Source organism: Oncorhynchus mykiss, chromosome 20, assembly GCF_057628025.1.
Source record: "Oncorhynchus mykiss isolate SJ-2025 chromosome 20, ASM5762802v1, whole genome shotgun sequence".
In the NCBI taxonomy this organism is placed as follows: Eukaryota; Metazoa; Chordata; class Actinopteri; order Salmoniformes; family Salmonidae; genus Oncorhynchus; species Oncorhynchus mykiss.
This window is the reverse complement of record NC_143041.1, coordinates 15,485,118-15,546,065: the sequence shown is the minus strand read 5'-3', so window position 1 is coordinate 15,546,065 and position 60,948 is coordinate 15,485,118. Positions and strand designations below refer to the sequence as shown.

The following is a 60,948-nucleotide window of genomic DNA, read 5'->3' as shown; positions in this document are numbered from 1 at the left end:
CAACCCCTGTAGTGCATCCATGTGAAGTGAGCATTCGTGTGCCTGTATGTGTGTGTGATGTGTAACGGAGTGTGGGTGTGTTTTCCACCCTGTCCTCCTGGTCTGGTGTTGTTTCTCAGTAAGTGGGGCGTGCCCAAACACGAGCCTGCACAGCAAAGACTGGCTTACATTCCAGTCTGAGTGTGTGTGTTAGAGCATGTACTCACTCTACCCCTGAAAGCTACAGAAATGTAAATTTAAAAAAAACTATCTATTCTTGTGTCTTTGTGATGATTAGATCACAACTGTGTGTGTGTGTGTGTGTGTGTGTGTGTGTGTTTTACTGTACACATTCGATAATAACACTAAACGCCTTTTATCTTTACAACTCACCTGGCCTGAAAAACCTGTCTGTGTCTGTCTGTGTGCGGTAGGCTAAGATTACAGAGTATGTAGAGTTGATCAAACCAGAGCTCAAGTGTCTGCCCATACAGGCAGAATACTTTATTTTTTAAATTAAACTAGTCAATTGAGAACAAATTCTTATTTACAATGACGGCCTACACTATACACACACACTGATAAACATACACACAGGCCCTGTGCTACTGGAACCAGTATATCATTAGACAGATGGCCTCAGCTACAACCCAAAAGTGAAACCTAGGCACACGACTTGTTTTTTTCTGTAACAGATCCTGCCTCCCTTCTTACTGTAAACACACACACACCAGAATTCCCGTTAGGAAAATGTGGTGTCGAACATCTGATCGGCAGCATTTTAATTTAATGGACAATTGAGAAATTTATCGGACCCATATGCATTGGGTGCGTAACCTGATTAGGGCACCCACCCACGGTTCTCAGAATGACAGAAATCACATTTAGATTATGGCTAGGCCTATTCATCTTAACAGAACATGCAAGTCGAGGATGCAATGGCATGTGTCCTTACCGAATTCCGATGCGCACTTTGAAGATGTTAGAAGTTATTTACTTTTCCTGTGCCAAGACAAGTAACAAACAGCAAAATCACTAGTCACTATGTCAATCTATTATTGCCCATAGCAGAAAAGTTTACCTATTCTATTCATCAGCTTGTGGTACTGTGCGAGAAAGAAATAGCCAATTCCAAACAGACTCTGGGACAGTTGTGGGACGATAGGTTGTATGAACTATGATTCTTTTTTTTTTAAAGCAATGAATCTGATGTAATAGACCAGAAAGTTTTGCTTAAAATGTTGATAAACTATTATTTCTCCACATTATAAAGCGCAGCAATGCACCCTAGGCAGCGCACCCTAGGCAATACGCAATGTTGGTTCCATAATGCAATTAGCAGGAAAACACTTGTCAAAAGCGCATTATACATGTCAGCTGTTTCCAAGGACAGTGATGAAAATCAGTTAGAAATTAAGATAGAGGTGAGATCTAAAGATGCAGAAATAAGCATGGATTGCGGCTTTGGCTACTGGACAATGAAAGAAAGTTTATTTGAAAACAAATGAGAGAAATAGGCTACTGGTTTCAATGGCATATGGAAGTCTTTATAAAATAATTGCCTCCATGTTCCTATGGTCGGGTTTGACTTTGAAGCAAGGTAAGACATGCCTCATAATATGACGTAAAACATTCAGGCTTCAAACAATGAAGTATACTGTATGTTTCCAAAATGCATACTGCCTCCAGCTCATTGCAAAGTGGTGTGATGCACTGAAGCCTGCATACATCCACTTGAATGGTGAATGGGAAGCACGCTTTAATTACCAGTTGAAATTTGTTGTTGTTTTTAGCACTTTTAAAATCGTGGCTATCAAAACTTAACACACAATTGCATTTAGAATTGTTACACAATGATTGGGCTTATAAAAAAAAATCACGTTTCACTCCAGCAGCCAACGAATGAGCTGTTTGAGAAGCTGTAGCAACAGCAGCAGGAGCTCTCACGCTGTCCTGACAGATTTCCGCTCATAGCCTCTATATGCAGTGCACTACAAAAATTAACCTATAGACCGATAAGCATGACCAGTCAAATGCATTTCCATCGACTGGTATTTCAATCAATGAATAGGTTAAAAAACATTATTTAGCAAAGGGATTTTTTTTCTTTCCCGGACAATTGGCTGGCGGCAGTTTTATTGATCAGATTTTCATTTATTTAAAAAAATTGTTTACGTTTACGTTAATCCTGACACACCCACACACAGAGAGTTATAAACACAAATTGTTACATCTCAGACTGACTTCCCGGCTGTCGATGCCCCCTTGTGTGATCGTAATGCCCCATAATTGATTTAATCCATCAGAACATTTAGCTTAAAATGTTAAAATATTAGGCTATTTCTTCACATTATGAGTGCAGGAATGCGCAAAACGGCAGTAGGCTATAAGCGTGAATGTTCTAAAATGCTATTAGCGGGAAAACACTACTCTCCAAATCGCACCGCAATTGCGAGATGAAAATATCCTTTAGAAATTTAGAAAGGTCTAAAAATGCAACAACTAGCATGGGGTTTTTAATATGACTAGGATTGTGTCTGTCATTGTGTCTGACAAAAAGGATAAATATAAAAGGTAAATAAATAAATATAAAAGGAACCCCTTACACTCCTATGGTCATGCCTCATTGTCATAAAGTGTATCTCTTGTCGTGGTGTGTGTTTTGTCCTTTTGGTAGGCCGTCATTGTAAATAAGAATTTGTTCTTAACCGACTTGCCTATTTAAATAAAAAGGTTGAATAAAAAAGTATTGACAGCTGTGCCATATAGCTGGGAAGAGATTTTCAATGTACCGATAAAAACTTGAGTTTTTAACTTTAAAATGATTATACAAAATTCAACGAATGTAGCTTGTTTTTGGTCACAGGTTCAGAAATGGCTGAAGAATTGCAACATTTAAGCCAACTCTGCAAATAGCACTGCTGGGCGATTTAAAAAGTAAGTCAAATTGATCTATATTATATATATATTATATATAATAACTCTTAGCAAAAATGTTTCTTTAATTTACAATCTTTAGAAACTATGAGAATAGAAAGGTTCAGAACTTTTTTGAAACATCACAGCAGAGTTTAAATATATATATGGCAAACAAATCGAAACTGGATGATGTTCAGAAATAGATGGGAGGGGTTGAAAGTAGCTGGATGGGACTAAAAACAAATCAAAAATAACTATTGTAAAATTGATATAGTATGAATAAGATGGAAGTAGAAGCCTAAGTGTTGTTTACTCCAATTAGGGGAGGAGTGGCCCTTAGCAAGATGGCGCCGACAGATAGGGCAGCTCTGCTTCTAGCTCCTAAGCAACTTTACAAGCATTTCGCTACACCCGCAATAACATCTGGTAAACGTGAATGTGACCAATAAAATTTGATTTGGTAGGGTTAGGGGAAAACATACATATATATATATACACACATATATATATACATATATATATATATACACATATATATACACATATATATATATATATATATATATATATATATATATATATATATATATATATATATATATATATATATACATACATATATATACATACATATATATATATATATATATATATATATATATATATATATATATATATATACACATACATACATACATACATACATACATACATACATACATACATACATACATACATACATACATACATACATACATACATACATACATACATACATACATACATACATACATACATACATACATACATACATACATACATACATACATACATACATACATACATACATACATACATACATACATACATACATACATACATACATACATACATACATACATACATACATACATACATACATACATACATACATACATACATACATACATACATACATACATACATACATACATACATACATACATACATACATACATACATATATATATATATATATATATATATACACATATACATATACATATATATAAATAACCAGTCAAAAGTTGACACACCTACTCATTCAAGGGTTTTTCTTTATTTTTACTATTATTCTACAATGTAGAATAATAGTGAAGACATCAAAAATATGAAATAACACATATGGAATCATGTAGTAACCAAAACATTTTTTTATATTTGAGAGCTTGGCACACTTGGCATTCTCTCAATCAGCATCATGAGGTAGTCACCTGGAATGCATTTCAATTAACCGGTCTGCCTTGTTAAATGTGGAATTTCTTTCCTTCTTAACGCGTTTGAACCAATCCGTTGTGCCGTGATAAGGTAGGGGTGGTATACAGAAAATAGCCCTATTTGGTAAAAGACCAAGTCCATATTATGGCAAGAAGAGATCAAATAAGCAAAGAGAAATGACAGTCCATCATTACTTTAAGACATGAAGGCCAGTCAATGAGGAAAATTTCAAGAACTTCTTCAAGTGCAGTCGCAAAAACCATCAAGCGCTATGATGAAACTGACTCATGAGGACCGCCACAGAAAAGGAAGACCCAGAGTTATGGCGGCAGGTAGCTTAGTGGTTAGAGCATTGGGCCAGTAACCAAAAGATTGCTAGATCGAATCCCAGAGCTGACAAGGTAAACATCAGTCGTTCTGCCCCTGAACAAGGCAGTTAACCCACTGTTCCCCGGTAGATCATCATTGTACATAAGAATTTGTTCTTAACTGACTTGCCTAGTTAAAGAAAGGTAAAAAAAAGTTACCTCTGCTGCAGAGGATTAGTTATTTAGAGTTAACTGCACCTCAGAAGCTGCCCAAATAAAAGCATCAGAGTTCAACAAACAGACAGAACAGAACTGTTCAGAGGAGACTTCATGGTCAAATTGCTGCAAAGAAAACACTACTAAAGGACACCAATAATAATAAGAAACTTGCTTGGCCCAAGAAACACGAGCAATGGACATTAATGAGTCCAAATATGAGATTTTTGGTTCCAACCGCAGTGTCTTTGTGAGACACAGAGCAGGTGAACGGATGATCTCCGCATGTGTGGTTCCCACCGTGAAGCATGGAGGAGGTGGTGTGATGGTGCTTTGCTGGTAACACTGTCAGTGATTTATTTAGAATTCAGCAAGGCTACCACAGCATTCTGCAGCAATATGCCATCCCATCTGGTTTGCCCTTAGTGGGACTATCAAACAATGACCCAAAACACACCTCCAGGATGTGTAAGGGCTATTTGACCAAGGAGAGTGTTGATGGCCTTGCCCCTAAAAATCAAGAAATGTCAGGCCTGACACTGACTTATATCGCTCCTTGGCATCCTGTAAATCTGGCTGTCACTGCTGTATTGCTGCTATGTCACTTTTATGTCAGTGTTAGTGTTGAATGCAGCCGGTTAAAGGGGCTTTGAGTGAGTGTGTGTTCTACCTGTAAGCAGATCAGCATTCCAGCGTAAATCATACTCGATCTCACCAACAAACAGCTCACCAATACTTAAGTATTTTTCTATCTATAGCTTGTTCTCCATGTTATGGTGAGCCAACCTGTGCTATTTGGGATGCTAATTCGATTAGTTCCGACATTTCTTAATTTCTTTCTTTTTACTTTTTGGATTATGTGTGCATTGCTTGTATTGCTAGGTATTACTGCACTGTTGGAGCTAGAAACACAAGCATTTCACAGCACCTGCGGATAACGTCTGCAAATCTGTGTACGCAAACTTTGACTGAATGTTATCAGCATTTATTTCCATGACCCCAACTCATTTTCTCACGGCTCTTCCTTGTTCCTCTGCAGCAGACAGAGTGAGCATTACATCGAACACAATACAAAATTACAGTACCGATTAGCAATACACAGAATCATGATAAAACCTCAATACATATCGCAGCAGTACCTAAGTATCTTGATAATATTGTATCGTGAGGTCCCTAGCAATTCCCAGCCCTAGTGTGTGTGTTAGGAAAGACCAGGTGTCAATAGAGGAGAGCTGAGGTCGGCACAGCTAACAGACTGACGCACGTGCAGCTTGAGCATCCGACACACACACCAACCTCACACACATGCAGAGAGCGCCATTGAGAGACAAGGGAGGAAGCAGCCGCAAGTCTCTGGTCTCTACTCAGTTTCACTTTTACTTCAGCTCAGCCAGTCTGCAGAGGCCTGATGAGTGTGTGTGCATCTGTGCATGCGTGTGTGTACTGACCAGCTGGAACTCCCTGCGTCTGTCGTAGGCGTGTTGTATGGCAACGTCAGCCCACAGGGCCTGGATGGAGGGCAGGTACTTGAGGAACACGCTCGTCTCCACCTGGCCGTGCACCATCATCGAAGATCGTGTGTCAAATGACATCACATTGTCTCCGTGCACCTGGTTGTCAGAGGAACCCCAGGGGATCTGAAGCTTCTCCCGTGCATCCACCAACACACGCACACCTGAAGGGGAGAGAGTTAGGGATTAGAGTTAAATACACACAGGGGTCTGTGGCCCACAACCCTATCTGACAAGTATCAGAAGGCAACAAGGCTGATTTAAAATAAGTATTTTTGTTCGAGGATATAAACCACAGTTAGATAGTTTGGTCACTCTGGAGGCATGTTACACCACTGTTCAAACGACACTGAAAAAAACCCTCAAAGAATAACGTTAGAGGAGTTGAATTTTAGAGCTGGCAGCAGGAAGTCATATTTTCTCAAGTATATCTGATTTAGTTAGCCAGTTATAAGATAAAATGGCAATTTTACATTAGAAACGGCGATACTCCCACACTAGTCGATAGTCATCAACACGGGCGTTCCTCCACTAAACGGGGAATTTGTATTTCTGAAGCTAAACCCCATACAGTAACAGTTAGCTAGCTAATCTGCTGCTACCTTCGGATAGCAGCTCCACTTATAAACATAATGGAAACTTTGCCAAAAAGTTTTCACCACTCAAGTTACAGTCGGGCCCGAAAGACGAACGTTAAGAATGTTAGTGTAGCTTTTTTTTTAGATATAGTCCCGTAGACTTTCTCCCTAGTTACCTTTGATAACATTGCTGTAAATTATTGCCCGGAACTCTTCTCGAGCTTGCTGGTCGAAGTCCTGCCCGTGGATAATCCTCATCTGTTTGAGGAAAGTGGACTTGCCGCTCTCGCCCGCGCCCAGTAAAAGTATCTTCACTAGTCGTTTCACGTAGGTTTTGTCCCGGGAAATACTTTTGTCAATCGCCTTAGATTTCCTCAGCTGTTCCACCTCGGTGTTGGTAAGCAGGCAAGCGGGGAAGTAGTGGTTTAGTACGGATCGGGTCGGCAGGAAGTCCGCCATGTTTCAACCAGCTTCATCGATACACGGGAGTGAGTTTGCGCGTTCATGTAAGGAGCGCGGACACGCTACTGTCTACTCTACACCATAGAAATATAATGATTTCTATGTAAGTACACACTGGCTGCGTTTACACAGGCAGCCCAATTCTGATCTTTTACCCAATGTTGTAGAAAGAGCTGATCTGATTGAACAAAATACCAATACGTGGAAAAATATCAGGGGTGTATTTATTACGTAGATTCTGTTGCAAAACGTTTAGTAACGGAAGCAAACGGAACGAAATGAGGAGGGACCTACTTGAAATTATTGAAAATGTTTGGATTAATGATTACACCGCTGTATTGGGCTGCCTGTGTTAATGTTCACACACACACACACACACACACACACACACACACACACACACACACACACACACACACACACACACACACACACACACACACACACACACACACACACACAGGACCAAGCCTTTGGGCATGCCCCTATATTTTATATAACCAAAAAGTGTGCTTTGGATGACAGTACAGTCTACCAATCTAGCATATAATGCCTTTCTTGCAAAGCAAAATTAATACATTAATTTCATCACTTAACCATGTGATTATTCTTTTCATTTTGCCCTGATAAAACTTTTTTACATCCTCATTTAGACCACTTTTTTTTATTTTTACCAAAGTTGACCAAATTAAACAAAATAGCTGTTCCTAAAATTATAACATTGAAATACCTTATTATTCACATCACATCAAAACCCTAATGTAACATTTAACAGAACAATTCAACACTGTCAAATTACAATCATGACTTGATCATGAATCATTTAGGCTCTGAGTTGTATGATCCAATGTCCCCACCTTGTGGTCACACCACACAGTTGCATAAATGCAGAGCATATCGGTTACCTTACTTCATATAGCAGGCTATGGCAGACAGACGGTTCACTGGTGGGAATATAGAACCGTGCCCCGATTGGCTAATACGATCTCCCTCTCCATCCCTATCGATGCATGCTGGTCATTGTATTGATAACCTACTCGCATATTCCTTCGCATCTAGCGTCTTTCCTTTGGCTGGAGAAATATTAGGCTACATTCATTCAGAGTGTAGCCGTTATCATAGTGAATAATAGGGGAGGAAGGCAGACAACATGACCATCAGAAACGTACGGGATCATGGACAGAGGTTCCGTCCGAGGATGGCATGTCTCAAAAAGGTAGGTAGGTTAGCCCAATCAGAGATCGTTATGCTACAGGGCAGATGCAGACATCTAGGCTACAGTGTGTTGCTACATTTAGTCATCAAAATAAATATCGACTATTCGTTCATCACACGCTGGGCAGTGGAGTCTGATGTTTTGTATTATTATCCGGGTTGTCGACCCAGTGCACCTATATGATAATAATACATAATGATTACAAGAACAAAAAATCATAACATGCCATATTCTCCTACAGCCATTTTTTTTAAACTCAGCTGTTATGGATTTGTTGCCACATATCACAAAACATCCTTCCCAGGAAAGCCTGTCTATATTTACAGTTAACCAGCTAGTCATGTTTAGTTGTTTCACAGGTGTCAATAAGAGTGTGAGAGAGCTAGCCTATGCCGTAAAATGAGACCACCTATCCTCAATGTGCAAAGTGTAAGTACATTACTTCCGTGAACAGCATTTCACAAACTTGTACTGTAGCTTTGGCTTTGACTGACACTGTGTTCTCTCTACCATTGTATTGCTACTCAGTGATGAGGTCACCGAGTGTGTGATCAGTATTATCTGATCTACTATTGTGTGATTAGTATTAGCACCTCCAGCAGCCAGCAGATAATCCAACCCATTTGTACTAACCCTACTGGACAGGACAAACTCTTGTTGCATTCCCAGCTGGGACCATGCTTGTTGTGCCAGCTTCTGTTACCAACAGGCTACTAAAACTGGGTTCTCTGTGTAACTTAATGGGGAACTGCACCCGCTGATTTGGCCTCGTTTTCTGGCTTGCTCCTCAAGAAATGCTGGTGGCCATGACATAAACCAAACATGAGTTGACTTGGGGGTGTGGTATGATGTGGGTGTTTCTTGAGTGTGTCCTTGCAACCAGCAAATCAAATACAATTGTATTAGACGCATACACATATTTAGTAGATGTTTATTGCGGGTTTAGCGAAATGCTTGTTCCTAGCAGTGGAGTATTATCTAACAATACACAACAATACATATAAATCTAAAAGTAAAAGAATGGAATTAAGAAATATAGATACAGTTGAAGTCGGAAGTTTACATACACTTAAGTTGGAGTCATTAAAACTCTGGTTCATCCTTGGGAGCAATTTCCAAACTCCTGAAGGTACCACGTTCATCTGTACAAACAATAGTATTCAAGTATAAACACCATGGGACTATGAGGGACTATTAAACACCATGGGACTATTATTCTGACATTTCACATTCTTAAAATAAAAGTGATGATCCTAACCGACCTAAGACTGGGAATTTTTACTAGAATTAAATGTCAGGAATTGTGAAAAACTGAGTTTAAATGTATTTGGCTAAGGTGTATGTTAACCTCCGACTATATTAGGTCGAGCAGTGTCGGAGTCCGGAGTACAATTAAGTGATAATTCCCGAGAAGCCGGTGTTGGGAGGATATATTGGCATGGATGTTTGACCCGAGACGAAGTTGAAGGCCGGCAAAACTTTTTGGGTTACTACCTGATTTCATATGTGTTATTTCATAGTTTTGATGTCTTCACTATTATTATACAATGTAGAAAATAGTAAAATAAAGAAAAACCCTTGAATGAGTAGGTGTGTCCAAACTTTTGACTGATACTGAATATATGTATGTATGTATGTATGTGTGTGTATGTGTGTGTGTGTATGTATTTATGTATGTATGTGTAATGACGTTCGTCTGTACGAGAGGCGGACCAAAGCGCAGCGTGGTTGTTTTGATTCATGTTTTAATAAATAACTACACATGAACAAACTAACAAAAACAAGAAATGTGAAAACGCAAAACAGTCCTATCCTGTGACAACAAACACAGTGACAGGAACAATCACCCACAAACACACAGTGACACCCAGGCTACCTAAGTATGATTCTCAATCAGAGACAACTAATGACACCTGCCTCTGATTGAGAACCATACTAGGCCGAAACATAGAAATACCCAAATCATAGAAAAACAAACATAGACTGCCCACCCAACTCACGCCCTGACCATACTAACTACATACAAAACAAAGGAAATAGAGGTCAGAACGTGACAGTACCCCCCCCCCCCAAAGGTGCGGACTCCGGCCGCAAAACCTTGAACTATAGGGGAGGGTCTGGGTGGGCGTCTGTCCGCGGTGGCAGCTCTGGCGCGGGACGCGGACCCCACTTCACCATTGTCTTAGTCCGCCTTATTGTCCGCCTCCGTGGCTTTCTCACCATGGCCACCCTTCTCAATGACCCCACTGGACAGAGGGGCAGCTCGGGACAGAGGTGAAGCAGCTGCTCGGGACAGAGGGACAACTGCTCGGGACAGAGTGGCAGCTGCTCGGGACAGAGGGGCGGCAGCTGCTCGGGACAGAGGGGCGGCAGCTGCTCGGGACAGATGGGCAGCTGCTCGGGACAGAGGGGCGGCAGCAGCTTGGGACAGAGGGGCGATAGCAGCTCGGGACAGAGGGGCGGCAGCTGCTCTGGACAGAGGGGCAGCTGCTCGGGCGGCCCCTGGCTGACTGGCGGCACTGGCGGCCCCTGGCTTACTGGCGGCCCCTGGCTGACTGGCGGCACTGGCGGCCCCTGGCTGACTGGCGACACTGGCGGCCCCTGGCTGACTGGCGGCACTGGCGGCCCCTGGCTGACTGGCGACACTGGCGGCCCTTGGCTGACTGGCGGCCCCTGGCTGACTGGCGGCACTGGCGGCCCCTGGCTGACTGGCTGCACTGACCCTCCCTGGCTGACTGGCGGCCCCTGGCTGACTGGCGGCACTGACGGCCCCTGGCTGACTGGCGGCACTGGCGGCCCCTGGCTGACTGGCGGCACTGGCGGCCCCTGGCTGACTGGCGGCACTGGCGGCCCCTGGCTGACTGGCGGCACTGGCGGCCCCTGGCTGACTGGCGGCACTGGCGGCCCCTGGCTGACTGGCGGCACTGGCGGCTCCTGGCAGACGGGCGGCACTGGCGGCTCCTGGCAGACGGGCGGCACTGGCGGCTCCTGGCAGACGGGCGGCACTGGCGGCTCCTGGCAGACGGGCGGCACTGGCGGCGCTGGGCAGACGGGCGGCACTGGCGGTGCTGGGCAGACGGGCGGCACTGGGCAGACGGGCGGCACTGGCGGCGCTGGAGAGGAGGAAGGCTCTGGAAGCGCCGGACTGAGTAGCTCTCGTAGCGCCGAACAGGCGGGAGACTCCGGCAGCGCTGGACAGGAGGAAGGCTCTGGTAGCGCCGGAGAGGCGGGAGACTCCGGCAGCGCTGGAGAGGAGGGAGCCCCTGTAAGGATGGGCCGGAGAGACAGCCTGGTATGGGGGGCTGCCACCGGAGGGCTGGTGCGTGGAGGTGGTGACGGATAGACCGGGCCGTGCAGGCGCACTGGAGCTCTTGAGCACCGAGCCTGCCCAACCTTACCCGGTTGAATGGTCCCGGTCGCCCTGCCAGTGCGGCGAGGTGGAATAGCCCGCACTGGGCTATGCAGGCGAACCGGGGACACCGTGCGTAAGGCTGGTGCCATGTAAGCCGGCCCAAGGAGACGCACTGGAGACCAGATGCGTAGAGCCGGCTTCATGGCACTTGGCTCGATGCCCACTCTAGCCCGGCCGATACGCGGAGCTGGAATGTACCGCACCGGGCTGTGCACCCGCACTGGGGACACCGTGCGCTCCACCGCATAACACGGTGCCTGCCCGGTCTCTCTAGCCCCCCGGTAACCACAGGAAGTTGGCTCAGGTCTCCTCTACCTGGCGTAGCCATACTCCCTGTTAGCCCCCCCCCAATAAATTTTTGGGGCTGACTCTCGGGCTTCCATCCGCTCTGCCGTGCTAGTTCCTCATAATGCCGCCTCTCTGCTTTTGCTGCCTCCAGCTCAGCCTTGGGGCGGCAATATTCTCCTGGCTCTGCCCAGGGTCCTTTCCCGTCTAGAATCTCCTCCCATGTCCATTTCTCCAAATAGTGCAGCCTCTCCCACTGCTGCTGCCGCTGCTCCTGTTGCTGCTGCCTCTGTTGCTTCTCCTGCTGCTCCTCTTGCCGTTGCCCGTTACCACGCCGCTTGGTCCTGTTGGGGTGGGTGATTCTGTAATGACGTTCGTCTGTACGAGAGGCGGACCAAAGCGCAGCGTGGTTGTTTTGATTCATGTTTTAATAAATAACTACACATGAACAAACTAACAAAAACAAGAAATGTGAAAACGCAAAACAGTCCTATCCTGTGACAACAAACACAGTGACAGGAACAATCACCCACAAACACACAGTGACACCCAGGCTACCTAAGTATGATTCTCAATCAGAGACAACTAATGACACCTGCCTCTGATTGAGAACCATACTAGGCCGAAACATAGAAATACCCAAATCATAGAAAAACAAACAAAGACTGCCCACCCAACTCACGCCCTGACCATACTAACTACATACAAAACAAAGGAAATAGAGGTCAGAACGTGACAGTATGTATGTATGTATGTATGTATGTATGTATGTATGTATGCATATATGTGATGGGATATACAGCCATTATGGACAGTATGTGGATAGAATATATCGTATATCTGAAGAATACTTAGGATATAATAGTATATGTGCAGCAATAGTTGAATAGGATGGCCTTGACTAGAATACAGTATACATATGAACTGGGTAAAACAATATGTAAACTATATTGAAGTGACCAGTGTTCCATGTCTATGTACATAGGGCAGCAGCCTCTAAGGTGAAGGGTTGAATAGCTGGGTGGTAGCCGGCTAGTGACAGTGACTAAGTTCAGGGCAGGGTACTGGGGGGAGGCTGGCTAGTGATGGCTATTTAATAGTCTGATAGCCTTGTGAGAGAAGCTGTTTTTCTGTCTTGGTCCCAGCTTTGATGCACCTGTACTGACCTCGCCTTCTAGATGATAGCGGGGTGAACAGGACGTGGCTCGGGTGGCTGAGGTCCTTAATGATCTTCTTGGTCTTCCTGTGACACCGGGTGCTGTAGATGTCCTGGAGGGGAGGCAGTGTGCCCCAGGTGATGTGTTGGGCAGACCGTACCACCCTATGGAGAGCCCTGCGGTGCAGTTGCCGTACCAGGTCGGTGATACAGCCCGACAGGATACTCCAAATGGTGCATCTGTAAAAGTTTGTAAGGGTCTTTATTTCTTCACCCTCCTGAGGTTGAAGAGGCACTGATGGGGGCGTGCTCCCTCTGCTGTCAACTGAAGTCCATGATCAGCTCCTTCGTTTTGTTGACGTTGAGGGAGAGGTTATTTTCCTGGCACCACTCCACCAGGGCCCTCACCTCTGTCTTGTCGTTGTTGGTAATCCGGCCTACCATTGTTGTATCGTCTGCAAACCTGATGATTGAGTTGGAGGTGTGTGTGGCCACATGGTCATGGGTGAACAGGGAGTACAGGAGGGGGCTGAGCACGCACCCTTGTGGGGTCCCTGTGTTGAGGATTAGTGTAGTGGAGGTGTTGTTGCCTACCTTGACCACCTGGGGTGACCCGTCAGGAAGTCCAGGACCCAGTTACACAGGGCTGGGTTCAGACCCAGGGCCCCAAGCTTAATGATGATTTTGGAGGGTACTATGGCGTTGAAGGCTGAGCTGTAGTCAATGAACAGCATTCTTACATAAGTATTCCTCTTGTCCAGATGGGATAGGGCAGTGTACAATGCAATGGCGATCTGTGGATCTATTGTGGCGGTATGCAAACTCCACTTTGTCTCTGTACTGACATTTTGCCTGCTTTATGGAGTGCATAACTGGACTGTTTGTATTCGACCATATTTCAAGTCACCATGCCATGGTAAAATGCAGTGGTTCACTCTTTCAGTTTTGCGTGAATCCTGCCATCTATCCACGTTTTTTGGTTTGGGTAGGTTTTAATCGTCACAGTGGGAACAACATCCCCTATACACTTCCTGATGAACTCAGTCACCGTGTCAGTGTATAAGTCAATGTTATTCTCAGAGGCAACCCGGAACATATCCCTGTCCGCGTGATCAAAACAATCTTGACGCATGGATTCCGATTGGTCAGACCAGCGTTGAATAGACCTTAGCATGGGTACATCCTGGTTGAGTTTCTGCCTATGGGAAGGGAGGAGCAGAATGGAGTCATGATCTGATTTGCCAAAGGGAGGGCCTTGTAGCCAGGATATGCGGTTTCCAGTTTGCACAAGGTCCAGTGTAGTTCCTTTTAAGAGACACGCCCACCTGTCAGAACCTTTCCCGCAACTGTTTCCCTACTCAATCACTACAAACAAACCCCCTGATTAATACAGTTAGTGGGGTGGTTAAACTGTGTATTGTTCTGTATTTTGATGTAAGTGGTACAGAATCTGATTCCGCCGACATGTACTCCCTCCATCAATATACCGGAAGCCGTCATAAGGTGTATCATCCAGTGCGTGAAGCCCTGACCTGCCTTCCTTTTGGGCAATTATGTGTGAAACACATCTCACTGTCCTAGGAATGCCCCAGACATGATGAAAACGAGACTGGATTCCCCCAGGGTGAAATGTCCCTTTAATAGTAATAGTTCTATTGAAAAGTAATAGGATTCTATAGATGTAATTCTATGCATATGGATCTGACCTGTCTCACTATCATAGTATCCTGTTGACTTCCTGTCCTGTTGTCATGGTAACCTGTTTTCTTGACAACCCGTTGTCTCAGTGACCCCGCCTCTGTAGTGGTGAATGTCTGTTGTCTTTATGACCTGTTTTCCTGCTGTCTGCAAGGTGGAGTCTGTGATGCTGGAGATGCAGGATCCAAAGACTGGAGTCAAGTCACAACCCCAGAGACTGGTTAGCACTACTATACCTCACGCTATCACAGGTAAACCCACACAAAGAAGAAAACAGAAAAAGACTCTCAGATAGTGGCTGCCATAGGTTAGGTAACTCCTACAGACCACAGGACCTTTTTTCCCCAAGTCTTGAGCTCAAGATTATATCGCCTTGACAACCTCTGGTCGAGAAGGAGAGAGGGGGGGGGGGCATAGGGAGACAGGGAGGTAGTCAGAGTAGGAGGAAGAGCATTAAGGAGAGAAAGATGAGAGAGAGATGGCTAAAGAACCTACTGTACACTCTTGAGTTTTAATTATACAACTTCAGCTTGGTTTGTTTCTGGTAAAATCATCCTTGATTACAGACACTGTAACAGCATGTCGTCTGGGATTGGTAAAACATAGAATAGCGTAGCATAGCATAGATTATACAACGGGTGGGCCGGGACTATCTCTTGGAAGAATGAAAATAATGTTTTTCATGAAAATGCTGTATGTCAATCATTATTTGAATATGTTGGTAACCTGTTGTATAAAAGTGATAATGGCCACACAGCCGGTGTTTGAAGGATATATTGGCACAGTTTGCCAGTGCTCGACGTCGTCTTGGGCCTAACACGCATGCCAATATATCCTCCAAAAAGTGGCTTCGAGGGCATTCTCACTTGAATTAAATAGCTTACTGGAATAATTTCCAGTATCCCTATAGAGAAATTTAGTTGGCAGTTGTTTCTCTGAGGCAGGCATCTGGCATTTATATATCACCCCTCTCTCCTCTCCACTGCCCCTTTTGATTTCAGAGTTACTGTAACGATGTGCGCTGAGAGTCGGGAAGCAAGTTCAGGGAGGGAATACATTTAATAAATGAAACAAACACGCAACACCGACAGCGCACTGACCTGAAACAAATACAGACACAATGACAACTGGGGAAGCAGACTGGTGACCTAGAGGCCGGAGAGGGAGCACACGTGACAGTTAAACCAATGAGTCTTGATGTCATACATGTGATGTTATATCTCTACAATAGCTGTTTGTTGTCACCTTCTCCAGGTGAGGACATTGTGGCATGGCTGACCAACTGCTACAGTATAGGAGCAGAAGGTACGCACGCACGCACACACACACACACACACACACACACACACACACACACACACACAGACACACACACACACACACACGCTTTGCGCACACACACACACACACACACACACACACACACACACACACACACACACGCTTCGCACACACACGCACGCACGCACACACACACACACACACACACACACACACACACACGCTTCGCACACACACACACACACACGCACACACACGCACACACACACACACACACACGCTTCGCACACACACACACACACACACACACACACACAGAGCTGCCTAGTATTATGGTTCCTGAACACCCACCCCTTTTCTCTTTTTCTCTCCCTTTCTCTTCTTCTTCCCCCTCTCTCTGTCTGTGTAGAGGCGTGGGCTCTGGGCACCATGTTGGTGGCATTTGGGTACATCTACCCCCTCCAGGATCATAAGCGACTAGTCATCAAACCAGACGCGTCTCTCTACCGCTTTCAGGTAATAATGACAACACCTCATGAATCTTAAGCTTAACCAACCCCCTTACGCCTAACTCTATGCCAAACCTCTGTGCTTTTTGTCTTTTCTCAGACACCATACTTCTGGCCAGCCCAGCAGTGGCCTGTAGAGGACACAGACTATGGTGAGATGCACACAGAACAAGACAAAACAGAGTTAAAGTTTTCTTTATTGTTAGGTCATCTACATTGAAAAACAAGTTTAAGTCAAAAAAATGACAAAATAAAATGAAAATCATGTTTATTTCTCAGCAATATACCTGGCTAAGAGGAACATCCGCAAGAGAGGAGTACTGGCGCTGTATGAACAGGTGAGAGACACTCACACGTGCATGCAGGCACACACATCTATCTAATGTGGAAGTAGTAACACACTACTCTGTTGTCTTCAGGTGCAGTATAACAGTCTTCACAAGTGGATGAATCATAAGTGGGACTTCATTGTGATGCAGGCTAAAGAACAGTACAGGTTAGTCTGGCAGAAATAGACTGCACTGTCATACATTCATCCACAGACAGACTGTGTACCGGTACTTGGAAAATTTGACTGTTTTGTGTATGTCTGTGTGCAGGGCGGGGAAGGAGAGGAAAAAGCCGGATCGCGTGGTGTTTGACTGCCAGGAGAGAGCCTACTGGGTGGTACACAGACCTCCGGTGAGACACACACACTAGTGATGTGTGGGTTGACTCATAACCCAATGCCTCCGCGTTTATATCTGCGGGTTTAGGGTCATGAAATATTGTGTGGATTAAGTGCGGGAGGGTGGCAGGCAGGTTGAATAAAGAGAAAAAGCTGCTTTAAAATGTAATAAATATATCATTATTTTGCAATTAATATCTATAGGCTACATTGAGGTTTTTCTTTAATCATTTTTTTTTTATCTGACATTAGTGTGTAAGCCTAAGCTTTAGGTCTTATCTGTAGTGAAACAAATACACGCCAATTGCCAAATGCTTTTGGGATCTTGGGCAGAATAAGTTAACGTTGATCCACTGAGGCAAAAAGGACAATATCGGAGTTGAATTCAATATGAAAAAAGCTTTGAAATGGAGAGCTGAAAATAAAGAGAAGGGAGGGCCAGAACAGTAGCCTATTGTTTACGAAAGATGTTATGTGTGATGATTGTGAGGTGCTGTACAAATTTGACAGTCACAAGACGGGGCACGTCAAGGGAAATGTGCTGTTCAGATGGGTTAAATGGAATAGTAACTGAAATCTGGACGCTGACTGCAGTTCTACAACCTCTAATGTAATATTTCACTACCTCAGAATTAAGCATTTCTTGCAGTAAAATGATACACCAAATGTACATTTTGACTCGGGAACAGGAGTGGAGAAATAGGATTTATTTCTTTCAGCATCTTGAGAGAATATGAGTGCGCGATAGGGACCGCCTGTAAAGACGCTATCTTTATCAGCGTCATAAAGGCCGATAGTATTCAACCACATAAAATATGCATCCAAGCCGAAGTCGTTTTAATTCCCGTAAAACCAGTAAAACTGATGTTGTTTGGTCCAAAAAAAAGGGTTGAGTTATTGCATTTTCTCCCGGGTTCCTTAACGTCTTTGCTATGCAAGAGAAGCAGAGATGAAAGAGAGAACTTTAAAGATCGATTTGAAGTATTAACTCTATCGATGTATGCCATTTTCTGATGAGCAAGGGATATTTAGTATTCTAGGGCAACAAGTAATGACAGAAGAAAAGCTGCAGGTGTTTAATTACACACAAGGTCACTATGGGGCGATAACTTGAACCTGCGTTCCATGTAGACAGATATATTATCAGAAACACTATTCCTGTACTGTGACTGCTGACAGGTGAATATATCTCCAGGTGAGATGATGTGTTTCTCTGCAGGCAGGAGCTCTGGCCTTTCACGACTGGACAGACAGGCTACTAACGAAGCATCATGGGTAGAGAGTGATGCATCCTGGGTAGTCTCATGGGGGTGCAGTGGGGTTGGCGGCCTAGCTTATTCCTCTGTCTGATATCAATCACAAACCAAAACATGAAAATATTGAATCATACCGTGCACATTACTTAATGTTTTGTCTGTCTGTCTGTAGCCAGGGACCGTCAGTGCAATGGACTACGGACTTGAACGCATGGTAGACCCCAACACAGAGGAGGTAACAGGTTAGTCCCGCTGTTTGTGTGTGTATGTGTGTGTGGATTAGCCTGCTCATGTGGGGTATATTGTAGCCACAGTATCATTGTCTGTGTGACCTAGCAAGGACAAGGTGGTATTCAATCTGCTTATATTTGATAAGAGGATTTCTACCTTGGTAATCTGACACTAAATACAGGTACATACCCCTCTTCCTGCCACCCCCCCTTCCCCATGACTGTAGTCTCTGTTAACCAATCACATCACACCTGTTCCCTCTGTTAGCCAATCACATCACAGATTTAGTTTTATTTCTGTTTGAATTCATCAATATTATTTTTCCCCCCTCTCTTTTTCTGTCTGCAGGTTTTCTTCAATGCCTCTCTTACAGTCGTAACTTTGAAGAATACTTCTACACACACAGACAGACGCGCACAATGAATGCAAAGTTTACTGCAGCTGTCCATTCTGCTGTTATATATTACCAAATCATTGTTTTATTTCCCAGAAACAAACTTCAGACTTCTTCAGAAGAATTGTGAGAAACAACTTTTAACATCCTAAAATAATTAGCATATAACATTTACCCTAAATGTACATATGAACAGTTCCTCCTTCCTTTTGGCTGTGTTGATGAATATTCCTTTCCCCCTGTTTCCTGTAGATGATTTTTACGCAGCAGTCCATCATGAGGCCGAGGGTCAAGTCATCTGTGTCTATCGGAGCGTATGTCACTATAGTTTAGATGTCACCACGTTTGACAATCCATCACACCTAGGGTTAAAAGCTGAAATCCTATAGGATCACCATGCGATGAATGGTGATCATCTAGGTGCTAAAAAGCATAATTCTCCATTCTCTCCAACATGGCAGTTGTTTCTTGTGTTTGTTTTCTCTTTTCTCCAGTCTTGTGAAGTACTCTGTCACCTATAATAAGCACGACCCTTTCCTAGCCCCCTGTCTCCCTAGCAACCCCTGGGTAACTGATGATGTCACCTACTGGTTTCTCAACATGGCAAAGTGAGTCTGATCCCTAACTGTCCAGCTTACTATCCCTGTCCTACCTGTCGTTGTAGAATGTATTATTTGAACTGATATCAAAACGTGGACGTTCATATGTGTGTGTGTGTCAGTGTGGGAATTCCTACCAAGATGCGTGTGGAGAGGTGGACCTTCAGTTTTGGGGAGCTGCTCTCTGACCCTCGAGGCAGAGATGACTTCAGACTCTTCCTCAAGAAGGAGTTCAGCGGTACGTTGCTACAGCGTTACGGCAACATTGGGAAAACATTGCAACAATGGTGTTATGATATTATGTTTTCGTCCATTTCTTGAAAAATGGAATCTTATCTCAACGAGACTAACATGGTTAAATAAAAAATGTTTTACATGATTTTAGGCAGGCATGTCCCATTTTACACCCAACAGTCTGGGTCTTTTCAAGGTGCCTCTGATTGTTCTTTTAGGGGATTGACATTATACAACTAAAGTTTGAGTGGCTGGTTGATTGATTAGTTAATGGATTGATTTATTGGCAGGTGAGAACCTGGCGTTCTGGGAGGCATGTGAGGATCTGAAGTGGGGAACAGCCGCTACCATGAATGACAAGGCCCAGCAGGTCTACAAGTAAAGAGAACCATAACCCCACACACTTGGGACTGAGCTGTTACCACCTCTGTGTTTGGGTCTACCATATGTAGTCCATTGCACTGACGGTCCCTGGCTACGGACAGACAAAACATTAAGTCATGTGCACGGTATGATTTGAGGTTATGTTGTTTTGGTTTGTGATTGGTATAAGGCAGGAATAAGCTAGTCCCCCAACCCCACTGCCCCCCATGAGACTACCCAGGATGCATCACTCTCTACCCATGATGCTTCGTTAGTAGCCTGTCTGTCCAGTCGTGAAAGGCCAGAGCTCCTCCCTGCAGAGAAACACATCATCTCACCTGGAGATATATTCACCTGTCAGCAGTCACAGTACAGGAATAGTGTTTCTGATAATATATCTGTCTATGTGCAACGCAAGTTCAAGTACACGTTTTATCGCCCCATAGGTTTAGTTTGCAGACAGGATGAACATACAACACAGCAGTGTTGTAGTACTCGTGACTGGTCTTGAGTCAGGTCTCGAGACCACATATTGAGTGTCTCGGTCTTGTCTCCGTGTCGGATACATTTGGACTCGGTCTTGACTCGGTCTCGGACAGTGAGGACTCGTCATTTCTTCCCGAGACCAGCTGAGACCAGCGGAGTAAAACTTATCAGCTTCCATTCAGTCAGCGCATAAAACCACTTCGCCAGGCCAAATATACAGAATATACTCCTTTTTTGAGACATTAATACATTATCTGAACAGTCTTTATATCTATTATAGACAGATTAGTACAGTGGTGAAACTATAGGACCTTCAGTGTGTGACAGGTTAGTACAGTGGTGAACCTATAGGTCTTCAGTGTGTGACAGGTTAGTACAGTGGTGAAACTATAGGACCTTCAGTGTGTGACAGGTCCTATAGGTCTTCAGTGTGTGACAGGTCCTATAGGCCTTCAGTGTGTGACAGGTTAGTACAGTGGTGAACCTATAGGACCTTCAGTGTGTGACAGGTCCTATAGGTCTTCAGTGTGTGACAGGTCCTATAGGCCTTCAGTGTGTGACAGGTTAGTACAGTGGTGAACCTATAGGACCTTCAGTGTGTGACAGGTCCTATAGGCCTTCAGTGTGTGACAGGTCCTATAGGCCTTCAGTGTCTGAAAGGACAGCAACCGTAATACCAGCACACACACACACATTAACCATGTCTCTGGTTAGGACTTTCCTGACGCGTGGCGCCCCCCGGTGGATCAACATTGATGGGAAGACCATGGAGGTAACAGTTAAAGGGTTGAAACACCCTCACAGATACGTACTGGATGCAGCTCAGACACACATCTTCATGCTGATGAAGAAGGTCAGTTTCACCACACTAATAGTACAGGCCCTCTGTCTGCTGTAACTGGAAAATCATACACAAAATGGCTACCATGATGTAACATGGCTGCCATGATGTGACTTATTTTGGAGTAAAACGTTCAATACTTGTACAGGAGGTATCTAAGTGTGTGTGTGTGTGTGTGTGTGTGTGTGTGTGTGTGTTATAGGATTCTTTCGGGCGGTACCTGAAGTCTCCAGTGTTTAAGGACACTCAGAAGAGGGCCATCTGTCCTGACCAACACATGTTCAGGTCAGTGCTATGTGTGTGAGAGAGAGTGTGATCAGTACAGTGGAACATATTGTCTGCACTGGTGTGACTACTGTAAAACTTAAATTAAACGCAGAGTCTCAAATAGCCGCCTGTTTCAAATAAACGCTGTGTCTAAATGAATTGTTTGAGGTTTCCATTAATTACTATGAATTGTTTATGAGGCTTGATGTTTCATTTGTTACATTAAATAATTCAGTAATAACAATTATGTAAACATCTGTTTTTATTGCCAGTAAGAAAATACTAGCCATTGGCTGCTAACAGCTGAGATCTGCTTGCTAACTGGAAAGCACAAAAACAGTCAACAACTTCTGGATTCCTTACCCCAGAAATTGGCCGATCACCCTCTAGTGGTGAAAAGTAATAACTGTCGAAAATGCGCAGTCAAAGATGAGAATAATTATTCTGTCAAGGAAAAGTTATTATTTTTTATTTGAGGCATACTTAAGACAAAAGAAATGTGACACAGTGTGTAAACGATAATACATTAGTGCAGGAAATGAAGAAATGGATTGAAATGCTGAAATTAAACAATTAAATATGCAAATGAGCAAAAACTATGTGCATTAAGGAAATAGATGCCTGGCTCAAATTGAAGCCTGCCTCGAGGCACGTGTTACAAATAAACTCACAGGCTATTAACTAAAGTTTTACGGTATCTCCCTCAACACCTCTTTCCCCTCTCTCTCTAAGAGATAATTAGTGTGTAAATGTAAGGACATGAATAACGCTCTCTCACCCTCCTCAACTCTCTCCCTCCCCCATCCCTTTTCCAGTGTGCCCCAGTTGGAGGCCAATGCGAGGAAGCGTCGACCCAGCATCAGTCCCATCATCGTCCGCCAGCTGGAGCAGGAGGAGAGAGCCAGGATGGCCACCAGTGGCCCTGTGGACATCACACAGGTCATGAGCAAACTCAGCAACAAGGGCAAGGAGGTGCCCCCGTCCAAGAAATAGACCATAGACACACTCACATGCATAGACATGAATACACACACTTCTATAAGCATAAACACAAGCAACCACTTACACACACACACACACACACACACACACACACACACACACACACACACACACACACACACACACACACACACACACACACACACACACACACACACACACACAGAGAATACACAGAATACACACCAGCTGAAAGCTAAGCAATGTAGTTGCTACCTTTTACATATAGTTTGGAGTACAGCAAAGTTGACAAATAGTGAGCATTTGAAATAAAATGTACTATTTTGAATTTCTATCAACTGTATGCTGCCATGGCCAGTGTAGCATACATACATCAGACAAAACAGCTGGAAGAGCAGTTATGTCTATCAGTCTGACTGTCATTAGAACGCAATACTACCACAGACACAAGGGTTTAAAACCATTGAATGTTTCATGTTATTAAGTGTTTTAGTCTTGATGGTATGCCTCACTCACTGAGCAGTATCACCTGTCTCACCTGTATCTCTTTTCTCTCACCTGTCATCAGCATGTTCTACCTATAGGGACACATCTGTGTCGTTCCACCAATAGAGTGCCTTTTATGTCCCTCATGCATTATGTGTGTACATTTTGATAAAACATTCCATTTAACAGTTGGATCACATACATCTACGTTCTGACTTACACGACATGACCTACAGTGCCTTGCGAAAGTATTCAGCCCCCTTGAACTTTGCGACCTTTTGCCACATTTCAGGCTTCAAACATAAAGATATAAAACTGTATTTTTTTGTGAAGAATCAACAACAAGTGGGACACAATCATAAAGTGGAACGACATTTATTGGATATTTCAAACTTTTTTAACAAATCAAAAACTGAAAAATTGGGCGTGCAAAATTATTCAGCCCCTTTACTTTCAGTGCAGCAAACTCTCTCCAGAGGTTCAGTGAGGATCTCTGAATGATCCAATGTTGACCTAAATGACTAATGATGATAAATACAATCCACCTGTGTGTAATCAAGTCTCCGTATAAATGCACCTGCACTGTGATAGTCTCAGAGGTCCGTTAAAAGCGCAGAGAGCATCATGAAGAACAAGGAACACACCAGGCAGGTCCGAGATACTGTTGTGAAGAAGTTTAAAGCAGGATTTGGATACAAAAATATTTCCCAAGCTTTAAACATCCCAAGGAGCACTGTGCAAGCGATAATATTGAAATGGAAGGAGTATCAGACCACTGCAAATCTACCAAGACCTGGCCGTCCCTCTAAACTTTCAGCTCATACAAGGAGAAGACTGATCAGAGATGCAGCCAAGAGGCCCATGATCACTCTGGATGAACTGCAGAGATCTACAGCTGAGGTGGGAGACTCTGTCCATAGGACAATAATCAGTCGTATATTGCACAAATCTGGCCTTTATGGAAGAGTGGCAAGAAGAAAGCCATTTCTTAAAGATATCCATAAAAAGTGTGTTTAAAGTTTGCCACAAGCCACCTGGGAGACACACCAAACATGTGGAAGAAGGTGCTCTGGTCAGATGAAACCAAAATTGAACTTTTTGGCAACAATGCAAAACGTTATGTTTGGCGTAAAAGCAACACAGCTGAACACACCATCCCCACTGTCAAACATGGTGGTGGCAACATCATGGTTTGGGCCTGCTTTTCTTCAGCAGGGACAGGGAAGATGGTTAAAATTGATGGGAAGATGGATGGAGCCAAATACAGGACCATTCTGGAAGAAAACCTGATGGAGTCTGCAAAAGACCTGAGACTGGGACGGAGATTTGTCTTCCAACAAGACAATGATCCAAAACATAAAGCAAAATCTACAATGGAATGGTTCAAAAATAAACATATCCAGGTGTTAGAATGGCCAAGTCAAAGTCCAGACCTGAATCCAATCGAGAATCTGTGGAAAGAACTGAAAACTGCTGTTCACAAATGCTCTCCATCCAACCTCACTGAGCTCGAGCTGTTTTGCAAGGAGGAATGGGAAAAAATTTGAGTCTCTCGATGTGCAAAACTGATAGAGACATACCCCAAGCGACTTACAGCTGTAATCGCAGCAAAAGGTGGCGCTACAAAGTATTAACTTAAGGGGGCTGAATAATTTTGCACGCCCAAATCTTCAGTTTTTGATTTGTTAAAAAAGTTTGAAATATCCAATAAATGTCGTTCCACTTCATGTTTGTGTTCCACTTGTTGTTGATTCTTCACAAAAAAAATACAGTTTTATATCTTTATGTTTGAAGCCTGAAATGTGGCAAAAGGTCGCAAAGTTCAAGGGGGCCGAATACTTTCGCAAGGCACTGTAAAGTGGCCTGAATCGCAGTTTGCGTTCCAATTCATCCCAAAGGTGTTCGATGGGGTTGAGGTCAGGGCTCTGTGCAGGCCAGTCAAGTTCTTCCACACCAATCTCAACAAACCATTTCTGCTTGGACCTAACTTTGTGCACTGGGGCATTGTCATGCTGAAACAGGAAAGGGCCTTCCCCAAACTGTTGCCACAAAGTTGGAAGCACAGAATCATCTAGAATGTCATTGTATGCTGTAGCATTACGATGTATCTTCACTGCAACTATGGGGCCTAGCCTGAACCATGAAAAACAGCCCCAGACCATTATTCCTCATCCACCAAACTGTACAGTTTGCACTATGCATTGGCGCAGATAGTGTTCTCCCGGCATCCGCCAAACCCAAATTAGTTCGTCGGACTACCAGATGGTGAAGCGTGATTCATCACTCCAGAGAACCTGTTTCCACTGCTCCAGAGTCCAATGGCGGGGAGCTTTACTCCACTCCAGCCGACGCTTGGCATTGCGCATGGTGATCTTAGGCTTGTGTGCGGCTGCTGACAGTTGCTGACGTTGCTTCCAGAGGCAGTTTGGAACTCGATAGTGAGTGATTATTTTTACGCGCCACGTACCTCAGCACTCGGCAGTCCCGTTCTGTGAGCTTGTTTGACCTACCACTTTGCGGCTTAGCCGTTGTTGCTCCTAGATGTTTCCACGTCACAATAACAGTACTTACAGTTGACCTGGGCAGCTCTAGCAGGGCAGAAATTTGACGAACTGACTTGTTGGAAAGGTGGCATCCTATGACGGTGCCACTTTGAAAGTCACTGAGCTCTTCAGTAAGGCCATTCTACTGCCAAAGTTTGTCTATGGAGATTGCATGGCTGTGTGCTCGGTTTTGTACACCTGTCACCAACGGCTGTGGCTGAAATAGCCGAATCCACAAATTTGAAGAGCTGTCCATACTTTTGTAAATATAGCAGTGTTGTGTTCGAGACCACTTAAAGCGAGAACGATTCAAGACCAAGACTGGATGGGCGGCGAGTCCAATTCAAGACCATGATTGTAATTTTGTCAAATCACCACCATAATAAGAGTGATTTGATAATGAGTTAAAAATGGCTGCATAGGACCTTTAAGCTTGTATTTAATTGCTCCTCCCCACAACAAACTTCTGATTACTTTCAGTTACACACTGTCACAAGGGGAGCTATGGATGATTTAAGATGAAATCGACAACCCTGTCACGGTCAACCTTGTCAATTTTCACTTTTATAGTCATTTTTCTTCATTTGACCTCTTGAGATGGGGAAACAGTTACACTACCCTAAAGGTGCCCTATTTGTGGAATGACACATACTGGATGTTGTATGTCATTATTGTAACTTACATTTCTGCACCATCCATCCAATAAAGAGTCTATGTCCAGCACATGTCTGTCTGTCATCTCATCTTCACTGTGTCATCCAGTCACTGTGCCCATCTCTGTCAATTAGTCCATAATGCCATAACAGATAACTCACAGTATTTTCTGTCCGAGGGCCAGACCAGTCCATGCTGCCTTCATTTATACCAGTGTTCAGTGTGTGGTGTATTAGTATGACCTCTCAGTGATCTTTCCCCCTTGACCCTAAGTCTGAACTCTGACCTTTAACCCCTACATCTGTGTCACTTCACGGCACCCATACCCCACCTGGCGGTCTACTCTGGCCCCCCTTCTTCTTCCACCTCACCCCCTTTCCCTCTCTGCCTCCCCAACACCCCCGCCTGCTCTTCACCCATCAGCGTAACCATAGATAGCACCCCCGCCTCAGAACGTAGGTGGGAGGGAACGGGGGGAGGTGGGGTGGAGGGGGGAGAGGTCGACATTGAGAGCCGGGGGACTGCTGTCTCTTCTCGTTCACGTATGGCTCTCTCATTGGGCCGTCTGTTGAGAGGGGGCTGTACTCCCTCCACAGTATTCCCCAGCATTACGCCAAAATGTCCTGCCCTCTTCGGGACAAGCAGCCGCGTTCAGCCTATCAGCATGGAGCAGCCCAGCCCAGGCGCATTGCCAAGTGAGTCACAGAAGAGTAAGCTCCCACACACCTTTATAGATCCTCATCCCTTCAGTCCCTCATCCCTCTTTCCTCTCCACTTTCCTTCAGTTTTTTTCCAGATCAAGGTGGACATCCCTCCAGAGTGTCGTATCTACCCCCGTTGACTCTGAGGATGAGGTGGAGAGATGGGGGCATTGAGAGGGGGAGGGCAGGTGAAGGAGATCATCTGTCCCTGGGAAAGTCTAACACCTTATGATGGGGCCGGGTAATGCACACACACACACACACACACATTAACGAGCATGCGCACACACACACACACATTAACGTGCATGCGCACACACACACATTATTGCTGACATTTCCAAAGTATAATCCGTTACAGTTACTTGTTACCTGTCCAAAATCAGTAATGTAGGATTTGGATTACTCAAACTCAGTAATGTAATCTGATTACGTAGTTATTTTGGGAATACTTTCCACCTCAGAAGCGTTAGAAGACGTGTGTCATCATAGTGGTCGCTGACTTGTCAGACTCGCTCAGGTGGAACAATCCGAAAGTAGAACATTTCAATGCTTGAATAGAATATCGCTGAGAAAACAGAAAGGTGTCAGAATGTCTTTTTATTTTAAAAGTAATCCAACAAGTAATCATCTAGTTTTTCTAAAGTATCTGTAATCTGATTACAATAATTTGCTGGAAACATCGGTCGGTTACTCCCCAACCCTGTTAATGTACACAGATACAGACACACACACTCTCTCTCACACACACACACACACATACATACATACATACTGTGGCGTACAGCAGGTCAGCCACCAGGGGAGACTCGTCGAGGCCTGGTAACAGATGGAGTATACATCACGAGGCGGGGGCTCCATCTGCTGGACGTGCCAGGTCTCGACGGGCTCTCCGGACAGGACTAATTGGGTCTGATTGGGAGCTGGTGAGTAATCAAGGGCGGATTGCTCACCAGCTGTGCGAGGCCCATAAAGCTGCCAGAAGGGCAGCACACATGGAGAGGACTAGGGGAAGTGAGGTGACTTCCATGTGGTTGGATTCGGTTACCCGAGGAAGTTGAGTTTGTGTGCCCGACAGGATGACTCGGAGCCCAGGAGACGGTATCCCGGAGAGGGTCTCATGAGGGAGACCTGTTCTTTTCTTTTTTGATTTATTATTTAATAAACACCCTTGAAACCGAGCTAATCATACTCTGTCTGTGTCTGATCTATGTAAACATCTTGACCAAACCCCCTGATCTGTCACAATACATACATACATCCACCCACACACGGACACACCTGAATCCTTACCATTAATCCTTACTTTAACCAAACTGATCACTCTCTCGCACCTCTGCAATGAGTCATTCAATTCATACATCAAGAGTGGCTCAGCTCTGGACATTCATACAGTGCCTTCAGAAAGTATTCAGACCCCTTGACTTATTCCACATTTGGTTGTGCCACAGCCTGAATTCAATATGGATTAAATATGTTTTTTTTCCTCATCCATCTACACACAATAACCTATAATGACAAAAGTGAAAACATGTTTTTAGAAATGTTTGCAAATGTATTTAAAGTGAAATACAGAAATTTCAAATTTACATAAGTATTCCACACCTCTGAGTCAATACTTTGTAGAAGCACCTTTGGCAGCGATTACCGCTGTGCGTCTTTCTGAGTACGTTTCTAAGTGCTTTCCACACCTGAATTGTGCAACACTTGCCAATTTTAAAGATCTTCAAGCTCGTGTCAAATTGGTTGTTGATCATTGCTAGACAATAATTTTCAGGTCTTGCCACAGATTTTCAAGTAGGAAAAAAACAAACTCGGCTGCTCAGGAACATTCACTGTATTCTTGGTAAGCAAATCCAATGTAGATTAGCAGTGCTTCATTTGAGACACATCAATCCAGAACATGATCCTTCACCTTTCCATTTTGGACTTTTATTCTTGAACCTATTTGGCCGGTTTTGTGCCGAAAATCTCCCCCCCCCCCCCCCCCTCCAATTTCATTAATTTTGTGGCTAGAGTCAAATACTTTCTGTGGTACACATCAGTCAAATACTTTCTATAGAACAAACTTCACTGAAATTAATAATTAATGTATGTGTGTTATATTAAACATAGAGGAGGGAGTAAAATGTTGGCAAGCAATAAACATTTCAGAACAGTTATGGCTGAATTATTATCCTTACACTTTCAAAAATACTAGTCGAATAAGACATGGGAGGGATGACGAATTTTGGCAAAGAGATTTATTTATAGACTAATACAAAATTCAGTAGCGGATTTAGGTACGGGCGACATCTCGCCGGGTGCGGGCGGACGCGGCAATGAAGAACGTGAAGGGGGGGGGGGGGGGGGGGGGGATTCTGGCAGGGGGGAGATTTTCGGCACAAAAACGGATTACTTTTTGCAATGTACACATTTTTACAAAAGCGAAGTTCATTCAAGTTGCCTATTCGTTCATTCTCCTGCCCACACAAAACAACTATGTGAAAAAGTAGATTTTCAGCCTGGGCCTAATATTCTAAGAGTTGATTTGGGTTGGGCTGGCCAACACGTGGCCGTGGCTGTGTGAGAAGAGCCAGTAGCTATCGCTCACATAACTAGAATGAGATTCACTTTTTATGATCTCTCTCCCTCTCTGCTCTGATAGACATGACCCTGCAACTCTCACGGGCCTATTGATATAATAAATATGAATTCGGAGGGCAGTTTTTTTATTTTATTTTTTATTTCACCTTTATTTAACCAGGTAAGCTAGTTGAGAACAAGTTCTCATTTGCAACTGCGACCTGGCCAAGATAAAGCACAGCAGTTCGACACATACAAAAACACAGTTACACCTGGAATGAACAAAACATACAGTCAATAAACCAGTAAGGAAAAAAAAGAAAAAATAAGGGAGTCAAATAAGGGAGTTAAGGCAATAAATAGGCCATGGTGGCGAAGTAATTACAATATGGCAATTAAACACTGGAATGGTAGATGTGCAAAATATGGATGTGCAAGTAGAGATACTGTGGTGCAAAAGGAGAAAAATAAATAAATACAGTATGGGGATGAGGTAGATAGATGGGCTGTATACAGATGGGCTATGAACAGGAGCAGTGATCTGTGATCTGCTCTGACAGCTGGTTCTTAAAGCTAGTGAGGGAGATGGGAATCTCCAGCTTCTGTGATTTTTGCAGTTCGTTCCAGTCAGTGGCAGCAGAGAACTGGAAGGAAAGGCGACCAAAGGACGAATTGGCTTTGGGGGTGACCAGTAAGATATACACGCTGGAGCGCGTGCTACGAGTGGGTGCTGCTATGGTGACCAGCGAGCTGAGATAGTGCAGACTTGTAGATAACCTGTAGCCAGTGGGTTTGGCGACGAGTATGAAGCGAGGGCCAGCCAACGAGAGCGTATAGGTTGCAGTGGTGAGTAGTGTATGGGGCTTTGGTGGCAAAATGGATGGCACTGTGATAGACTACATCCAGTTTGCTGAGTAGAGTGTTGGAGGCTATTTTATAGATGACATCGCCGAAGTCAAGGATCGGTAGGATGGTCAGTTTTACGAGGGTATGTTTGGCAGCATGAGTGAAGGAAGCTTTGTTGCGAAATAGGAAGCCGATTCTACATTTAATTTTTGATTGGAAATGCTTATTAATGTGAGTCTGGAAGGAGAGTTTACAGTCTAGCCAGACACCTAGGTATTTGTAGTTATCCACGTATTCTAAGTCAGAGCCGTCCAAAGTGCGGGCAGGTGCGGGCAATGATCGGTTGAATAGCATGCATTTAGTTTTATTTGCGTTTAAAAGCAGTTGGAGGCCACAGAAGGAGAGTTGTATGGCATTGAAGCTCGTCTGGAGGTTAGTTAACACAGTGTCCAAAGAAGGGCCAGAAGTATACAGAATGGTGTCGTCTGCGTATAGGTGAATCAGAGAATCACCAGCAGCAAGAGCAACATCATTGATGTATACAGAGAAGAGAGTCGGCCCGAGAATTGAACCCTGTGGCACCCCCATAGAGACTGCCAGAGGTCCGGACAACAGGCCCTCCGATTTGACACACTGAGCTCTATCAGAGAAGTAGTTGGTGAACCAGGCGAGCCAGTGGTTCGGTGTGGTGCATACATTGGATTTATCTAACATATGCGTCAAACTGTATGAGTGGAGGGCTTGACAGAAATGGTAGCAGAAGGTGAATGTTGAACTTTGATGCTGCGTACTATTTTGCGCAATAACATTGTCGGTGTGTTCAAAGCATTACTGAAAAAACAGCATGCAGACCAAACAGGGCTTTCACAATATTTAAAATACAAATCGAGGTAAAACACAGTCTACCAAAATATTTGATCAACTTCCAAATATTGTTTTACAAAGTAAAACATGAGAGACATAGGCTTTTGGCACGAGCGCATAGGCCATCACCAGCAAGTGAGCTGTGCATCATTGGGTGAGTCCGTGAAACTGGAAAGCATTTTTAGGACTATCATTTCTCCTCATATTGTAGCCTACGATATGTCTCCACCAGTAGCATGTAATATGATATTTTTTTAAAGTGGGATGCATGCCAGCAAAGCCACTACAGAACACTAAACAATACATTAATTGCACTATAATGGTGACAAACGGTGACCACAAATGGTCTACATAAAGCTGGCCCAACAGCAGTCCCAACATCTTACCACTGCTACAGCTGGCTGTCAGCGGAGCCTTATCTGGCAGCAAAACAGTTCATTCAGCCTCATTTACTGCCTTTAAGGATGGACATGGTCAATATAACTATTTGTTTAGGACTTTTGAAATGTACAGCGACAGAATTCAGAACATGGGCCGTTCATACAGTGTTCTACCTGTACACCAAGTCAGAACTGGTAGGATAAATAAAGGGGGCATATAAGCAAACAATGAAAGCTCTTGCATGGCCAATGTTGAATGTTTATCATTTAAAATTTGGAAAATATGGAGAGTGGTACTCAGTAATGTGTTGTATTGGATTTGCCCCAAACATAAGACGTTGTATTCAGGACAAAAGGGGAGTTGGTTTGCCACATGTTTTGCAGTATTACTTTAGTGCCTTGCCGCAAACAGGATGCATGTTTTGGAAGAATTGTTTTTCTCTACAGGGTTCCTTCTGTTCACTCTGTTAATTATGTTAATTAGATTAATATTGTGGAGTAACTACAATGTTGTTGATCCATCCTTAGTTTTTTCCTGTTATAGCCATTAAACTCAAACTGTTTTCTGTGCGGATTCCTTCCTCTCCGGCAACTGAGTTAGTTAGGACGCCTGTATCTTTGTGGTGACTGGGTGTATTGATACACCATCCAAAGTGCAATTAATAACTTCACCATGCTCAAAGGAATATTCAGTATCTGCTTTTAATTTTATTTTACCCATCTACCAATAGGCATAGCCACCGGAAGTAGGGGTGCTGAGGGTGCTGCCACAACCCTCTCACAAAAGTAGTGCACTGATAAATGTACTATATTACGTATTGGATCAATTAAAAATAACTTTTACATTACCATGTAGTTTACCAATCAAATGATCTGATGGTAAAGTGGACATACTCTGTATTAATATCCCTAAAGAAAGAAATGATCTCACTAGATAAGACGTCTATTTGTGGAAAAATCTACCTGATTAACTCTTTAGTCATATCCCAGTTTACCTTTTTGCTTATGGCCTTGCCTACACCTAGCAACTTTTTTTTTATTATTTGAGAAAAAAATATTAAATTTTATTTGGAACGGTAAACCAGACAAAATTTATCTCTGAACATCATCCAGTTTTGATTTCTGTTTCAACTGTGCTGTGATGTTTCACAAAAGTTATAATTTGTACCAGAATGATGGGAAGAGAAGAGTATGGAGAAGGGAAGGAACTGCTCATGAGCCGAAGCATACCACCTCACCTGTGAAGCATGGTGGAGGTAGTGTTATGCTGTGGGCATGTACGGCTGCCAATGGAGCTGGTTCCCTTGTATTTATTGATGATGTGACTGCTGACAAAAGCAGCAGGATGAATTCTGAAGTGTTTAGGGCTATATTATTTGCTCAGATTCAGCCAAATGCTTCACAACTCATTGGACGGCGCTTCACAGTGCAGATGGTCAATGACCCGAAGCATACTGCGAAAGCAACCCGATACTTTTTCAAGACAAAGTAGTGGAATGTTCTGCAATGACCAAGTCAATCACCTGACCTGAATCCAATTTAGCATGTATTTCACTTGTTGAAGGCAAAGCTGAAGGCAAAGCACCCCAAGAACAAGCAGGAACTGAAGACAGCTGCAGTAAAGGCCTGGCAGAGCATCACCAGGGAAGAAACCCAGCATCTGGTGATGTCTATGGGTTCCAGACTTCAGGCAGTCATTGACTGCAAAGGATTTGCAACCAAGTATTAAAACTCACAATTTAATTATGTGTAACGATGTACGCTGAAAGTCGGGAAGCAAGTTCAGGGAGTCAATACATTTATTGAATAAAAGAACAAAACAAAAAACACGAACAGCGCACCAACATAGAACTAGAACAATGATGACTGGGGAAGATACCAAAGGGAGTGACATATGAAGGGCAGGTAATCAAGGAGGTGATGGAGTCCAAGTGAATGTCATTATGTGCCTTACGCTGATTGACAGGTGTGCACCCTAATGAGCAGCCTGGTGACCTAGAGAGCACACGTGACAGTACCCCCTCCCCGACGCGTGGCTCCAACCGCAGGACGCCGACCAAGATGACGATCCCGTGGGATTAGGAGCGGACCTGTCACCTCTGCTAAGGCACGGGAACCTGTCGATATGGCTGAGGCGTGGGAGCATGACAACCTAGAGCGCCGGAGAGAGAGCCTACGTGACAGTACACTCTCCCCGGCGCATTTGGCTCCAGCTGCAGAACGCCAACCACAGGGATGATCCTGGGGATCCTGAGCGGACCGGTCGCCTCTGCCGAGGCGCAGAAACCTGACGAACCGGCTGAGGAGTGAACCTGATCAGCCGGCTGAGATCTCCCCGGTTGCCTCGGTTGAGGCACGGGAACCTGTTCACCCAGCTTCGGCATGGGAGTGTATCGAACCCGCTGAGGCATGGGAGCCTACAAACCGGCTGAGGCCTCCCAGGTAGCTCCGGCTCCAACACCCGAACCCGTCATCACCCCCAACACAAAAACAAAACAAAAAAACACTCCCTGATGCTTCCCTTTGGTGAGTCGTCATTCTGTAATGATGTACGCTGTCTTCACTTGATTGTTTTCTTTCAAATCCATTGTGATGGCGTACAGATCCAAAATTATGCAAATTGTGTCACTGTCCAAAAACGTATGGATCTGACTGTATAGACAGTTCCAGTCAGATGTTTGGACACACCTACTCATTCAAGGGTTTTATTTTTTTTGTTGCTATTTTCTACATTGTAGAATAATAGTAAAGACATCAAAACTATGAAATAACACATATGGAATCATGTAGTAACTAAAAAAGTGTTAACCAAATCAATATATATTTTATATTGGAGATTATTCACAGTAAAGTTTAGAGGGACGGCCAGGTCTTGGTAGATTTGCAGTGGTCTGATACTCCTTCCATTTCAATATTATCGCTTGCACAGTGCTCCTTGGGATGTTTAAAGCTTGGGAAATCTTTTTGTATCCAAATCCGGCTTTAAACTTCTTCACAACAGTATCTCGGACCTGCCTGGTGTGTTCCTTGTTCTTCATGATGCTCTCTGCGCTTTTAACGGACCTCTGAGACTATCACAGTGCAGGTGCATTTATACGGAGACTTGATTACACACAGGTGGATTGTATTTATCATCATTAGTCATTTAGGTCAACATTGGATCATTCAGAGATCCTCACTGAACTTCTGGAGAGAGTTTGCTGCACTGAAAGTAAAGGGGCTGAATAATTTTGCACGCCCAATTTTTCAGTTTTTGATTTGTTAAAAAAGTTTGAAATATCCAATAAATGTCATTCCACTTCATGATTGTGTCCCACTTGTTGTTGATTCTTTACAAAAAAATACAGTTTTATATCTTTATGTTTGAAGCCTGAAATGTGGCAAAAGGTCGCAAAGTTCAAGGGGGCCGAATACTTTCGCAAGGCACTGTATATATACTGTATACACCTGCTCTTTCCATGACAGACTGACCAGGCAAATCCAGGTGAAAGCTATGATCCCTTCTTGATGTCACTTGTTAAATCCACTTCAATCAGTGTAGATGAATGGGAGGAGACAGGTTAAAGAGGGATATTTATGCCTTGAGACAATTGAGACATGGATTGTGTATGTGTGCCATTCAGAGGGTGAGTGGGCAATGCAAAAGATTTAAGTGCCTTTGAACGTGATATGGTAGTAGGTGCCAGGCCCACCGGTTTGTGACAAGAACTGCAACGCTGCTGGTTTTTTTCACACTCAACAGTTTCCTGTGTGTATCAAGAATGGTCCACCATCCAAAGGACGTCCAGCCACCTTGAAGCATTTGAGTCATTACGGGTCAGCATCCCTGTAGAACGCTTTCGACACATAGAATCCATGCCCCAACGAATTGAGGCTATTCTGAGGGCAAAAAGGGGTTATTCCTAATGCTTGGTATACTCATTGTATAGTCTAGTGAGTTAAACTCTGTTTAGTTTTCCGACATTAGAAGGTCTACAGTGTGTCTCCGCAATGCTGCTGCTCTGCAGAGTTTGGCATTTGGCTTCTCTGCTGTTTTATACAGTGTTGTAGTACTCAAGTCCAGGACTTGGACTCAAGTCACTATTTTCATGACTCTCGACTTGACTCGGACTCGACCAGCAGTGACTTGTTGTGGCTTTGTTGTCAGAAAGTCTTTCTCTGCATAATTCAACATACTAGCCTAGAACAGAGCATGTTAGATAGCTGTAGTATCTATTTAGCCTTACACATGTACAACGCTAGAATAATGAAATGTAGCTTAAAAATGGTTGGACGGCAACGTTTAGCACTATCAAGAGATTCGTGCCTCGAGGATAAAGGACTCGAAATTGGACACACTTGGACGCTAGGGATTTGTGACTCGACTCGGACCCGAGGTTTGGAGACCTGTCTACATCACTGGTTCATACAGAATCCTGTTGGGTAGCCTTTGTCTTCATCTTTAGGGTTAAGTTAAGTTTTTCCGCTGTGTCATTCCTAAGCGACAGTGCAGATAAATGTCAGAATGTATTTTACCCTGTACCTTTTTCTATGTTTACAGATACCAGAATGTGAAACATTTGAACTGTAATGTGTGATTTGTACATGCCATGGCTTGTGTAAGTGCCTCAATAAATGACTAAACATGACCATAACAGGGTGAAGAATGAATTTATCTCTGCGTGTAACTAGACTGACCGACAAAAGTTTCCCATCCAATTGGCGACAGATATTCTAAAGTCGTAGTGCACATAAAATAACTTGAGTGATTTTAGTCCCATGTACTGACTAAAAAAATACAAGTTAAATGAGTTTCCATTGAATTTGAAACTCTGCTGATGGTTTTCTCACAAAAATTGTTTTGTAGAAAATGTGCCCACGCTGGTCTTGGCATGTGTGCTCAAGCCAACAGCTTGCAGATACAGATGTAGGATCTTAATTTGATCACTCTTTTGTTGCTGAGAATTTTCCTGCACAGCAGGAAATGCAAATTTGTATTGTATTCAAGGTTTGAAAGGACTCTTAAAGTTTGCAATTCCCACTTTAACATTTAAAACTTGATTTGCCCTGACAAAAAATGTATCAACCCCTACAAAAAAATGTGCATGAATTATAATACACATAATAATTCACATTTCCAGTTGCTGCATGATTTTTTTTACTGCTGTAGCAAACTGGCTCAAATTAAGATTCTAAATCTGTACAGTGCTGGTAAATTTACTACATAAGGAGATTATTATGGATAAGAGCGAGAATTTTTATTTGTCAAATGGCAGCCAAGCATCGATCATCATGTCACCAGAATAAGACCCTCGATATTTATTGGGAAGGAGCATCAATCTCATAACCGTGCACTTTCACCACCCTGTGAAGTTCACTTTAATTGATTTAAACTGTAGCCTAATAAACTGCATTCTTTGTATCAATATTTGCGCATAAAGGCATTTACAACTCCATTTCTCACATCATGTATTTTACAGACAATAAAATATCCCACCATGTCTAACAAACACATTGTCTGTGGACATTAATCAAATTGTACTGCCATTTCCTGTTTACATCAGTGCGGTCTAGACTTTTTCATGGTTCAGGTAATTAATCCGCATGAAATGGAAACCTGGTTAATGTATGGCATTATACTGTATCTGTCTTCTGGGCAGTGATTATGCTCATCCACCACTGGGTGGAGTTCTCCGCACCTTTCATGGCTGAAGACAAGCTAATACTACAGGTCCCATTGAATGGCTGTGTTTTTTTGTGGACATATTTTCACTAATGTATTTCACACAAGTGGCAGCCCATGTCTAAACCCCCACTGGTGACTTTATGAGAACAATGTTGAAGGTGAACAACTAGCAAAGCAAATAGCAAAGTGGACAGTGCAGTCAGGCAGCGCAGCAGAAAAACGAAACACGGAGTTGGACACCTTGAGAGGAACCAGTCTCACACCTTCCCCTGTAACACGCGCTACTCCACAGGAGAAGCTGTATTCAAACACCCACAGAAAAAAAGAGGGACCCACACTCACGCACACTCAAAGACTTTATACACACACAAGCTACTCCACAACGGGAGCTACATCCACCAATCATCCAGTCATTCATTTAGTCAACATGACTTGTTTAGGCTAGATGAGATGTTTGCATCTCGTCAGATGATGCATAGTGTATATTATAATACATGACATATTTGATGCATATTTGATGTATTTGATGCAAAGTCTTTTGTTTTCTTGTCTGCTGTGAAACAAGGGTTTATGGTTTACGGTTTATAAATATATTTTTTTCATCAATCTATACACAAATACCCCATAATGACAAAGCAGAAACAAGTTTTTAGATGTTTTTGCAAATGCTTTCAAAACTGAAATATCATATTTACATAATTATTCAGAAACTTTACTCAGTACTTTCGATTACAGCCTCGAGTCTTCTTGGGTACGACGCTACAAGCTTGGCACACCTGTATTTGGGGAGTTCCTGGCCTTTCTAGGGAGTTTTTCCTAGCCACTGTGCTTCTACACCTGCATTGCTTGCTGTTTGGGGTTTTAGGCTGGGTTTCTGTACAGCACTTTGCGATATCAGCTGATGTAAGAAGGGCTTTATAAATAAATTTGATTTGATTTTCTCCCATTCTTATCTGCAGATCCTCTCAAGCTCTGCCAGGTTGGAGGGGAAGCGTCGCTGCACAGCTATTTTCACTGCACAGCTATTTTCAGGTCTCTACAGAGATGTTTGATCAGGTTCAAGTCCGGGCTCTGGCTGGGCCACTCAAGGACATTCAGAGACTTTTCCCGAAGACACTCCTGCATTGTCTTGGCTTTGTGCTTAGGGTCGTTGTCCTGTTGGAAGGTGAACCTTCACCCAGTCTGAGGTCCTTAGCGCTCTGGAGCAGATTTTGATCAAGGATCTCTCAATACTTTGCTCCATTCATCTTTCCCTCGATCCTGACTAGTCTCCCAGTCTCTGCCGCTGAAAAACATCCCCACAGCATGATGCGGCCACCATCATACTTCGCTTTAGGGATGGAGCCAGGTTTCCTCCAGATGTGACACTAGAGCTCTAGGAAGAGTCTTGGTGGTTCCAAACTTCTTCCATTTAAGAATGATTAAGGCCACTGTATTCTTGGGGACATTCAATGCTGCAGACATTTTTTAGTACCTTCCCAAGATCTGTGCCTCGACACAATCCTGTCTTGGAGCTCTACGGACAATTCCTTCGACCTCATGGCTTGATTTTTGCTCTGACATGCACTGTGAACTGTGGAGCCATATTTAGACAGGCGTGTGCCTTCTCAAATCATGTCCAATCAATTGAATTTACCACAGGTGGACTCCAAGTTATAGAAACGTCTCAAGGATGATCAATTGAAATAGGGTGCACCTGAGCTCAATTTCAAATTTCATAGCAAAGGGTCTGAATACTTAAGTAAATAAGCTATTTTTGTTTTTATTTTTAATACATTTGAAAACATTTCGAAAAAACTGTTTTTCGCTTAGTCATTATGGTGTATTGTGTGTAGATTGATGAGAATTAATATGAATACATTTTAGAACAAGGCTGTAACATAAGAAAATGTGGAAAAAGTTAAGGTGTCTGAATACTTTCCAAATGCCCTATATATGTATGTGTGTGTGTCAAGATCCTAATCCCAGTCACAGGTCGCCTGACTCATGGTGAGTCTCTAGGGGCGACAGGAACATACAGTGCCTTGCGAAAGTATTCGGCCCCCTTGAACTTTGCAACCTTTTGCCACATTTCAGGCTTCAAACATAAAGATATAAAACTGTATTTTTTTGTGAAGAATCAACAACAAGTGGGACACAATCATGAAGTGGAACGACATTTATTGGATATTTCAAACTTTTTTAACAAATCAAAGACTGAAAAATTGGGCGTGCAAAATTATTCAGCCCCTTTACTTTCAGTGCAGCAAACTCTCTCCAGAAGTTCAGTGAGGATCTCTGAATGATCCAATGTTGACCTAAATGACTAATGATGATAAATACAATCCACCTGTGTGTAATCAAGTCTCCGTATGAATGCACCTGCACTGTGATAGTCTCAGAGGTCCGTTAAAAGCGCAGAGAGCATCATGAAGAACAAGGAACACACCAGGCAGGTCCGAGATACTGTTGTGAGGAAGTTTAAAGCCGGATTTGGATACAAAAAGATTTCCCAAGCTTTAAACATCCCAAGGAGCACTGTGTAAGCGATAATATTGAAATGGAAGGAGTATCAGACCACTGCAAATCTACCAAGACGTGGCCGTCCCTCTAAACTTTCAGCTCATACAAGGAGAAGACTTGGCTGCATCTCTGATCAGAGGCCCATGATCACTCTGGATGAACTGCAGAGATCTACAGCTGAGGTGGGAGACTCTGTCCATAGGACAACAATCAGTCGTATATTGCACAAATCTGGCCTTTATGGAAGAGTGGCAAGAAGAAAGCCATTTCTTAAAGATATCCATAAAATGTTGTTTAAAGTTTGCCACAAGCCACCTGGGAGACACACCAAACATGTGGAAGAAGGTGCTCTGGTCAGATGAAACCAAAATTGAACTTTTTGGCAACAATGCAAAACGTTATGTTTGGAGTAAAAGCAACACAGCTGAACACACCATCCCCACTGTCAAACATGGTGGTGGCAGCATCATGGTTTGGGCCTGCTTTTCTTCAGCAGGGACAGGGAAGATGGTTAAAATTGATGGGAAGATGGATTGAGCCAAATACAGGACCATTCTGGAAGAAAACCTGATGGAGTCTGCAAAAGACCTGAGACTGGGACGGAGATTTGTCTTCCAACAAGACAATGATCCAAAACATAAAGCAAAATCTACAATGGAATGGTTCAAAAATAAACATATCCAGGTGTTAGAATGGCCAAGTCAAAGTCCAGACCTGAATCCAATCGAGAATCTGTGGAAAGAACTGAAAACTGCTGTTCACAAATGCTCTCCATCCAACCTCACTGAGCTCGAGCTGTTTTGCAAGGAGGAATGGGAAAAAATGTCAGTCTCTCGATGTGCAAAACTGATAGAGACATACCCCAAGCGACTTACAGCTGTAATCGCAGCAAAAGGTGGCGCTACAAAGTATTAACTTAAGGGGGCTGAATAATTTTGCACGCCCAAATCTTCAGTTTTTGATTTGTTAAAAAAGTTTGAAATATCCAATAAATGTCGTTCCACTTCATGTTTGTGTTCCACTTGTTGTTGATTCTTCACAAAAAAAATACAGTTTTATATCTTTATGTTTGAAGCCTGAAATGTGGCAAAAGGTCGCAAAGTTCAAGGGGGCCGAATACTTTCGCAAGGCACTGTAAAGTGGCCTGAATCGCAGTTTGCGTTCCAATTCATCCCAAAGGTGTTCGATGGGGTTGAGGTCAGGGCTCTGTGCAGGCCAGTCAAGTTCTTCCACACCAATCTCAACAAACCATTTCTGCTTGGACCTAACTTTGTGCACTGGGGCATTGTCATGCTGAAACAGGAAAGGGCCTTCCCCAAACTGTTGCCACAAAGTTGGAAGCACAGAATCATCTAGAATGTCATTGTATGCTGTAGCATTACGATGTATCTTCACTGCAACTATGGGGCCTAGCCTGAACCATGAAAAACAGCCCCAGACCATTATTCCTCATCCACCAAACTGTACAGTTTGCACTATGCATTGGCGCAGATAGTGTTCTCCCGGCATCCGCCAAACCCAAATTAGTTCGTCGGACTACCAGATGGTGAAGCGTGATTCATCACTCCAGAGAACCTGTTTCCACTGCTCCAGAGTCCAATGGCGGGGAGCTTTACTCCACTCCAGCCGACGCTTGGCATTGCGCATGGTGATCTTAGGCTTGTGTGCGGCTGCTGACAGTTGCTGACGTTGCTTCCAGAGGCAGTTTGGAACTCGATAGTGAGTGATTATTTTTACGCGCCACGTACCTCAGCACTCGGCAGTCCCGTTCTGTGAGCTTGTTTGACCTACCACTTTGCGGCTTAGCCGTTGTTGCTCCTAGATGTTTCCACGTCACAATAACAGTACTTACAGTTGACCTGGGCAGCTCTAGCAGGGCAGAAATTTGACGAACTGACTTGTTGGAAAGGTGGCATCCTATGACGGTGCCACTTTGAAAGTCACTGAGCTCTTCAGTAAGGCCATTCTACTGCCAAAGTTTGTCTATGGAGATTGCATGGCTGTGTGCTCGGTTTTGTACACCTGTCACCAACGGCTGTGGCTGAAATAGCCGAATCCACAAATTTGAAGAGCTGTCCATACTTTTGTAAATATAGCAGTGTTGTGTTCGAGACCACTTAAAGCGAGAACGATTCAAGACCAAGACTGGATGGGCGGCGAGTCCAATTCAAGACCATGATTGTAATTTTGTCAAATCACCACCATAATAAGAGTGATTTGATAATGAGTTAAAAATGGCTGCATAGGACCTTTAAGCTTGTATTTAATTGCTCCTCCCCACAACAAACTTCTGATTACTTTCAGTTACACACTGTCACAAGGGGAGCTATGGATGATTTAAGATGAAATCGACAACCCTGTCACGGTCAACCTTGTCAATTTTCACTTTTATAGTCATTTTTCTTCATTTGACCTCTTGAGATGGGGAAACAGTTACACTACCCTAAAGGTGCCCTATTTGTGGAATGACACATACTGGATGTTGTATGTCATTATTGTAACTTACATTTCTGCACCATCCATCCAATAAAGAGTCTATGTCCAGCACATGTCTGTCTGTCATCTCATCTTCACTGTGTCATCCAGTCACTGTGCCCATCTCTGTCAATTAGTCCATAATGCCATAACAGATAACTCACAGTATTTTCTGTCCGAGGGCCAGACCAGTCCATGCTGCCTTCATTTATACCAGTGTTCAGTGTGTGGTGTATTAGTATGACCTCTCAGTGATCTTTCCCCCTTGACCCTAAGTCTGAACTCTGACCTTTAACCCCTACATCTGTGTCACTTCACGGCACCCATACCCCACCTGGCGGTCTACTCTGGCCCCCCTTCTTCTTCCACCTCACCCCCTTTCCCTCTCTGCCTCCCCAACACCCCCGCCTGCTCTTCACCCATCAGCGTAACCATAGATAGCACCCCCGCCTCAGAACGTAGGTGGGAGGGAACGGGGGGAGGTGGGGTGGAGGGGGGAGAGGTCGACATTGAGAGCCGGGGGACTGCTGTCTCTTCTCGTTCACGTATGGCTCTCTCATTGGGCCGTCTGTTGAGAGGGGGCTGTACTCCCTCCACAGTATTCCCCAGCATTACGCCAAAATGTCCTGCCCTCTTCGGGACAAGCAGCCGCGTTCAGCCTATCAGCATGGAGCAGCCCAGCCCAGGCGCATTGCCAAGTGAGTCACAGAAGAGTAAGCTCCCACACACCTTTATAGATCCTCATCCCTTCAGTCCCTCATCCCTCTTTCCTCTCCACTTTCCTTCAGTTTTTTTCCAGATCAAGGTGGACATCCCTCCAGAGTGTCGTATCTACCCCCGTTGACTCTGAGGATGAGGTGGAGAGATGGGGGCATTGAGAGGGGGAGGGCAGGTGAAGGAGATCATCTGTCCCTGGGAAAGTCTAACACCTTATGATGGGGCCGGGTAATGCACACACACACACACACACACATTAACGAGCATGCGCACACACACACACACATTAACGTGCATGCGCACACACACACATTATTGCTGACATTTCCAAAGTATAATCCGTTACAGTTACTTGTTACCTGTCCAAAATCAGTAATGTAGGATTTGGATTACTCAAACTCAGTAATGTAATCTGATTACGTAGTTATTTTGGGAATACTTTCCACCTCAGAAGCGTTAGAAGACGTGTGTCATCATAGTGGTCGCTGACTTGTCAGACTCGCTCAGGTGGAACAATCCGAAAGTAGAACATTTCAATGCTTGAATAGAATATCGCTGAGAAAACAGAAAGGTGTCAGAATGTCTTTTTATTTTAAAAGTAATCCAACAAGTAATCATCTAGTTTTTCTAAAGTATCTGTAATCTGATTACAATAATTTGCTGGAAACATCGGTCGGTTACTCCCCAACCCTGTTAATGTACACAGATACAGACACACACACTCTCTCTCACACACACACACACACATACATACATACATACTGTGGCGTACAGCAGGTCAGCCACCAGGGGAGACTCGTCGAGGCCTGGTAACAGATGGAGTATACATCACGAGGCGGGGGCTCCATCTGCTGGACGTGCCAGGTCTCGACGGGCTCTCCGGACAGGACTAATTGGGTCTGATTGGGAGCTGGTGAGTAATCAAGGGCGGATTGCTCACCAGCTGTGCGAGGCCCATAAAGCTGCCAGAAGGGCAGCACACATGGAGAGGACTAGGGGAAGTGAGGTGACTTCCATGTGGTTGGATTCGGTTACCCGAGGAAGTTGAGTTTGTGTGCCCGACAGGATGACTCGGAGCCCAGGAGACGGTATCCCGGAGAGGGTCTCATGAGGGAGACCTGTTCTTTTCTTTTTTGATTTATTATTTAATAAACACCCTTGAAACCGAGCTAATCATACTCTGTCTGTGTCTGATCTATGTAAACATCTTGACCAAACCCCCTGATCTGTCACAATACATACATACATCCACCCACACACGGACACACCTGAATCCTTACCATTAATCCTTACTTTAACCAAACTGATCACTCTCTCGCACCTCTGCAATGAGTCATTCAATTCATACATCAAGAGTGGCTCAGCTCTGGACATTCATACAGTGCCTTCAGAAAGTATTCAGACCCCTTGACTTATTCCACATTTGGTTGTGCCACAGCCTGAATTCAATATGGATTAAATATGTTTTTTTTCCTCATCCATCTACACACAATAACCTATAATGACAAAAGTGAAAACATGTTTTTAGAAATGTTTGCAAATGTATTTAAAGTGAAATACAGAAATTTCAAATTTACATAAGTATTCCACACCTCTGAGTCAATACTTTGTAGAAGCACCTTTGGCAGCGATTACCGCTGTGCGTCTTTCTGAGTACGTTTCTAAGTGCTTTCCACACCTGAATTGTGCAACACTTGCCAATTTTAAAGATCTTCAAGCTCGTGTCAAATTGGTTGTTGATCATTGCTAGACAATAATTTTCAGGTCTTGCCACAGATTTTCAAGTAGGAAAAAAACAAACTCGGCTGCTCAGGAACATTCACTGTATTCTTGGTAAGCAAATCCAATGTAGATTAGCAGTGCTTCATTTGAGACACATCAATCCAGAACATGATCCTTCACCTTTCCATTTTGGACTTTTATTCTTGAACCTATTTGGCCGGTTTTGTGCCGAAAATCTCCCCCCCCCCCCCCCCCCCTCCAATTTCATTAATTTTGTGGCTAGAGTCAAATACTTTCTGTGGTACACATCAGTCAAATACTTTCTATAGAACAAACTTCACTGAAATTAATAATTAATGTATGTGTGTTATATTAAACATAGAGGAGGGAGTAAAATGTTGGCAAGCAATAAACATTTCAGAACAGTTATGGCTGAATTATTATCCTTACACTTTCAAAAATACTAGTCGAATAAGACATGGGAGGGATGACGAATTTTGGCAAAGAGATTTATTTATAGACTAATACAAAATTCAGTAGCGGATTTAGGTACGGGCGACATCTCGCCGGGTGCGGGCGGACGCGGCAATGAAGAACGTGAAGGGGGGGGGGGGGGGGGGGGATTCTGGCAGGGGGGAGATTTTCGGCACAAAAACGGATTACTTTTTGCAATGTACACATTTTTACAAAAGCGAAGTTCATTCAAGTTGCCTATTCGTTCATTCTCCTGCCCACACAAAACAACTATGTGAAAAAGTAGATTTTCAGCCTGGGCCTAATATTCTAAGAGTTGATTTGGGTTGGGCTGGCCAACACGTGGCCGTGGCTGTGTGAGAAGAGCCAGTAGCTATCGCTCACATAACTAGAATGAGATTCACTTTTTATGATCTCTCTCCCTCTCTGCTCTGATAGACATGACCCTGCAACTCTCACGGGCCTATTGATATAATAAATATGAATTCGGAGGGCAGTTTTTTTATTTTATTTTTTATTTCACCTTTATTTAACCAGGTAAGCTAGTTGAGAACAAGTTCTCATTTGCAACTGCGACCTGGCCAAGATAAAGCACAGCAGTTCGACACATACAAAAACACAGTTACACCTGGAATGAACAAAACATACAGTCAATAAACCAGTAAGGAAAAAAAAGAAAAAATAAGGGAGTCAAATAAGGGAGTTAAGGCAATAAATAGGCCATGGTGGCGAAGTAATTACAATATGGCAATTAAACACTGGAATGGTAGATGTGCAAAATATGGATGTGCAAGTAGAGATACTGTGGTGCAAAAGGAGAAAAATAAATAAATACAGTATGGGGATGAGGTAGATAGATGGGCTGTATACAGATGGGCTATGAACAGGAGCAGTGATCTGTGATCTGCTCTGACAGCTGGTTCTTAAAGCTAGTGAGGGAGATGGGAATCTCCAGCTTCTGTGATTTTTGCAGTTCGTTCCAGTCAGTGGCAGCAGAGAACTGGAAGGAAAGGCGACCAAAGGACGAATTGGCTTTGGGGGTGACCAGTAAGATATACACGCTGGAGCGCGTGCTACGAGTGGGTGCTGCTATGGTGACCAGCGAGCTGAGATAGTGCAGGGCTTTACCTAGCAGACTTGTAGATAACCTGTAGCCAGTGGGTTTGGCGACGAGTATGAAGCGAGGGCCAGCCAACGAGAGCGTATAGGTTGCAGTGGTGAGTAGTGTATGGGGCTTTGGTGGCAAAATGGATGGCACTGTGATAGACTACATCCAGTTTGCTGAGTAGAGTGTTGGAGGCTATTTTATAGATGACATCGCCGAAGTCAAGGATCGGTAGGATGGTCAGTTTTACGAGGGTATGTTTGGCAGCATGAGTGAAGGAAGCTTTGTTGCGAAATAGGAAGCCGATTCTACATTTAATTTTTGATTGGAAATGCTTATTAATGTGAGTCTGGAAGGAGAGTTTACAGTCTAGCCAGACACCTAGGTATTTGTAGTTATCCACGTATTCTAAGTCAGAGCCGTCCAAAGTGCGGGCAGGTGCGGGCAATGATCGGTTGAATAGCATGCATTTAGTTTTATTTGCGTTTAAAAGCAGTTGGAGGCCACAGAAGGAGAGTTGTATGGCATTGAAGCTCGTCTGGAGGTTAGTTAACACAGTGTCCAAAGAAGGGCCAGAAGTATACAGAATGGTGTCGTCTGCGTATAGGTGAATCAGAGAATCACCAGCAGCAAGAGCAACATCATTGATGTATACAGAGAAGAGAGTCGGCCCGAGAATTGAACCCTGTGGCACCCCCATAGAGACTGCCAGAGGTCCGGACAACAGGCCCTCCGATTTGACACACTGAGCTCTATCAGAGAAGTAGTTGGTGAACCAGGCGAGCCAGTGGTTCGGTGTGGTGCATACATTGGATTTATCTAACATATGCGTCAAACTGTATGAGTGGAGGGCTTGACAGAAATGGTAGCAGAAGGTGAATGTTGAACTTTGATGCTGCGTACTATTTTGCGCAATAACATTGTCGGTGTGTTCAAAGCATTACTGAAAAAACAGCATGCAGACCAAACAGGGCTTTCACAATATTTAAAATACAAATCGAGGTCAAACACAGTCTACCAAAATATTTGATCAACTTCCAAATATTGTTTTACAAAGTAAAACATGAGAGACATAGGCTTTTGGCACGAGCGCATAGGCCATCACCAGCAAGTGAGCTGTGCATCATTGGGTGAGTCCGTGAAACTGGAAAGCATTTTTAGGACTATCATTTCTCCTCATATTGTAGCCTACGATATGTCTCCACCAGTAGCATGTAATATGATATTTTTTTAAAGTGGGATGCATGCCAGCAAAGCCACTACAGAACACTAAACAATACATTAATTGCACTATAATGGTGACAAACGGTGACCACAAATGGTCTACATAAAGCTGGCCCAACAGCAGTCCCAACATCTTACCACTGCTACAGCTGGCTGTCAGCGGAGCCTTATCTGGCAGCAAAACAGTTCATTCAGCCTCATTTACTGCCTTTAAGGATGGACATGGTCAATATAACTATTTGTTTAGGACTTTTGAAATGTACAGCGACAGAATTCAGAACATGGGCCGTTCATACAGTGTTCTACCTGTACACCAAGTCAGAACTGGTAGGATAAATAAAGGGGGCATATAAGCAAACAATGAAAGCTCTTGCATGGCCAATGTTGAATGTTTATCATTTAAAATTTGGAAAATATGGAGAGTGGTACTCAGTAATGTGTTGTATTGGATTTGCCCCAAACATAAGACGTTGTATTCAGGACAAAAGGGGAGTTGGTTTGCCACATGTTTTGCAGTATTACTTTAGTGCCTTGCCGCAAACAGGATGCATGTTTTGGAAGAATTGTTTTTCTCTACAGGGTTCCTTCTGTTCACTCTGTTAATTATGTTAATTAGATTAATATTGTGGAGTAACTACAATGTTGTTGATCCATCCTTAGTTTTTTCCTGTTATAGCCATTAAACTCAAACTGTTTTCTGTGCGGATTCCTTCCTCTCCGGCAACTGAGTTAGTTAGGACGCCTGTATCTTTGTGGTGACTGGGTGTATTGATACACCATCCAAAGTGCAATTAATAACTTCACCATGCTCAAAGGAATATTCAGTATCTGCTTTTAATTTTATTTTACCCATCTACCAATAGGCATAGCCACCGGAAGTAGGGGTGCTGAGGGTGCTGCCACAACCCTCTCACAAAAGTAGTGCACTGATAAATGTACTATATTACGTATTGGATCAATTAAAAATAACTTTTACATTACCATGTAGTTTACCAATCAAATGATCTGATGGTAAAGTGGACATACTCTGTATTAATATCCCTAAAGAAAGAAATGATCTCACTAGATAAGACGTCTATTTGTGGAAAAATCTACCTGATTAACTCTTTAGTCATATCCCAGTTTACCTTTTTGCTTATGGCCTTGCCTACACCTAGCAACTTTTTTTTTATTATTTGAGAAAAAAATATTAAATTTTATTTGGAACGGTAAACCAGACAAAATTTATCTCTGAACATCATCCAGTTTTGATTTCTGTTTCAACTGTGCTGTGATGTTTCACAAAAGTTATAATTTGTACCAGAATGATGGGAAGAGAAGAGTATGGAGAAGGGAAGGAACTGCTCATGAGCCGAAGCATACCACCTCACCTGTGAAGCATGGTGGAGGTAGTGTTATGCTGTGGGCATGTACGGCTGCCAATGGAGCTGGTTCCCTTGTATTTATTGATGATGTGACTGCTGACAAAAGCAGCAGGATGAATTCTGAAGTGTTTAGGGCTATATTATTTGCTCAGATTCAGCCAAATGCTTCACAACTCATTGGACGGCGCTTCACAGTGCAGATGGTCAATGACCCGAAGCATACTGCGAAAGCAACCCGATACTTTTTCAAGACAAAGTAGTGGAATGTTCTGCAATGACCAAGTCAATCACCTGACCTGAATCCAATTTAGCATGTATTTCACTTGTTGAAGGCAAAGCTGAAGGCAAAGCACCCCAAGAACAAGCAGGAACTGAAGACAGCTGCAGTAAAGGCCTGGCAGAGCATCACCAGGGAAGAAACCCAGCATCTGGTGATGTCTATGGGTTCCAGACTTCAGGCAGTCATTGACTGCAAAGGATTTGCAACCAAGTATTAAAACTCACAATTTAATTATGTGTAACGATGTACGCTGAAAGTCGGGAAGCAAGTTCAGGGAGTCAATACATTTATTGAATAAAAGAACAAAACAAAAAACACGAACAGCGCACCAACATAGAACTAGAACAATGATGACTGGGGAAGATACCAAAGGGAGTGACATATGAAGGGCAGGTAATCAAGGAGGTGATGGAGTCCAAGTGAATGTCATTATGTGCCTTACGCTGATTGACAGGTGTGCACCCTAATGAGCAGCCTGGTGACCTAGAGAGCACACGTGACAGTACCCCCTCCCCGACGCGTGGCTCCAACCGCAGGACGCCGACCAAGATGACGATCCCGTGGGATTAGGAGCGGACCTGTCACCTCTGCTAAGGCACGGGAACCTGTCGATATGGCTGAGGCGTGGGAGCATGACAACCTAGAGCGCCGGAGAGAGAGCCTACGTGACAGTACACTCTCCCCGGCGCATTTGGCTCCAGCTGCAGAACGCCAACCACAGGGATGATCCTGGGGATCCTGAGCGGACCGGTCGCCTCTGCCGAGGCGCAGAAACCTGACGAACCGGCTGAGGAGTGAACCTGATCAGCCGGCTGAGATCTCCCCGGTTGCCTCGGTTGAGGCACGGGAACCTGTTCACCCAGCTTCGGCATGGGAGTGTATCGAACCCGCTGAGGCATGGGAGCCTACAAACCGGCTGAGGCCTCCCAGGTAGCTCCGGCTCCAACACCCGAACCCGTCATCACCCCCAACACAAAAACAAAACAAAAAAACACTCCCTGATGCTTCCCTTTGGTGAGTCGTCATTCTGTAATGATGTACGCTGTCTTCACTTGATTGTTTTCTTTCAAATCCATTGTGATGGCGTACAGATCCAAAATTATGCAAATTGTGTCACTGTCCAAAAACGTATGGATCTGACTGTATAGACAGTTCCAGTCAGATGTTTGGACACACCTACTCATTCAAGGGTTTTATTTTTTTTGTTGCTATTTTCTACATTGTAGAATAATAGTAAAGACATCAAAACTATGAAATAACACATATGGAATCATGTAGTAACTAAAAAAGTGTTAACCAAATCAATATATATTTTATATTGGAGATTATTCACAGTAAAGTTTAGAGGGACGGCCAGGTCTTGGTAGATTTGCAGTGGTCTGATACTCCTTCCATTTCAATATTATCGCTTGCACAGTGCTCCTTGGGATGTTTAAAGCTTGGGAAATCTTTTTGTATCCAAATCCGGCTTTAAACTTCTTCACAACAGTATCTCGGACCTGCCTGGTGTGTTCCTTGTTCTTCATGATGCTCTCTGCGCTTTTAACGGACCTCTGAGACTATCACAGTGCAGGTGCATTTATACGGAGACTTGATTACACACAGGTGGATTGTATTTATCATCATTAGTCATTTAGGTCAACATTGGATCATTCAGAGATCCTCACTGAACTTCTGGAGAGAGTTTGCTGCACTGAAAGTAAAGGGGCTGAATAATTTTGCACGCCCAATTTTTCAGTTTTTGATTTGTTAAAAAAGTTTGAAATATCCAATAAATGTCATTCCACTTCATGATTGTGTCCCACTTGTTGTTGATTCTTTACAAAAAAATACAGTTTTATATCTTTATGTTTGAAGCCTGAAATGTGGCAAAAGGTCGCAAAGTTCAAGGGGGCCGAATACTTTCGCAAGGCACTGTATATATACTGTATACACCTGCTCTTTCCATGACAGACTGACCAGGCAAATCCAGGTGAAAGCTATGATCCCTTCTTGATGTCACTTGTTAAATCCACTTCAATCAGTGTAGATGAATGGGAGGAGACAGGTTAAAGAGGGATATTTATGCCTTGAGACAATTGAGACATGGATTGTGTATGTGTGCCATTCAGAGGGTGAGTGGGCAATGCAAAAGATTTAAGTGCCTTTGAACGTGATATGGTAGTAGGTGCCAGGCCCACCGGTTTGTGACAAGAACTGCAACGCTGCTGGTTTTTTTCACACTCAACAGTTTCCTGTGTGTATCAAGAATGGTCCACCATCCAAAGGACGTCCAGCCACCTTGAAGCATTTGAGTCATTACGGGTCAGCATCCCTGTAGAACGCTTTCGACACATAGAATCCATGCCCCAACGAATTGAGGCTATTCTGAGGGCAAAAAGGGGTTATTCCTAATGCTTGGTATACTCATTGTATAGTCTAGTGAGTTAAACTCTGTTTAGTTTTCCGACATTAGAAGGTCTACAGTGTGTCTCCGCAATGCTGCTGCTCTGCAGAGTTTGGCATTTGGCTTCTCTGCTGTTTTATACAGTGTTGTAGTACTCAAGTCCAGGACTTGGACTCAAGTCACTATTTTCATGACTCTCGACTTGACTCGGACTCGACCAGCAGTGACTTGTTGTGGCTTTGTTGTCAGAAAGTCTTTCTCTGCATAATTCAACATACTAGCCTAGAACAGAGCATGTTAGATAGCTGTAGTATCTATTTAGCCTTACACATGTACAACGCTAGAATAATGAAATGTAGCTTAAAAATGGTTGGACGGCAACGTTTAGCACTATCAAGAGATTCGTGCCTCGAGGATAAAGGACTCGAAATTGGACACACTTGGACGCTAGGGATTTGTGACTCGACTCGGACCCGAGGTTTGGAGACCTGTCTACATCACTGGTTCATACAGAATCCTGTTGGGTAGCCTTTGTCTTCATCTTTAGGGTTAAGTTAAGTTTTTCCGCTGTGTCATTCCTAAGCGACAGTGCAGATAAATGTCAGAATGTATTTTACCCTGTACCTTTTTCTATGTTTACAGATACCAGAATGTGAAACATTTGAACTGTAATGTGTGATTTGTACATGCCATGGCTTGTGTAAGTGCCTCAATAAATGACTAAACATGACCATAACAGGGTGAAGAATGAATTTATCTCTGCGTGTAACTAGACTGACCGACAAAAGTTTCCCATCCAATTGGCGACAGATATTCTAAAGTCGTAGTGCACATAAAATAACTTGAGTGATTTTAGTCCCATGTACTGACTAAAAAAATACAAGTTAAATGAGTTTCCATTGAATTTGAAACTCTGCTGATGGTTTTCTCACAAAAATTGTTTTGTAGAAAATGTGCCCACGCTGGTCTTGGCATGTGTGCTCAAGCCAACAGCTTGCAGATACAGATGTAGGATCTTAATTTGATCACTCTTTTGTTGCTGAGAATTTTCCTGCACAGCAGGAAATGCAAATTTGTATTGTATTCAAGGTTTGAAAGGACTCTTAAAGTTTGCAATTCCCACTTTAACATTTAAAACTTGATTTGCCCTGACAAAAAATGTATCAACCCCTACAAAAAAATGTGCATGAATTATAATACACATAATAATTCACATTTCCAGTTGCTGCATGATTTTTTTTACTGCTGTAGCAAACTGGCTCAAATTAAGATTCTAAATCTGTACAGTGCTGGTAAATTTACTACATAAGGAGATTATTATGGATAAGAGCGAGAATTTTTATTTGTCAAATGGCAGCCAAGCATCGATCATCATGTCACCAGAATAAGACCCTCGATATTTATTGGGAAGGAGCATCAATCTCATAACCGTGCACTTTCACCACCCTGTGAAGTTCACTTTAATTGATTTAAACTGTAGCCTAATAAACTGCATTCTTTGTATCAATATTTGCGCATAAAGGCATTTACAACTCCATTTCTCACATCATGTATTTTACAGACAATAAAATATCCCACCATGTCTAACAAACACATTGTCTGTGGACATTAATCAAATTGTACTGCCATTTCCTGTTTACATCAGTGCGGTCTAGACTTTTTCATGGTTCAGGTAATTAATCCGCATGAAATGGAAACCTGGTTAATGTATGGCATTATACTGTATCTGTCTTCTGGGCAGTGATTATGCTCATCCACCACTGGGTGGAGTTCTCCGCACCTTTCATGGCTGAAGACAAGCTAATACTACAGGTCCCATTGAATGGCTGTGTTTTTTTGTGGACATATTTTCACTAATGTATTTCACACAAGTGGCAGCCCATGTCTAAACCCCCACTGGTGACTTTATGAGAACAATGTTGAAGGTGAACAACTAGCAAAGCAAATAGCAAAGTGGACAGTGCAGTCAGGCAGCGCAGCAGAAAAACGAAACACGGAGTTGGACACCTTGAGAGGAACCAGTCTCACACCTTCCCCTGTAACACGCGCTACTCCACAGGAGAAGCTGTATTCAAACACCCACAGAAAAAAAGAGGGACCCACACTCACGCACACTCAAAGACTTTATACACACACAAGCTACTCCACAACGGGAGCTACATCCACCAATCATCCAGTCATTCATTTAGTCAACATGACTTGTTTAGGCTAGATGAGATGTTTGCATCTCGTCAGATGATGCATAGTGTATATTATAATACATGACATATTTGATGCATATTTGATGTATTTGATGCAAAGTCTTTTGTTTTCTTGTCTGCTGTGAAACAAGGGTTTATGGTTTACGGTTTATAAATATATTTTTTTCATCAATCTATACACAAATACCCCATAATGACAAAGCAGAAACAAGTTTTTAGATGTTTTTGCAAATGCTTTCAAAACTGAAATATCATATTTACATAATTATTCAGAAACTTTACTCAGTACTTTCGATTACAGCCTCGAGTCTTCTTGGGTACGACGCTACAAGCTTGGCACACCTGTATTTGGGGAGTTCCTGGCCTTTCTAGGGAGTTTTTCCTAGCCACTGTGCTTCTACACCTGCATTGCTTGCTGTTTGGGGTTTTAGGCTGGGTTTCTGTACAGCACTTTGCGATATCAGCTGATGTAAGAAGGGCTTTATAAATAAATTTGATTTGATTTTCTCCCATTCTTATCTGCAGATCCTCTCAAGCTCTGCCAGGTTGGAGGGGAAGCGTCGCTGCACAGCTATTTTCACTGCACAGCTATTTTCAGGTCTCTACAGAGATGTTTGATCAGGTTCAAGTCCGGGCTCTGGCTGGGCCACTCAAGGACATTCAGAGACTTTTCCCGAAGACACTCCTGCATTGTCTTGGCTTTGTGCTTAGGGTCGTTGTCCTGTTGGAAGGTGAACCTTCACCCAGTCTGAGGTCCTTAGCGCTCTGGAGCAGATTTTGATCAAGGATCTCTCAATACTTTGCTCCATTCATCTTTCCCTCGATCCTGACTAGTCTCCCAGTCTCTGCCGCTGAAAAACATCCCCACAGCATGATGCGGCCACCATCATACTTCGCTTTAGGGATGGAGCCAGGTTTCCTCCAGATGTGACACTAGAGCTCTAGGAAGAGTCTTGGTGGTTCCAAACTTCTTCCATTTAAGAATGATTAAGGCCACTGTATTCTTGGGGACATTCAATGCTGCAGACATTTTTTAGTACCTTCCCAAGATCTGTGCCTCGACACAATCCTGTCTTGGAGCTCTACGGACAATTCCTTCGACCTCATGGCTTGATTTTTGCTCTGACATGCACTGTGAACTGTGGAGCCATATTTAGACAGGCGTGTGCCTTCTCAAATCATGTCCAATCAATTGAATTTACCACAGGTGGACTCCAAGTTATAGAAACGTCTCAAGGATGATCAATTGAAATAGGGTGCACCTGAGCTCAATTTCAAATTTCATAGCAAAGGGTCTGAATACTTAAGTAAATAAGCTATTTTTGTTTTTATTTTTAATACATTTGAAAACATTTCGAAAAAACTGTTTTTCGCTTAGTCATTATGGTGTATTGTGTGTAGATTGATGAGAATTAATATGAATACATTTTAGAACAAGGCTGTAACATAAGAAAATGTGGAAAAAGTTAAGGTGTCTGAATACTTTCCAAATGCCCTATATATGTATGTGTGTGTGTCAAGATCCTAATCCCAGTCACAGGTCGCCTGACTCATGGTGAGTCTCTAGGGGCGACAGGAACATACAGTGCCTTGCGAAAGTATTCGGCCCCCTTGAACTTTGCAACCTTTTGCCACATTTCAGGCTTCAAACATAAAGATATAAAACTGTATTTTTTTGTGAAGAATCAACAACAAGTGGGACACAATCATGAAGTGGAACGACATTTATTGGATATTTCAAACTTTTTTAACAAATCAAAGACTGAAAAATTGGGCGTGCAAAATTATTCAGCCCCTTTACTTTCAGTGCAGCAAACTCTCTCCAGAAGTTCAGTGAGGATCTCTGAATGATCCAATGTTGACCTAAATGACTAATGATGATAAATACAATCCACCTGTGTGTAATCAAGTCTCCGTATGAATGCACCTGCACTGTGATAGTCTCAGAGGTCCGTTAAAAGCGCAGAGAGCATCATGAAGAACAAGGAACACACCAGGCAGGTCCGAGATACTGTTGTGAGGAAGTTTAAAGCCGGATTTGGATACAAAAAGATTTCCCAAGCTTTAAACATCCCAAGGAGCACTGTGTAAGCGATAATATTGAAATGGAAGGAGTATCAGACCACTGCAAATCTACCAAGACGTGGCCGTCCCTCTAAACTTTCAGCTCATACAAGGAGAAGACTTGGCTGCATCTCTGATCAGAGGCCCATGATCACTCTGGATGAACTGCAGAGATCTACAGCTGAGGTGGGAGACTCTGTCCATAGGACAACAATCAGTCGTATATTGCACAAATCTGGCCTTTATGGAAGAGTGGCAAGAAGAAAGCCATTTCTTAAAGATATCCATAAAATGTTGTTTAAAGTTTGCCACAAGCCACCTGGGAGACACACCAAACATGTGGAAGAAGGTGCTCTGGTCAGATGAAACCAAAATTGAACTTTTTGGCAACAATGCAAAACGTTATGTTTGGAGTAAAAGCAACACAGCTGAACACACCATCCCCACTGTCAAACATGGTGGTGGCAGCATCATGGTTTGGGCCTGCTTTTCTTCAGCAGGGACAGGGAAGATGGTTAAAATTGATGGGAAGATGGATTGAGCCAAATACAGGACCATTCTGGAAGAAAACCTGATGGAGTCTGCAAAAGACCTGAGACTGGGACGGAGATTTGTCTTCCAACAAGACAATGATCCAAAACATAAAGCAAAATCTACAATGGAATGGTTCAAAAATAAACATATCCAGGTGTTAGAATGGCCAAGTCAAAGTCCAGACCTGAATCCAATCGAGAATCTGTGGAAAGAACTGAAAACTGCTGTTCACAAATGCTCTCCATCCAACCTCACTGAGCTCGAGCTGTTTTGCAAGGAGGAATGGGAAAAAATGTCAGTCTCTCGATGTGCAAAACTGATAGAGACATACCCCAAGCGACTTACAGCTGTAATCGCAGCAAAAGGTGGCGCTACAAAGTATTAACTTAAGGGGGCTGAATAATTTTGCACGCCCAATTTTTCAGTTTTTCATTTGTTAAAAAAGTTTGAAATATCCAATAAATGTCGTTCCACTTCATGATTGTGTCCCACTTGTTGTTGATTCTTCACAAAAAAAATACAGTTTTATATCTTTATGTTTCAAGCTTGAAATGTGGCAAAAGGTCGCAAAGTTCAAGGGGGCCGAATACTTTCGCAAGGCACTGTATAATCATTGATTTACAAGATGAAACAAAGAGAAGAGGAGAGAGCTATAAACCACTGGAGTACGTGCCTGTTATTCCGTCATAGTAACAGAGACTATGACCTTGACATGGGGTGGCAGGTAGCCTAGTGGTTAGAGCATTGGGCCAGTAACCGACTAGGTTGTTAGATCGAATCCCCAAGCTGGCAAGGTAACGATCTGTCGTTCTGCCATTGAAAAAGGCAGTTAACCAGCTGTTCCTAGGCTCTCATTATGAATAAGAATCAGTTCTTAACTGACTTGCCTAGTTAAATAAAACATCAACAGTTCCTTTCAGGTAATCTTACTCTCTTCCTCCTCTGGATAGTTGACCTCTTCTTCCCTTTTTCTATTGGAAGATCTCACAGTCCCCTCCCCCCGGGTCAAACACTTGGATTCAGGAGGCAGGCAAACCAAGGATTTACTTCTGGCTTTATTCAACGTTACATAAAGCCAGACATTTAATAAACCGTTATCACATGTGCGCCTATTCCTTTTTTTATTTAACTAAGCAAGTCAGTTAAGAACAAATTCTTATTTTCAATGATGGCCTAGGTTAACTGCCTGTTCAGGGGCAGAACGACAGATTTGTACCTTGTCAGCTCAGGGATTTGAACTTGAAACCTTCTGGTTCCTAGTCCAACACTCTAACCACTAGGCTACCCTGACACTTTCTTTGGCTCAGTGGTGGAAAAATAACCCGATTGTCATACACTCTTAGAAAAAAAGGTTCCAAAATAGTTATTGGGCTGTCCCCCTGGGAGAACCCTTTTGGTTCCAGGCAGAACCCTTTGTAGAAAGGGCTCTAAATAGAGGTTCTACCTGGAACCAAAAATGGGTTTTCAAATGGTTCTCCTATTGGGACAGCCGAAGAACTCTTTTAGGTTCTAGATAGCACCTTTTATTTTTAAGAGTGCACTTGAGGAAAAGTAAAGATACCTCAATAGAAAATGACTCTAATGAAAGTCACCCAGTAAATTCCTATGTGAGAAAAAGTCTAAAAGTATTTGTTTTTAAAGATACTTAATAATCAAAAGTAAAAGTATAAACCATTTCAAATTCCTTATATTAAGCAAACCAGATGGCACCATTTTCTTGTTTTTATTTAATTTACGGATAGCCAGGGGCACACTTCAACACTCAGACAAAATGTACAAATGAAGCATATGGGTTTAGTGAGTTCGCCAGATCAGAGGCAGTAGGGATGACTGGGGATGTTCTCTTGATAGGCGTGGGAATTGAACTATTTTCCTGTCCTGCTAAGTTAAAAGTACATTATTTTCTTAAGGAATGTAGTGACAAAGTAAAAAGTGTCCAAATATATGGTAAAGAACAGTTACCCCAAAAAACAACATAAGTAGTACTCTAAATATTTTTATCCTCTTAGAACTACCCATCCCGGATCCGGGAGAATTGTCATCAACTACACTAATTAGCATAGAGCAAACAGTCAAAAAATATTACTAGAAAATATTCATATTCATGAAATCACAAGTGAAATATAGTGAAACACAGCTTAGCCTTTTGTTAATCACCCTGTCTTCTCAGATTTTGAAATTATGCTTTACAGCCAAAGCAAGACAAGCGTTTGTGTAAGTTTATCGATAGCCTAGCATAGCATTATGTCCAGCTAGCAGCAGGAAGCTTAGCCACGAAAATCAGAAAAGCAATCAAATTAAATCGTTTACCTTTGGTGAGCTTCGGATGTTTTCACTCACGAGACGCCCAGTTAGACAGCAAATATTCCTTTTGTTCCATAAAGATTATTTTTATAGCCGAAATACCTCCGTTTCTTGTCCACGTTTTGTTGAGAAATCCACCGGAAATTGCGGTCACGACAATGCCGAAAAAAACTCCAAATAAGATCCATAATATCGACAGAAACATGGCAAACGTTTTTTATAATCATTCCTCAAGGTGTTTTTCAAATATCTAGTCGATAATATATCAACCGGGACAATAGGCTTTTCAGTAGGAGTGAGAGGAACAATGGCCGCCTTTGTCTATTGCGCACAAATCACTCTGAGATCCACCACCTGACCACTGACGCAATGTTGTCGTTCACGCTCATTTTTCAAAATATAAGCCTGAAACTATGTCTAGTGGCTGTACAACCAAAGACAATCTTTCATCTGTGGCATGACCGTTAGCAAACAAGCTAAGCCGGCAAAAGCACATTGTGTTGTGACTGGATGCCATAGTGTAAATTTAACATCAGACAGCAGTGGCTGCTTTTCATTTTTTCGGGTGGACAGGCTGCACTGAAAATTATTATTATGTAATGCGTGTGCAGTGCACATTTAGAGCGAAGTTGCTTTATCAATTGGGGAGAACATTCGACTGGTTTTGCCAGGAAGCTAATCCTGAAAACGGATGCTGTGCCATCATTGACAGTGGATCAGTGGATCTTGCAAGTGCTGACCATAATGTAAGTATCAGAGTTTGATGAGTCTGGTAGACAATATTTTGGGGGAATCGGGGGGCTGACGTTAGATACTGCAACTGTGGCTGCTTTGACTTGGGAATCATATATTTTCTGTATAATTTGTTTTCTTCCATCCCTAAGCCCCCTACATTGGTGTGGAAGAACTTGACTGCACAGAGCCCTGACTTCAACCCTATTGAACATCTTTGGGATGAATTGGAACGCTGACTGCAGTCGCCCAATATCAGTGCCCGCCCTCACTAATGCTCTTGTGGCTGAAAGGAAGCAAGTCCCCGCAGCAATGTTAAAACATCTAGTGGAAAGCCTTCTCAGAAGAGTGGAGGCAATTATAGCAGCAAAGGGGGGACCAACTCCATATTAATGCCCCTGATTTTGGTATGAGATGTTCGACGAGCAGGTGTCCACATACCTTTGGTCATGTTGTGTATCTGGTTTTAAATGTACAGTAGTGCAAAAAAATATTCAATTTTCATACTTGAGTAAAATTCAAAAGTTAAAGTAAATGCTATACATCAAATTCATTATATTAAGCAAACCAGACAGCACAATTTTAATATATTTTATATTTATTTTATTTTACGGGCAGCCAAGGGCACACTCCCACACTCAGACATAATTTAGAAAACACAGTATTTGTGTTTAGTGAGTCTTCCAGATCAGAGGCAGTAGGGATGACAACGCGTTATATTGATAGGTGTGAGAATTGGACCATATTGCCGTCCTGCCTGAGCATTCGAAATGTAACAAGTACTTTTGGGTGTCAGGGAATGTACAATGGAGTAAAAAGTACATATTTTCTATTAGAATGTGGTGGAGTAAAAGTAAAAGTTTTCAAAAATAAAATACAGATACCCAAGATACCCACTACTTAAGTTGTACTTCAAGGTATTATTATTTCACTTTCCATCTCTTTTTGTTTTCCCAGTGTCATCAAGCTGTAATGACAGATGTTTTTGAAAATTAAATGTCTACTCTGTCTGCACAGCTTCCCAGGCAACCACCACAGAAGGAATTCTGTGATACAAAATCAACTTATCAAA

General features: G+C 43.1%; 2 protein-coding genes across 2 annotated transcripts; one reads left to right on the top strand and one right to left on the bottom strand.

Moving 5' to 3' along the window:
- Window positions 1–5,531: 5,531 nt before the first annotated feature.
- Window positions 5,532–7,250, bottom strand: LOC100305179 (Guanine nucleotide-binding protein alpha-13 subunit). The gene is given in 2 exon segments (NM_001165083.1): window positions 5,532–6,354; window positions 6,945–7,250. Coding segments are annotated over 2 exon segments (582 nt in total). The 5' UTR covers window positions 7,228–7,250; the 3' UTR covers window positions 5,532–6,055.
- An 888-nt stretch (window positions 7,251–8,138) lies between these two features.
- Window positions 8,139–27,813, top strand: LOC110498739 (regulator of G protein signaling 9). Its single transcript, XM_036955732.2, is given in 18 exon segments — window positions 8,139–8,446; window positions 15,152–15,248; window positions 16,252–16,302; window positions 16,688–16,794; window positions 16,888–16,939; window positions 17,067–17,125; window positions 17,207–17,283; window positions 17,387–17,468; window positions 18,883–18,945; window positions 19,432–19,461; window positions 19,588–19,649; window positions 19,830–19,943; window positions 20,057–20,172; window positions 20,459–20,546; window positions 21,732–21,870; window positions 22,061–22,143; window positions 22,941–23,064; window positions 27,073–27,813. Coding segments are annotated over 18 exon segments (2,055 nt in total). The 5' UTR covers window positions 8,139–8,380; the 3' UTR covers window positions 27,718–27,813.
- Window positions 27,814–60,948: the final 33,135 nt, after the last annotated feature.